This window comes from Perognathus longimembris, chromosome 3 (assembly GCF_023159225.1).
Source record: "Perognathus longimembris pacificus isolate PPM17 chromosome 3, ASM2315922v1, whole genome shotgun sequence".
In the NCBI taxonomy this organism is placed as follows: Eukaryota; Metazoa; Chordata; class Mammalia; order Rodentia; family Heteromyidae; genus Perognathus; species Perognathus longimembris.
The window spans coordinates 96,163,825-96,233,915 of NC_063163.1; the positions used below are offsets into that span (position 1 = coordinate 96,163,825).

The 70,091-nt window shown below is 48.8% G+C and overlaps 2 protein-coding genes across 3 annotated transcripts; one reads left to right on the top strand and one right to left on the bottom strand.

Annotated features, from left to right (window-relative positions):
• The first annotated feature begins 17,474 nt into the window (after positions 1–17,474).
• Positions 17,475–38,914, top strand: Prodh (proline dehydrogenase 1). Its single transcript, XM_048343499.1, has 14 exons — positions 17,475–17,744; positions 24,086–24,294; positions 27,566–27,600; positions 28,078–28,227; positions 29,012–29,076; positions 29,298–29,414; positions 30,106–30,185; positions 31,165–31,246; positions 33,053–33,145; positions 33,257–33,403; positions 33,777–33,952; positions 35,385–35,483; positions 38,116–38,204; positions 38,301–38,914. The coding sequence occupies exons 1-14, from the start codon at positions 17,475–17,477 to the stop codon at positions 38,486–38,488; spliced, it is 1,800 nt and encodes a 599-aa protein (XP_048199456.1). The 3' UTR covers positions 38,489–38,914.
• Positions 38,915–39,097: 183 nt separating this feature from the next.
• LOC125349398 (protein DGCR6) lies at positions 39,098–45,360 on the bottom strand. Of its 2 annotated transcripts, XM_048343522.1 has the most exons (6): positions 45,195–45,360; positions 44,954–45,114; positions 40,843–40,943; positions 40,137–40,277; positions 39,527–39,614; positions 39,098–39,317 (listed from the first exon to the last, which is right to left on the bottom strand). In XM_048343522.1, the coding sequence occupies exons 1-5, from the start codon at positions 45,302–45,304 to the stop codon at positions 39,531–39,533; spliced, it is 597 nt and encodes a 198-aa protein (XP_048199479.1). In that variant the 5' UTR covers positions 45,305–45,360; the 3' UTR covers positions 39,098–39,317; positions 39,527–39,530. The 2 variants fall into 2 exon arrangements, with proteins under 2 accessions (XP_048199479.1, XP_048199478.1); XM_048343521.1 differs by having other exon boundaries at positions 39,098–39,614; positions 45,195–45,358.
• Positions 45,361–70,091: the final 24,731 nt, after the last annotated feature.

A 70,091-nucleotide genomic window follows, 5' to 3' on the forward strand; every position in this document is an offset into this window, starting at 1 on the left:
TGAATCTTAGGATGTAGATGTTGAAGATATGGACGGCTGTCTGTAGTTGCTTGAGACAGCTCATTTTACCTCACCTATTGTCACAGGCTCCTGAGCTCCCTGGACTAACTCCTTCCCCAGTGTCATCTCAAGCTCATTGCCTAGGAGCTGAATGTACAGTGTGAATGTATAGTACGACCGGAGTTGAGGCACTCACCTGTGTGGGGAGGACTGAGATTACCTATTGAAATATGGATACTGGGTCTAACTGGCACCATCTTGGCAATGTGGTAGATGTAGGGAATTGGGTTTAAGTGGAGCTATCTTAGCTTCTTGATGGATGGAGTTGAAGTCCCTCCACTAGGTGATTGATGGACGTAGCTGAATTCCTTAGAGGCAGGAGCTGGGACTTGGACAATAGGTTACTGGACTGGCCAGATATATACCATGAACTCTGGTGTCAGGATCTGAACGATCCCTTTCTCCCAGATCTCCCAGGGAGAATGCTTGAACCCTAAAATCTATGAAAGAGCACTCGGCCTTGCCTTCCGCCGGCAGAAGGCCAAAGGTGTACTCTCATGGACTTGCGCTAAGTTGAGGAAAGGTTGCTGAAGCCTCCCCTCCCCCCCCTCCCCTCCCCCCCCTCCCCTCACATGTTACCAGGAGCGGGGGCGGAAAAGAAGGCATCAGGGACACGCTGCTATGGTGGGATGCGTCTCAAAATCTTTAATAGGGAAAGGGACTTATATAGAGGTAATGGCGGGAAAGAAAGGGGGCTGGCCAAAGGGCCAGTCATAGGCTAAAGACCATGTCCATCAAGTGATATCACGAAACTTCCTTTGTGGGCGGGACAACCCCATCATGGTGGCACGCACGTGTTTGCCTCCCAGGGGCGGAGGCTTTCTTTTCCGGTTGAGGCCAGAAGGTGGGAGGGGCTTCCTCCCACACTACCCCAGAGCTGCGGGGGAAGGGCAGCGTCTTGGGAACTCTGTGCCCTTCCCCCTTCAAGGCTGAAACTGAATCCCCAACACTCTGGTGCTCCCTATGACCCTGCCCCCTGACCGCAGCCCTTTTAGGCTCCAACCAGTTCAGCCACCATTTTGCACTATCCCTAGAGTCTCCTGACTCTCCTCAGGTCATCATGGGGTCCCAATTCAGCTCTCTGTTAGATTTGATTTGGGTTGTTGAGACTGTTTTTCTGCTTTCTCTTTACTCTGCTACTCTCATGGCTCAGTTTCCTAGCAGTACTGAGTATATTCAAGGCTACAAGTGTTTGGGGGACATGTGTCCACATGCATTTGCTCACTTTCTAATAAAGACTCCCAATTCAACCTCTCAAGATGTGGCTTCTCTGTATCTCATGAGTGGATTCACATTTCATACTATCAAGGTACATTGTATGCATATATGGACATGTCAAGATGAAACCTCTTTGTACAACTAATTGAAGCTATATAAAACAACAACAAAACATCAGATTAGGTTGTAAGGGCAGACTATTTACAAACCAGGAGCCCCTTCTCTAGAGGGCTCCTAAGTTATAAGGATATGACTAGACCAACCTAAAACCAATGGAGTTCAAGATGGTCACACAAATGACAAACAAAGGCAAGGGGGAATTCTTATAGAAGAAAAACTCAAATAAGCCCTCTAGCTTTACTGGTATTTTCTTTTTCTTTATTTGTGCTGGCACTAAGACTTGAACTCAAGGCTGGTACTCTGCCATGTGAGCTGCATGTCTGCTTCTGGCTTTTTTGGTGGCTAATTAGAGATAATAGTCTCATGGACTTTTCTGCCCAAGCTGGCTTTTTTACCTGAATCCTCAGATCTCAGCTTCCTGAATAGCTAGGGTTACAGGCATAAGCTGCCCCCGCCCCCCAACATCAGGCTTTCAGTTGCTCTTGACTTAAAAATCACAAATTTTAGGGCTGGGATGTAGCTCAGTGGCAAAGTGCTTGCCTAGCAAGTGCAGCATCCTGGGTTCGCTCCCCAGTGCCAAAACAGAAAAGAAAAGGAAAAAAAAAGGATGAATTTTGGAGATGACACAGCCAGGCAATCCATTACTAGCCTCTCATTGGCTTTGCTGTAGGTAGCAATGTTGACATGTGGGCTATGACAACAGTTGCCGAGGTCACTTTATAGAAACTTGAAGACCTCTTTTGCTTAAAACAGGGGCTCTTGAGCTATGTTCAATGGCTCAAGCTTGTAATCTTAGCTGCTTGGGAGGTGGAGGAACTATTGCTCAAGGTGAGCCCAGGCATAAAAGTTCTCAAGGCTCCATCTTGCTCAAATGCTGGGTGCAGCGAGACAAGGCTGTGAACCCAGTTACAGGGAAAGCACCATGGCTGGGTGCAATGCCATGTGCTTGTCATCCCCAGTGACACGGGGAAATACATGTAAGAGAATCTGAGCTTACACTGGCCAGAGCAAACATTGATGTTACCTGAAAACAACCACAGAAGCTAGGTGCCAGTGGTTCACACCTATAATCTTAGTGACTTAGGAGCTGAGATCTGAGGATCACAGTTGGGAGCCAGACCAGTCAGGCAAATCCAAAAGACTCTTGTGGCTTAAACGGTATATTGTCAGCTTTGAGGGAAAGAGCTGAGTGGGAACACGAGGCCCAAACACCAGTACCAACCACAATAAAACAAAAAACAAACCAACAACCTATCATACAGGGTTACCTTGGCCTATGCCCACTAGCGCTGTGTATTTTTTCTACTCTACCCTAGTACTTTCTACAGCTTGACACTTACAGACTCAGTCTTATTACCAGGTCCAGGCAAAGGATGATGCCAGGATGTTTATACAAGATGATAACCTCGGTGAATGCCAGTGGCTCACGCCTGTAATTCTACTCAGGAGGCTCAGATCTGAGGATTGTGGTTCAAGGCCAACCTGGGCAGGAAAGTCCATGAGACTCTTATCTCCAAGCAGCTACCAGAAAACTGGAAGTGGCACTGTGGCTCAAAGTGGTAGAGATTTTAACCTTGTACAAAAAAGCTCAGGAAAGCCCAGGCTCTAAGTTCAAGCCCCACAACTGACAACAACAACAACAATAACAACAGGAAGAAAGAAAGAAGAAAAGATGATTATTTCAATAGGCAGAATAACTCAGCAGTTCTCAAGGGAAGAAGACAATCCATTAGCCCACCAAACACAAAGCCAAGATGACGATGCATATAAACAACAGCTTTTGAAAGTGTGCCATGAGTAATGGACAATCACCAAACTTTAGCCCATTCCAGAACAATCAATACATATCCCTTTGGTGAGTAGCTGGGTCACCTTTGGTCAGTGTCAGCTTGCTTTGGCTTGAGTTGGCCAGCTCAATATAGGTCCCAATGAAGGCATTTTGCTTGTTTGTAATGTGTGATTTGCTCATTTCTCTTCCCTTTGGTATTAATGTCACATGTTCCTTCTGCCAAAAGTGCTTCCCAGCCTCCTTCATTATGGTGCAATGAATGGTAGCATTTCTGATGAGAGGAAGGACCCCCCCCCTTTCTCTGACCCTAATATAGTACATTGGAGGCTGGCACTGGTGTCTCATGCCTGTAATCCTACTACTCAGGAGTCTGAGATCTCAGAATTGAGGTTTGAAGGCAGCCCTGGCAGACAAATCCCAGACACCCTCACCTCCAAAGAACAAGCAAAAAGCCAGAAGTGGAGGTGTATCACAAGTGGCAGAGCACCCACCTTGAGTGAAAAAGCTAAGTGAGAGCTCCCTGACTCTGAATTCAAGCCTCAGTAACAATGAGGTTGCAGGTGGCTCACTCTTGAAAGGATATGTCCGGCCATCCCTGAGGAACATGTGGAGATAGTCACAGACAGAAGAAGGTTCATTAGTGGGGCTGTATCTCCCATGGGAGAGGGAGCAACATGGAGGCTGCACCTTATCCAGGTGGCAGCTTCTCTCTGGGGCTAAAGGGGAAGTAGGTAGATCTTAATAGTGAGTAGGAGTGGCCCATTAGGTACAGGTGGATTTGGGGGCTGATGGGAGGAGCTGAGGACCTAAGGCAGAGGAAATGCTAACATTCCCTCATTTGTTGTTTATTAATAACTAGGGAGGGGTACCAGGCCAGGAGTATGGGCAGAGGTTGTTTCTTCTGGAGCTACTTTCTATTGTAAAAGGGCAAAGTAGGGCTAGGAATATGGCCTAGTGGCAAGAGTTCTTGCTTTGTATACATGAAGCCCTGGGTTCGATTCCCCAGCACCACATATATATAAAATGGCCAGAAGTGGCGCTGTGGCTCAAGTGGCAGAGTGCTAGCCTTGAGTAAAAAGAAGTCAGGGACAGTGCTCAGGCCCTGAGTCCAAGGCCCAGGAATGGCAAAAAAAAATTTTAAAAATTAAAAAAAAAGGGCAAAGTAGTCAGGGGTCCCTGATTTGTCACTTGGTCGGGTACCATCCAAGAAGTATTTGCTTGACTGTTTGGTTGGTAAAGGTCCTCATCATTTATTTCTATGAAAATAGTTATCAGAGCCAATGGGTGTCATAGTCTCCTCTGATTACCTCCTGCAGCTTGGGCACATCAAGGAGTCACTGGGGCTGGGGTCTTCAGGATCCAGATCTATGCTGGGTAGAGCAGTAAGTGGAGCCTCCAGTTGCCTGTAGTAACAGGATGGCCTTGAACTGCAAGTTCCCAGGTGGTGTCCTGGGTGAGGGATGTTATCCTGCTAAAAGAGACTTTTTTTTTTTTTTAATTTTTTTTTTTGGCCAGTCCTGGGCCTTGGACTCAGGGCCTGAGCACTGTCCCTGGCTTCTTCCCGCTCAAGGCTAGCACTCTGCCGCTTGAGCCACAGCGCCGCTTCTGGCCGTTTTTTCTGTATATGTGGTGCTGGGGAATCGAACCTAGGGCCTCGTGTATCCGAGGCAGGCACTCTTGCCACTAGGCCATATCCCCAGCCCCTAAAAGAGACTTTTGAAAAGGTCAGGCAAAAGTCTGACAAGTTCACAGGACCAGTTAACATGAATGACATGGGAGAACACACCCTGGCCACAAGCCAGAAAAGTTCCATTTGGAGCATAAATCCAATTGTGGCCCATTACAAGGAAGGAGGAATAACTGGACTGGGGGCAGGAAGGGAGTGTTTAGGGATAGTGGATTGGTTGGGGGTAACCAGTCAGAGGCTCATATATATACAGATAGCAAGTAACAAAGGCAAGAATGCAAGTTCCTGTCCAGATGGAAAATGGACAGGTATGGACATTAGGTGGGCAAGCAATTACTCCTCTTGATCTCCTGGCTCTGATTAATTTTGAAAGGGCAAGTTTAAATTGACTGCATTTGTGGATGGGAGTATGGCCCAGTGGCAAGAGTGCTCGCCTCACATACATGAAGCCCTGGGTTCGATTCCCCAGCACCACATATATAGAAAATGGCCAGAAGTGGCACTGTGACTCAAGTGGTAGAGTGCTAGCCTTGAGCAAAAAGGAAGCCAGGGACAGTGCTCAGGCCCTGAGTCCAAGGCCCAGGACTGGCAAATAAATAAATAAATAAATTGACTCCATTTAAGATGAGACTTCATCTCCTCTTACTCCTCTCCATGGTTCCTTGTTGTCAGGATTGACCTCATTGCTTGGATAGCTTGTTCCAGTTGGCATTCATGGGGTTTGAACTCAAGGCCTGTGCACTGTCCCTGAGTACTTCTGCTCAAGGCTAGCACTCTACCACTTGAGCCACAGCGCCGCTTCCAGCATTTGGCTGGTTAGTATAATATGAGTCTCTTGAGTCAAGCTTCCAGTCTGGCTCTTTGCTGGTTAGTTGGGAGATGGAGTTTTAGAGGAATTTTTTTTTCTTGACTGGGCTGGCTTTGAACTGAAATCAAAGGAGTCTTAGCCATAAAAGCCCTTTTTATTTCCAATTCCAATTCCAATTCCAACAATAGTAGAGCTTACCTGTAACTTGTTGAGAATTGACTAACAAATACTTGCAGAGTTCTCCAATGACAAAACTCAGTAGATGTGTTAGGAGTCTTCAAACAACAACTGATTAGCACTTTAGAGTTCCTTGGGCTATTTAACCACTAGCATTGTGCCAAGAATCCAAACTTGGCACCTTTTTGCTATTTACCAAAATGCACCTAATTGCAAAATAGCGTAAAAACCAAATCATATCATTTAACATTACCGGCAGGTAGAAGAGAACATAAATGAATAATAATCAACAGGGCAAAGGGTCAGGACAATGTAAAAGTCTCAGCTTCAGTGGATCCGAAGTGGTTGTGTCCTCCATCCTCAATCAGCAGGCCTCGTCATTAGTCATGTGTGACAGAGGCAGGCAGGAGAGATAGGTTGGATCTGGGTAAAGCTGTAGTGGCATCTCTCAGAGACCCTTGGATAGATTGTCACACCTCCTGCTGGGTTGCCTGCAAATTTCTACACCGACTGCTTAAAGATATTTGAAATCTCCCAGTATTCCCTGGCTGATTACTCTGAGTACTCTGGCTTTTGCAGGCTGGTGTCCTACTGGTTTAAGCAGAGTGAAAACTTAAAAAAGATTTTAGAAGGCTTGGCCTGTAACCATCTTCCTAGTCACAAAATCCACACAGACCAAAGGCCAACAACCATATCTGCTCTCTGCAGCAGCCATGACAGTTTCTGAGACACAGAGGGGGAAGACACCAATGCTACCCCAATGCAAACCTGTGGCCACCAAACACTACTCTGATGCTTTTAACCTTGGAGTAAGAGTCACAGACATGTGTCTTAACTTACTGCACACTTGAAGTCTTGGTTGCAACTCTGTCATGATAGGCCTGCTATAAACCCAACTCTAATCTTGGAAGTATACAGTACTGAGTCTTTCAGAACTGAGCAACTTGGGGCAGGCAGAGGCAGGGCAGGAGCACTCTAGGCCTGTCAAAATCTTCACAGGACCACCACCAGTGATTTCTAGATTCTCTGAGCAGTCTCCCATGCAAGAGAGACAGAATAAGGAATCACTAGTAGTGAAACCAGGCAGTTTGAGAGCAGACTGTGGAGGCAGCTTCCTGTAGCCACGGACTGCCACAGTCCATGCAGCTAGCACACATGTTGACCTGCATCCTGACTCACTACTAAATGCATCTGTAAAGCAAAATATCCATCCTGGGTCAGGAAAATCCAGGTCAGCACCCACATCTGCACACTTGTTCCACAATGACTCTGGTCCCTTGATCTTAGAGTTTATGAGAGGGCTGGGAATATGGCCTAGTGGTAAAATGCTCACCTCATGTACATGAAGCCTGGGTTCGAGTCCCCAAAACCACATATATAGAAAAGGACAGAAGTGGCACTGTGGCTCAAGTGGCAGAGTGCTAGCCTTGAGCAAAAAGAAGCCAGGGACAGTGCTCAGGCCCTGAGTTCAAGTGCCAGGACTGGCAAAAAATAAAATAAAATAAAATGAATAAATAAAGTTTTATTTTTAAAAAAGAGTTTATGAGAGCACAGGAGAGAAAATGGAGAAGCAAAATCTTAGCCTGTTTTACCAAAGAGTTGCCAGGATCAGATGTATATTTGACTTTTAGCTGGTTTTACATCAATGTACTTATACCATGTGCTGCATATTTGGACCTTTTGGAGTTTTTCTTAGACACATTTGCTTGCACCCAAACATTATTAGTTTGGGTTTAAATCCTGTTTTTTTTCCTTTTGGCTTGGAATCAGGTGATTGGAATCAGGATTGCCTCCAGGCTGTTCACTGTGACTCCACCCACAGGCTGCAAGGATCAGTTTAACACAAGACTTAAAGTAAGTTAAAATAGTAGTCAAAAGCAAGTAATTTTGAAACCATGATGCCAGTTTTTACATATTTTACACACAGACACTTGTGCACAAGCTTTGGGGAGTGCTTACATTGACGTGCCAGACTTTGAAGTCAGGCCCCATTTTACCACATGAACCCCGTTTTACCACGCGAACCCCACTTTACCACGCGAACCTGAGATAAGCAAGCCCTGTGAGCAGACCCAGGACAAGCCCATTAGGGCCCAGTCAGTCTAGAACTCTAACTCCTGGGAATGCTTAACTCTGACAACCCCTAGAATTGAACCCTGAGCCAATCAGATTTGTACCTGTATCCTAATCTTGCTTGCTTGAACACCTGATTGTTGTAACTTTGTTCTTTGCCTTTATAAGCCCTGTGTAATCACATCCCGGGGCTCCCTCCTAACCTCCGCTGTGTCGGTGGGTAGGACAAGGCCCGAGTTGCAGCTGGCTTAAATAAAGACTTGCCTTGCTTTTGCATTTTGGAATGTCTGAGTCTCAGTGGTCTTCTTGGTGGTGGTTTTGCGACTTGGCACAACATTTGGGGTTTCGTCCAGGATGGCCCCAGAGACCCCCGAGACCCCAGACTCCGAAGGTAAGAAAATAGCGCTGTTCATTCTGTGTCTGTGTGATTTGTAGTTTTGTTTTCTGTTTTGACCAGCCGCCTGAATCTGAACCTGTAGGTAGTGAAGGACCAGCCGGAGTGGACGCGCTCATATGGGCAGTCCTGGAGGACTTGGGTGACACCTCAAGCCCTCCACGGGGGGCTCAGGCTTCCCACTACCACCCTGAACCTGAAGGACTGGACCGGGAGGCGCTTCTAACTGGCTCCCGTCCAGTCCACTCTACATTCGGGGTTGTCTGGTCCGCTCCTACACAGGAACGGGAGAGAGAGCCTCAAGACTGTGTGGTCTGACCCCTTACAGGGGCAGGAGAGACACAGTGAGACTGTGTGGTCTGCCCCCTCACAGTGGCAGGAGAGACACATTTGAACCTGTAAGCTGCGGCTCCCTAAGTCTGTCTGTAAGTGTTGTCTGGTCTTTGTGCCTGTGATTATTTTTGTGTGTTTCTTTCTTGCGCTGTGCCTGACTGACAAACGGATGATGGGGAACGTTCCTTCCACTCCCCTGGACTTGACTTTAGCTCACTGGAAAGATGTACAGGTGACAGCCCACAGTCAGCCTACAATCAGTCAATCAGTGAGAGTGTCCGCAAAAAAGAACTCTAGGGGGACCCCCACCCAGCCTTCTTAAGCAGAAAATTGTTTGGTGTGCTAAAATGTTTTACTAAGACTAAAAATGTTTTACTAAAACTATCAAGCCCTGGAAAATGAGGCTGGAGAATGCTAAAATCATTTGTTAAAGGTTTTTGTCTTAAAATGTACGGCCGATGCTTATTCAGCACACTTTAAGATCTTTTGAAAATGTTTGTGTGTGTGCATGTGTGAGTGTGAACATGTTCAAGACTGCAGTATGATGCAAAACTAAGTTTAAGTTTAAATTCAAATGGTCATCAAGTTTGGGCATTACCAAATGCTTTAAAGGTATTATTGCATTGTGTTAAAGAGGAATAGAGTTGAAAAAGGATTTCTCAGGGTTCTTTAATTAAAATAAAAAATAAATCAGAGCTAAATATCAGAAATTTGGATTTAAAAGGATATATATATATATATGTATATACTAAACTAATGGGGATAGAAGTAAACTCTCATTAACTCTATGTATGTAGGAAAATGGAAAAATGGGCCAATGTTTCTCACTAATATATCGGAAAGCTGAATGGATAAGTATTTCTAACTGTGATTCTTGCATTAAGGAAAAATTCAAAGGTCTTCATGCCATGCAGTAACTGGAACGGAAGGAAAAAAAAAAAGGCTCTTTTGAAACAAGCAGCCCATAGGCAAAGGGCAGCACCTGGTTTCAGAATGCCTGTGAGCTTCAGTTTTTCCAATGCAGATAAAGCTAAAGTGTTGTGTTAGTGTTAAAAAGGCTTTGGAAATCAAGAATACATTTCTAGATAAGAAATTTGGAAGTAAAGTTGTCCTAAATAATTATTGCAAAGTGAGAAAAGGAGAATTATGGCTACCAAAATGTTTAATTGCCATTCCAGCTTCTTTGTAGGTTTTTTGTAACAGTTTCCAGCAGGCCCACAGAAAAGCACAGGTGATTCCTGCAAGTTTGTCAAGATCTAATACTGGCCCTTAATAAGTTCCAGGTAAGAGAGCATGCTTAAAAACTACTTCTGTGTGGACCACCTTGTTGCTTCTAATTGGAGTAAAGTGGCCTCTTGTAAGACTCACTGATCTGAAATCAGCGGTTCGAAGCCAGCCCGGGGAGAGAAAGGTCCCTGTGAGAGACTTGTCTCTAATCAGCCAGCAGAGTGCTGGGAATGGAGTTGTGTGGAGCTCAAAAGTGGTAGGGTGCTAGTCTTGAGCTGGAGAGCTGGGGGACAGCGCTCAGGCCCTGAGTCCAAGTCCAGTGGAAAGTCACTCCTCCTGGGACAAAAGTGATGGAGCATCTAGAGGCAGTAAGCCACTGCTTGGATGGCAGAGATGGCGTCAGATCCTAGAGTCACTCCTGTTTGGCCTTTCAAAAGTTAATCAAAGCCGGGAAGTCCTAGAAGAATAGTTCATAAGCATGCCTTTCCAATGCCCATGTCTGTCTAGTGGGCAGGAACTTGTCAGTCATCTGTGATAGTGGTTAGTAAGGGTAAGTTTGCCAAATGAGAGGATAGATTAAAATCTCACCCCCCGCATTTACTCAAAGCTCTGACTGGCAGTGAGAATTTTAAGCTGATACATCTGTTTAGGAAAGAAAGCTTGTAGACCTGAGATTGTGTCCTTATTGAGATCTGTTAAAGGCCTGCAAAGGTAACTTTTTAGGTCATCAGAGATCAGTTCCCCAGCCAGTCAGGAAAATGCTTTTACAAACCAGAATGTTAAAAGGCACAAATTTGTAAACCTGAAGTCACCCATCTGGGCTTCATATTAAAAGAGAGCAAGCATTGGTTGTCAGATGCACGTAGACTGTGCTGAAAATCCCTGTGCCTAAATCAGCCAGACAAGTCAGAGTTCCTGGGAACAGACTTTAGTAGATCCAGGGCCACGATCTTTGCCTCCTGTGACCCAAGTATTCCCAAGAAGACTTGGAGTGGATAAAGAAAATTCCCATGGCCCACAAACCCCTGGACAGAAGGAAACAATGACTGGTGGAAAACTTGTGAAGGGAAATTTATCTTGCCACAAGGGCTGGGTAAGGGGGTCCTTAAGAGAATCCACCGAGCTTCTCAAATGGGAACCCGAAGAATGCAGGACTTGCTCCGACACTCCAAAGTGAAAATTAGAAAGATCAACTTATTGAAAATATTGTTAAAAATTGTAAGGCCTGTCAGCTCACCAATGCCCCCAATCAACAAGTTACTAAAGGAGCTTGCCTCCGTGGGGATAGGCCAGGCATGTATTGGGAAGTAGATTTCACAGAAATTAAGCCTGGAAAAATTTGGATACAAGTATTTGCTAGTTTTTGTAGACACCTTTTCAGGATGGGTTGAAGCATGAGACCGCGAATGTAGTAGCTAAGAAGATCCTGGAAGAAATCCCACCCAGGTATAGCTTCCCATCCACCATTGGGTCGGACAACGGACCGGCTTTCATTTCAAAAGTAAGTCAGGGAATAGCCGCTGCACTGGGGACGGATTGGAAATTGCATTGTGCTCATAGACCCCAGAGTTCAGGACAGGTAGAATGAATCAGACTCTAAAAGAGACCTTAACTAAATTGGCCTTAGAGACTGACGCAGACTGGGTGTCACGCCTTCCTTTTGCTCTGCTTAAGAGTAAGAAATTCTCCCTATCAGCTTGGCTTTACTCCTTTTGAAATAATGTACGGGTACCCCCCGCCCATTATCCCTAGCCTTCAGACTGAATTACTTGCTAATTTGGATGATGCTGAATTTTTGTGTAAACTTGATTATTTGCAGCTCGTGCACAAGAATATGTGGCCCCAACTTAAGGCATTATATGATTCTGCTTCTGTCCCTACCCCCCATTTATTCAGAGCAGGGGACTGAGTGTTCGTCCGGAGGCATAACCCCAAATCCTTAGAACCATGGTGGAAGGGACCCTAGACGGCATCGCCACTTGGGTTCATTGCTTCCACACCAGGCCAGCTGGCCCCTTTGCCCTGGACGATGACTACCATGATGGAACATGGGAGGTCTCCAAGCACCCGACTCAGCCACTTTGCCTTCGCCTCAAGAAAAAAACATTGTTATAATTTTCTTTTTGCCTTCTTTCCCTGCTACCCAGGCTAATGTTGATGTTATTTTGGCAGCTCACTCCAAAGTGAGGTGACACCCTTATTTTAGGTATTTTGGGCTTGCTCAGGAATACGGGTATAGGCACCCAACCCTCAGAGCACAGCTGAGAAGTTTATGTATTATTTTGTTGCTTACATTTGGATACTAAGCACTATACAGCTAATGGTAAGTCTGTATAGCTGAAAGTTAATTTTCAGTTTGCAGTAATCCTGCAGTCCCTTGGTAATAGACTAAGGTTATAGGTTCCTGGCTAGGTAAGGTCAATGCCCCTGAGTCAGCCTGAAGAAGTTACAGAAGATGGATGATCTTCACCCATCAGCCCCCCTTTAAAACTGAGGGACCAGAGTTGTTTTTGGGAAGATGAGGCAGGATAAACTAGAGGCATACAAAACAGAAGTACAGAGACTATACTTGTGAGAAATGGTGACAGGCCCTTTGGTTACTACTTTGGGCCCTATTGGCCCATGCCTTATCTCTATATCATCCCCTAGACATGCAAGCCATTGAAATGGACAGAATGGAGCCATGATTGGCTCCCAAGGTACCAAAAAGAAAAAGGGGGAAATGAAGTGCCAGACTTTGAAGTCAGGCCCCATTTTACCACACGAACCCCATTTTACCACGCAAACCCCACTTTACCATGCGAACCTGAGATAAGCAAGCCCTGTGAGCAGACCCAGGACAAGCCCATTAGGGCCCAGTCAGTCTAGAACTCTAACTCCTGGGAATGCTTAACTCTGACAACCCCTAGAATTGAACCCTGAGCCAATCAGATTTGTACCTGTATCCTAATCTTGCTTGCTTGAACACCTGATTGTTGTAACTTTGTTCTTTGCCTTTATAAGCCCTGTGTAATCACAGCTCAGGGCTCCCTCCTAACTTCCGCTGTGTCGGTGGGTAGGACAAGGCCCGAGTTGCAGCTGGCTTAAATAAAGCCTGGCCTTGCTTTTGCATTTTGGAATGTCTGAGTCTCAGTGGTCTTCTTGGTGGTGGTTTCGCGACTTGGCACAATAAGATATTTTTTTAAAAATTGGCCATGTTAGTTTTCTGGAATTCCAGTGGCAAAATGACATTATTTTGCCCATATTTTAGAACCTCGTGGACAGTTAGGAAACAAAAAGTTTTTCAGCACACAAAAATTCTTACAGATTATATGGCGAGGAAACAGAGAAGCCACATTTTGAGAAACCAATGCAGCTACAATGGGGAGCTGAAGTGGGATGCTATGACTAGAGTAGGTCCAGGAGATGGGAGACAGGACACAAGCAGAACACAGACAGCTGACATGGTGTAATGGGGGCAGAGCTGGTCAGAGCCTTAACAGGGCCACAGCAAGACACCTTCACCTGTGAGTATTTGAATTACAAGGCCACAGTTACAGAGTTCAGGGTGGGGGCAGGGTTACAGGGATCTTGAGTCTGGACATCCCCGCCCTTCCTCTAGAAATTCCCACTCCCATTACCTGGGGGGTGGGAGAGGGACTCCACCTCCAAAAGTTTTTGGAACCTTGATGGAACCAAGATGGTGCTTGTTAAAACCAATTATATTGTCTACCACGTGGTCAATGCTAGAGAAAATTTAGAATTTAGCCAACAAGCAGAATTTAACAATCTCCAAGCTTAACAAACATCAATAACAAGAACAGAAAACCTTCCTTTGTGTCTTTGTTGTGTTTTGTTTTTTTGTTTTGCCAGTCCTGGGGCTTGAACTCAGGGCCTGAGCACTGACTGTCCCTGGCTTCTTTTTGCTCAGGGCTAGAACTCTGCCACTTGAGCCACAGTGCCACTTCTAGCCATTTTCTATATATGTGGTGCTGGGGAATTGAACCCAGGGCTTCATGTATATGAGTCAAGCACTCTTGCCACTAGGCCATATTCCCTGCGCTCCTTTGTGTCTTTCAAAGCAGATGTTAAACAAACATTGGTACCTTTGGAAGCTGGTACCAGCCCATCCTATATCACAGGCAGGAAGTCAGGCAGGCAGAGTTTAGAGAGAGACAGAGACAGAGAGAAGATAGATAGATAGATAGATAGATAGATAGATAGATAGATGAGAGATAGATAGATAGATAGATGAGAGAGAGAGAGAGAGAGAATTCCATCTGCCTGAGCGCTCATAGAAATTATGTAAGTCCTGTAAAGTATCAGGGATCCAGTGTCCCATGAAGAGACCACATGGAGTTCCAAATTTGGGTCCAAATTTGATTGCATGAGGCTTAAGATTAGGCTCAAACTTGAGCAGCTTTCCTGAAGCATCTTAGACTGTCCCAACCCTTGATGAGTGACCAGCAGAGCTGAGCTAGAGCTACCCACCAGCATCCCAGTGGGGCTCTGTTCGGTTTGTTATGCCAAGTCGCGAGAAGACCACCAAGAAGGCCACCGAGACTCAGACGTTCTGAAATGCAAAAGCAAGGCTTTATTCAGGCGAGCTGCAACTCGGGCCTCGTCCTACCCACTGACACAGCGGAGGTTAGGAGGAAGCCCCGAGCTGCGATTGTACAGGGCTTATAAAGGCAAAAAACAAAGTTACAGCAATCAGGTGTTCAAGCAAGACAAAAAACAAAGTTACAGCAATCAGGTGTTCAAGCAAGATTAGGACATGGGTAAAAATCTGATTGGCTCAGGGCTCGAGGCACAAGGCTCGAGGCATTCTGGGTGCGTTAGAGTTAAGCATTCCCAGCAACTAGAGTTCTTGACCAGCTGGGCCCTAATAAGCTTGTCCTGGGTTTGCTTACAGGCCCTGCTTAGGGGGCTGGGAATATGGCCTAGTGACAAGAGTGCTTGCCCCATATACATAAAGCCCTGGGTTCGATTCCCCAGCACCACATATATAGAAAATAGCCAGAAGTGGTGCTGTGGCTCAAGTGGTAGAGTGCTAGCCTTGAGCAAAAAGAAGCCAGGGACAGTGCTCAGGCCCTGAGTCTAAGGCCCAGGACTGGCAAAAAGAAAGAAAATATTTCACAGGGCCTGCTTATCTCAGGTTCACGTGGTAAAGTAGGGCCTGACTTCAAAATGGCTTTAGTCTGGCTCTTCAGGTTGACTCTAAAATGGAGTCGACTGTGAGGGAATAAATAGCTAATTGGAGTTGTCACCTGCAATTGCTGAATCCCTTGACCTAGCCTGGTGGTTTATGGTCCCCTGGAGTGGGGCTCGGAACTTGGTGCCAAGATTTCGGTCAGTGTGGCCCGGTGGCCTTATGGAAAATCGGATCCAAGCCCCCGGCTAATGGTCACTCACCCTGGTTGGAGGTTCAAATCCATCGTTGTAGTGGATGGAAGTAGCGTGCTGGGTCAGGAGAAAGTTACCTTGGTGGTCCTCTGGGTGGGCTTAGGACAACAGAATAGGTCCAGGGGGGCAGTTTGGACCCCTCAGAAATGGGGGAGCAAATCCACTGGGGAACCTATCCCAGGTTCAGCACCAATGAAAGGATATGTCCCGACCATTCCGGGGGACCATGCACGATAGTCACAGATAGGAGAAGAAGGTTCATAAGGAGGTTTATTAGTGGGGCCATATCTCCCACAGGAGAGGGAGCAACATGGAGACTGTACCTTATCCAGGTGGCAGCTTCCCTCTGGGGCTAAAGGGGAAGTAGGTAGGTCTTAATAGTGAGTAGGAGTGGCCTACTAGGTATGGGTGGATCTGGGAGCTAATGGGAGGAGCTGAGGACCTGAGGCAGGGGAAATACTAACAAGTCTTACTTAGGAGGCTTAGATCCTGACTTGAAGCTAGTCAGGACAGGAAAGTCCATGACACTCCTTTCTCCAATTAATCACCAAAAAGCCGGAAGTGGAGGTGTGGCACTAGTGGTAGACTGGCAGTATTGAGGAAAAAGCTATGAGTCAGTGTTGTCAGTGTTCAGGTCCTGAGTTCAAGCCCCAGTACTAACACACATACACACCCTGGGTGTTTTGCTTAGCCACTCATAGGTGGGAGGAGATGGGATTATTAGAGATCAGATGGTAGAAAGGTGGGGAAAAGAACCCCTGGGAACTAAAAGGCTGGAGGGGGTGTGGGGCTGGGGTTCCATGCTTGTCCTATAGGAGGGTGGTAGCTATAGGAGTGAGTAGAAAAGCAGACAGTTTGGGAAATTTGGCCTCTAAAACTTGCGGATGGAAGGGTAAACTGATACACCAAAACCTGTCTATAAAGACAAGGAGGCAGGGGGCTACAAAACAATGAGGAAGTAAGGACAGGACAGTAAATCTTTGGTGCCACAACATAACAGAAACCAGATAGGAGGCCCATCAATCAGAAAGCCGTCTTCAAGAACTGCACTTCTCCCAATGCCAAGATATTCTCATCTTGGGCACAGGATGGTGTGGGGTAGAGGTCCTAGGAAGAGAGGATGGCTTCTCAAACATCCCTTAAGACCAGAGAGCAAGATGCCACCTTTCAGGGCTGGATTCTCTGTGGGTCTCTCTGGCTTTAGTTTCGCCTCCATGCTGCTCAACAACCAGGGGTTTAGAAATCCAGGTGTGCCAATGGAATACCACATAGTGGTTAGAAATGATAAAATATTGGCATTCACAGGGAAATGGTCAGATCTTGAACAAATAATGTTGAGCAAGACAAGCCTAGGACACAAAGGCACAGTAGAGATTATGTCTGTAAAACAACAAACTTCTTTTCAAATGGTATTTCTACATGTTTTGATCAGCGACTTTACATTATGTCTCTAAAACCAATTACTGAATAAGCATAAAAAGGTCTAGGATAGACCTACCAGAGGTTCACAAGAGCTCAACAGCTACGCATATATGACTATATAAGATGAGGCTAAGCAAAATCAACTCCAACAGATGGAAACAGGAGGATTTTTATTGTTGTCCTTAGGTTTAATGTTCTAGGTGAATTTCCTGTGGCATACCCCATGTGGTTACTGTGTATGATTTCGGTACACTGGATATTGTATATATGCTTATCTGAACTAGGGAAGGGAAAGAAAAATGAAGGAGGATGTAACAAATATAAGAAATGTACTACCTTATTGTGTAACTGTACCCCCTCTGTACATCACCTTGTCAATAAAATTTAATTTTAAAAAATCCAGGTATACGCGGGATGGCCCTGACCTGCGGGGCTTCGGGACCCATCGAAGTTCCCCCTCACCAAGTCTGGCCCCCTTCCCCAGGGGCGGGTCCCTGGTTCGGAGGCCGTCAAGGGAAGCAGGCAAGGAAAGCGGGTCTCTGCTACTAGACTGTGACCCTTGGCTGGGGAGGCGGGGCTGTGCGCACCGGCAGCAGCAAGGTGGGCGGGGCCTGCCGCACGGATCACAAGCCCATTCGGACTGTGGGTGGGAGGTGGGGGGACCTCCTCCCTAGCCAGGCCCGATGGGCAGGGCTTTTGAAATGAGGGCGTGGCCTCCGGGCCGGAGGGGGCGTGGCGACGGAGAGTATTTAAGCGGCCGCGCGCGCTTGAATGGTCCGCCATGGCTCTAAGGCGTGTCTGTTCCCTGCGCGCCACCGCACCGCGTCTCGCCTGGCTCTCCTCCGTCCCGGCCGCCCACGAGCAGCCCACCGCGGGCCCGGGGGCCGTGCCAGGATGCAGGGCTGCGGAGGCTGTGCGGCCGCCGATGCCTGCCGTGGACTTCGGCAACGCTCAGGAGGCGTACCGCAGCCGGCATAGCTGGGAGCTGGCGCGCAACCTGCTGGTGCTGCGCCTGTGCGCTTGGCCGGCGCTGCTGGCGCACCACGAACAGGTGAGCGGGTGGGTAGCCGCCGCGCGGGACTCCTGCCTGTCCGCAGAGGCCGTATGGGGTTTCCAAGGGTAAAACGGGAGCCACTCAAGCATGGCCTGTAGCCAGGGAAGACGGAAAGACACCGGTATTTCCTGCATGCACTTCCTCAGATCTCGTATATTACTTGTTAACTGCTACCAACTAGACACAGATTGACGTTTGAAGATATACATCACTTGCCAGGATACAAAGTCACGGTCTGGATTTTAAACTCAAGAGCAACTTGAAGTTTACTCCTAGGGAAGTTGGATAGTGTTGTAGGACTTGCATAGCCTGTGACCCTAGCATTCCACAGCCCGTGACCAGCCAGCCACTCCCGTGGAGGGGAAGTTGGGGGAGGCTGCTGGACACTCAACTTTAAACTTACACATGGTAACTAAGAAGCATGAGAGCCTTGGGGAAGTTAAAAGCCAAAACAAAAAAAAAATGCTTTAGTTAGCTCTCAGAGAGACTAACTTCCTTTCTCTTTCTCTTTTCCTATTCCCCTCCCTCCTTCCTTTCTTTTCCCTTTCCTTCTATTTCCTGCCTTTTCTTTTCCTTTCCTTCTTGGTGCCGGTACTGGGGCTTGAACTGTCCCTGAGATTTTTTTGTTGTTGTTAAAGGCTAGTGCTCTATTAACTTGAGCCACAGCTCTACTTCCGGCCTTTTTGGTAGTTAATTGGAGATAAGAGTCTCACAGACTTTCCTTCCTGGGCTTTGAATTCTGATCCTCAGATTTCGCATGGAGAGTAGCTAGGATGTACCGGCGGGAGCCACCAAGATCTGCAATGACAGCTATTTCAAGGTGCCTTGGGAACCCGTTCAAGGGTCCAGTTGTTGGCCCTGAGTGTCTGAAAGACTCTTGGTGTAGGTAGGTGGGTTGGTTTCCCAGATGAGATTACATGGAGGGCTCCATTGCTGATTCTTTGCCCATGGGCACCAAGACACAGAGTAAGAGTCCACAACCAGTGGGAGGTGAGGGTACTTAAAGTCAGGAGTCTGATGGTTGAGCATAGTTAGTTGCCCTAAATCCCTTGGGGAACTTCACCCTCAGCTTTGGAGCCTAGGACTGATGGCAGCAGTGAGGAGAAAGAAGGTGCCTAACTGGAGTTTGGGGGTGGGGGGTGGGTAGGGCTTTGGGAAGCTGTGTGTGAAAAGAAGGTGAATATACAGGGAGGGAGGAAGGTAGAAAGGGACATATGAGGCAAAAGAATGCAGTGGGGGGTGAAGGTGTGAAGGTGGTGGAAGGCATGGGACCAAGGAGCACATAAAAATTGACATTGCAGTGGGGTCAGGAGGCTTCCAGCAGGGGCCACTCCAGGGTCTCTATGGAGGGCAAGACCTGAGCCCAGCTTCCTCAGGGATGAGCAGTACAAAAGCCAGGCCTATCTGTGGCCGACCAGGAGGGTCAGGTGGCTTAAAACCATTCAGAAATTTCTGTCGGCATAGCCCTATGCTTTTCCTCCCAGATCCCAAACCAGCCATCCTTCAGAGAAGCCAGCAGAGCTGGGGGCAGAGGATGGGGCACGGGGTTTGGTTCCGAGGTGAATGGACCATAGCAGCCCCAGGCTGATCAGGGCACTGTGGGGGTGGCTAGAGGAGAGAAGCACTGGCTCCGCTGTCCCTTAGGGGGCCTGCCCCGGGCAGGTGCTAGAGCTCAGGATGGTGCTGTGAAGACCTGGAGGAGGCAGGACACCAGAGATGATTTCTTCCAGACTCCCCTCCTGTTCTGCCTCTGTCCCAGGAAGCCCTTCTATGGGGTCTGTAGAGCCATCATTGTCTGATTTCACGTGTATGGCTGTTCTCAGTGCCCTGTGCCAGAGGGAATGGGGCAGGAGCTGGACCCTGGCCAGAATCCAGACTGGCTAGCCAGTCTTCCCTCACTCTCTGGCTTATGGGAGAATTTCATCATTCCCGCCACTGCTGGCCTGTGTGGCTGCAGCTGGGATTGTGAGGCTTGCTCTGAGCAATGTCAGGCTGCAGAAGCCGGGGTTGGAGCTAATGCTTTGGGTCAGAACTCAGTGTGGGCCATACTTACCTGAAAGCAGCTGCTTGGAGAAGGAGCCAGAGTCTCCCACGAGAGACTCTGAAGCTTCCCTGCTTGGGTAAGTGAGCCAGCTTAGGAGAGGGGACAGGATGGAAGGTGATTGTGGAGGAGAGAGAACTGACTTTGTTGTCATTGCCTTCCTAGTATAATTTGAGACTTGTATTGAGGCAGGGTCTTGCTACGTAGCCTAGGCTGCCCTTGAACTTCCAGTCCTCCTGCTTTACCTTCTTCCTAAGGGCTGGGATTCCTTGCCTGGCTTGTCTGGATTTATCTTTGTTGCTACTGGGTTTATGACCTCACTCTTGCTAGGCAGGACATCTGCTACTTGAGTCATGCCACTAGCCCTTTTCCACTTTAGTTATTTTGCAGATAGGATGTTTAGTTCTTGCCCAGGGCCCACCTTAAGCCACTATCATCCTGCCTTTGTCTGGGATTATAGTTGCACACCACTACAAACAGCCTATTTGTTGAAGTGATGGGTTTTAGTCTTTTTTTTTTTTTTTTCTTATACTGGCCTTGGGCCACTGTCCTCCTGATTTGTGCTCCCAGGTAGCTGAGATTACTAGTGTGAGCCACTGAGCCCCATCCCTAGCTTGTTTGCCTTTTATAGTAAAAATGAGTATAGGTATTACTAGTACAAGTCTGTACATTCTCAAAGGCTGCCCTATACCGAGAGAAGAGGTGGGGCTGACAGGTGGCACCACCCCAGGACGTGACACCGGGGTGGCTTCTAAGTGGCTGCTTGGCTGCGTAGTCCAGTTGAAACTTGCCAGCCCTGCCTGCCTCAGTGGCCGCTACCTACCCCCTCTTAGCCAAAGTGACAAGCATGTGATTAGCTCCAGTGGCCATTTCCTCTGAGCCTGCTTCCCTGGGGAAAAGGTGAGCCTGCAGGGTGTTCTGGGAGCTTTCAGCCAGTCCCTATCAGTGTAAATAAAGCACTACTGACCAGTACAGCTTGGCTGTAGATCCTCCCCTGGGTACGCAGCTAGATGCAGTGTGCGGGCCCCATCGAGGGTCTGTCACAGACAGTTGCTTATCCTTACTCTTGGCATGCTCTGGACAGGTAGATCTGAGTTAATGTGGATGAGATCCGAGTTTTCCTAGCCCTGAACGATGGTTTTCAGGTCCCTGACTCAGCCCTGCCTTCCACTGGGTGATCTGAGTTTGGGAAAAATCTGTTCCTTCAGCTATCCCTGGGCTCTGCCCTGGCAGGATCATGGCTGCTCGTGTCTCACAGGTTCCCTAGCTCTGGCTTGGGCATGGTGAGACACAGCGGTCCATACTCAGCTCTGAGGTTGGCCCTATCATTTCCTATTTCAAATCCGTATGAGAAAAGAGCAAAACACAGAAATGTCAGATGATTCAGGAAGGCTACAGGCAAGGGCGATTTCCAAACAGCCCTGGGCTTCAAGGTCACGAGTGCAGGTGTTGGTCAAGAGGAGTCTCCTTGAGACTGCTCAGGAATGGTTTGGGAGTGAAGGGATTTGACACATCAGTGCCTTTGCTTAGCCTAGAGATACTGCCCCTACACGAGGGGTTTCATTATTAACAGGGTTTGAGAAACCCTAGGATTTTCCTGTCTGAGAGCAGAGTTGTGGACATCTGGGCTTCGATCAGGGAGGCAGGTGTGCTTCTGAGCCTGCAAGGGACTCTAGCTGCCTCCTCCCCCATCCCCTAGCCTAGCTCTTCCCACTATGGAAGCCCTCATTCTTTTCACCTTGCCTGGACTAAGTGAGAAAATCCTCCAGACTCTGCCCACAGGAACTGCTTCTATCTCCCTGTCCTAAACCACCAGTGGCCTTGCTCCTTGCCTGTGGTCTCTCCTTTTGGTTCCAGCATCATTGCCGTCTGTGCCCTTTACTTGCTTACCATTCCTGCAATAGTGCCTGACATATACTAAATCTCAGGAGATTTGAAGAACAATGGCAGAAATTTCTATTTTTTATAGGACTTTTCTTTTTTGGGTGTATACTGCTACTGGGACTTGAACTCAGGCCATGGGGGCTATCCCCTAGCTCAAGGCTAGGTACTACATGAGCCACAACCCAACTTCTGGCTTTTTGCCAGTTAATTGGAGATAAGAGTGTCATGGACTTTCCTGCCTAGACTGGCTTCAAACTGTGATCCTCAGGTCACAGTTAGTGAGTAATTAGGATTACAGGCGTGAGCCACCAGTGCCCAGCTGGTTACTCATTTCTTAAGACAATTTCAACTGGTTCTATTGTTCCAGTTTTATACATGAAAAATAAAGTACTTAGACCATATTCACCCTCTCCATTCACCCTTGTCCCTTCCTCTGATACACAAGCCCCCAATAGAGCCTCTTTTATTCTTCTGTCATTTTTTTTTTTGCCAGTCCTGGGGCTTGAACTCAGGGCCTGAGCACTATCCCTGGCTTCTTTTTGCTCAAGGCTAACACTCATCACTTGAGCCACAGCCCCACTTCTGGCTTTTTCTGTATATGTGTTGCTGAGGAACCCAACCCAGGGCTTCATGCATGCTAGGCAAGCACTCTACCACTAGGCCACATTCCCAGCCCTTCTATCATTCTTTTTGTCCTGGGGCTTGAACTCTGGGCACTGGGCACTTGAGCTTTTGTCCTCAAGGCTAGTACTCTACCACTTAAACTACTTTAGGCTTGCCATTCATTTTTTAGGGTGTATTGTACCAAGAGTTTCACCATGGTACTTTGCATATGCACATACCATATTTTAATCAAAATAATCTTTTTCTGTATCCTCATCCCACTATTGTTTAACTTTTAATGAGATTTCTTTTCTTTCTTTTTCTTTTTTTTTTTTTCTTTTGCTACTACTTGGGCTTGAACTCAGGCACTTGAATTTACTTTTTCACTCATAGCTGGCACTCTATTACAGATAAAAAGATTCTTGGAGTTGTCTTTAGAATAATCTGCCTGAGCTGGCTCTACACCAAGATTCTCAGATCTCAGCCTCCTGAGTAGCTAGGATTATAGATGAGAGCAATGAGTGCTCTCTGTGAATATTCTTATGTCAATGATAGAAATTTCAGAGTGTGAGAGGAAGTTAGGAGAGAAGGCTGAGTGGTTGCTAGGCAGCTGTCTTCCTCTGGGATACAGCCATCAGGCAGCTGGTCGGTGCTGGACCACACCCTGCTGGCCCCAGGGTAGGCCTTCCTGGCACAGACCCTCATAGGTGGACAAACTAAACTCCATCTGAGCTCAGGCTTGGCTTGAGTTTTATTATGTGTTCATGGCTCTGCAACCACTTCCTCCCCAGCAGAACTGAGTGTTATAAGAATGGCTACTGCTGTCCCCTAGGAGCCAGCTGTGGTCCGTCCCTACCAGGCAGGGGTCAGGCACCCCTGTGTGGCCTGGCTGACTCAAGAGCCAGCTCCTGGCACAAGGGCCCCTGGAGGAAATACGGTGCTCATACCTTCAAGGAGCCAGGAAAGATGGGGGAGGGGTCACAAGTGTGGCACCTGGGTCCTGCCATTCCACCCGGGATACTGACTGGCTTATGGTTGCCGTATGTAGAGAAGCAAGCTGCTTTGGCTGGCCTCCAGAAAGCAGACAAAATGGGCCAAGTCTGGCCTGGGGGAGACTGCCGGGCTCGGGTCGCCTCCCCTGGCGTGGGGGTTCAGGCTCTACTCTATTCTAATCGCTCCCTTTCTCACCCTCTCCCCTGGTCACCTGACCCGCAGGTAAGGCCAGAGTGGAGTGGGGGGCTCAGGAAAGACCTCAGGTGCACGCGGCCGTACGAGATCGCTTTACCTCCCTCCTTACCCGTGAAGAAAGCCAGGCGTACGCGGATCTCGGAGACGCTTCAAGAGCAAATCTGATTTAATAAGGGAGTGGCTAGCAGTTGATATAGTAGGGGGCGATGAGAGAAGGGGTGGTGGATCAGAGAGCTGGCGATAGGCTGGCGAACTTGTCATAGGACCCCCTCATGAGCTAACGTCACTTGCTTAGCACCACCCCAGGGGCGAAAAGCCCGCGAGAATGGGGAGCACATGGGCTGGCGAGAAAGTTGGGGGGCTGGTTGCAAAGCCAGTTCTTCTGGTTCCGGACCCAGAGAATTGTGGCCTGCTTCTGCATTCCCCCAGGGCTGGGAGAAGGGCGGTGTCTCGGGAGCACTCTTCATTGCCCTTCCCCCTCAAGGCCAAAGCTGAACCCCAACAGGAGACCATATCAAGGCGCTGTGGCTGGAATACAATATGTAGAGTGCTGTAAGCAGGAGTTCCCTGCTGGGGAAGGTAAACCAAGTGGCCCAGGTCAGCTGCTTCTCTTGCCTTTCAGCTGCTCCATATCGCCAGGAAATTTCTGGGGCAGAAGATGTTCAACAAGCTAATGAAGATCACCTTCTATGGGCAGTTTGTGGCTGGTGAGGACCAGGAATCCATCCGGCCTCTGATCCAGCGCAACAAGGCCTTTGGTGTCGGCTCGATCCTGGACTATGGCGTAGAAGAAGATCTGAGCCCCGAGGAGGCAGAACGCAAGGAGATGGAGTAAGCCCTCTCTCTCCAGAGCTGCATGGGCATCTGGTGGTAAACTCAAAGTGTACTGGGACTGTTGGGGGCCAAGGCTAGGAGAACCATTAGCTTAATTACCAGCATCCCAGTTGTGCTTCAAGTTCCCTATGTTTGTTTCAGGCAGATAACTGCTCTGAGCTCTCACAAAAAGCCTAATGTGTGCTTGTGGCCAGAAGAGGGTGGAGATTGAGATTTGCAAACTATGGTCCTCAGCCCTTTCCAGCCCACTATCTTATCTTGCACTGGTTTGCTAGCTTTTGTACCATTGAATAGTGGGGGGGGAAAAATCTAAAAACCAATTGGGAGCCACTGGCTCATGCCTATAATCCTACCTTACTCAAGGGGTTGAGATATCAGGATCACTGTTTGAAATCAACCCAGGCTGGAAAGTCTGTGAAACTCTTATCACAAATTGGCTATCAAAAAGCCACTGGTGGAGCGTAGCCTGGAGAAAAAAGAAAAGCTCAAGCTCAAAAAAAAAAAAAAGTGTGATCCTATTTTGTAATATAAAAACTTCATGAGAAGCTGGAAATGTGGCTTAGTGGTAGAGTGCTTGCCTGGCATGCAGGAAGCCCTGGGTTTAATTCCTCAGTACCACATAATCAGAAAAGGCCAGAAGTGACGCTGTGGCTCATGTAGTAGAGTGCTATCCTTGAGCAAAAGAAGCTCAGGGACAGTGCCAGGCCCTAAGTTCAAGCCACAGGACTGGCAAAAAAAAAAAAAAGAACGAAAAGGAAACTGCATGAATTTCAAATTGCTTTTACCCTAAAGGGGCAGAGCTGTGCACACATGTGGCTTGCTCGCTGGTCATTTACACAGGAAGGAAGCTGCCCTGCCTGCCCACTCTGCCATAGTCTCTCCAAGGATTCCTGACTGGCTTGGCTGGGCCAGCCAACTGGCCCTCACCTGACCCCAGCCCTTGAAATAGTTTCCTAATCTACAGGAGGCTGTGCCTGGAGCACGTGGGGCCTCCCAGGCTGGGTTCCTGCCTGGACATCCATGGCAAAGGGAATTGAACAAAGAGCTTTGTGGCAGGCCAGCCTGCAGCCCCATTCCCTGGGTAGTGAGTGTAGGGGTCAGGTCTCCCTGGTGTGTCCTCCTGGGCAACTGGACAGAATGTCTTGTGCTTCCTGGGAAAGTGCTGACCCATTCACAGGCGGTCAGTGGAAGCCTGTTCCTTGTAAAGTACTGGTGTTTGAAGCTCCTCCAGGCACATTCAAGTCTTCTTGTAAGTCTGGGCCCTTTGTCTCTGAATGCAGCAGAATCTGAATTAGAGGAGGGTTTGGTACTGGCCAGCTGTGAACCCTTTCAGGCCTCGGGGTTTGCTCTGCCCCTCCCTAGGTGGCTACCAGGAGGGGATTTGGAAAGGCAGTCACATGAGGCCTACAGTCCCGGGAACGGAATGTCCGGTCCTTGTCTCAACTTGCCGGCCTGCAGCTGATTGGCCTGCAGAGCCCAACCCCTGCCTTGCAATTGGCTGTTTTCAAGGTGAGGGTGCCCCACCCCAGCTCCCCCTTTGCCCCAGGACTTGGCTACAGCTATTACAGGCTGCCTCTTGAATTATTAATGGGCTCTGAGGCCTCAGTCCCAGAGCTGGGCAGGGACTTGGTAGTTTCATAACAAGAATTTTTCTCTTAGGTGCCTGTGGTTTGAAAATGGAGATGGAAGTTGTGTGTGGTGGTGCTCACTTGTATATGAGGCGAGCACTTTACCACTAGGCCATATTCCCAGCCCTGGTGCACACTTGTAATCCTAGCACTAGGGAAGCTGAGGCAAGAGGGTCCAGTGTTCAAGGCTTATGTGGGCTACATTGTGAGACTCCTCCCTCCCCCGCAACAATACCACCCCTAAAAAGGAAAAAGAAGGGGCTGGGAATATGGCCTAGTGGTAGAATGCTTGTCCTGTATACATGAAACCCTGGGTTCAATTCCTCAGCACCACATATATAGAAAAAGCCAGAAGTAGTGCTGTGGCTCAAGTGGTAGAGTGCTAGCCTTGAGCAAAAAAGAACACTGCTCAGGCCGAGTTCAAACCCCAGGACTGGGGAAAAAAAAGAAAGAAAATCTGGAGTTAGACCTGCCAAAACCTGGTCATGGGGCTGCCCCCAGCCTACCCTGCTCTTAGATGCTTATGGCCTTTACCCTGGGCTTCTTGTCTTGTACTCTGGGGCACTTCCTGGGTGACTGCTTGTCAAGGACAGGTGACAAAGATTCATACCCATCTTTGCTGCTGGTGGCTAATTTAGATATTCTGGCTCAAAGTTCCTCAGATAGGGGACCTAGGACAGGAGCCAAGTGGAGGGGAAGGCCCCCTGGCAGATGGCTCTGTGAGCCAGGACTCGCTCTAGGAACAGTGACTTCAATAAGGCACTATTGGCAAGGCCCCTGGTGCCTGAGTTAACTGTGACCTGTCATCACTCCCCTGGCTCTGTGTATGCATGGAGGGATGCAAGGGGGAAAGTCGCTGCCCTTTCCTGTGAGGGCCATCAACTGGCCTTAGTGCCCTGTCCTGATGAGGATTTGGATATTCTCAAGTAATGAGGGGAACCAGGAGGCCTTTTAACATGGACTTAGCCAGGGAAATATGTGTAATTGGAAGGAATGTAAAGAGCAGGCACATGAGTAGCAGTGAGTGGGAAAAGATCTGGTTTTCATTTTGAAAGAAAATAATCTGAAAATAAGACCGAAGGGTCAAGAATGAAGCAGTGGGGAACTGGGTGGGGTGGTGCAGGCCTGTGAGCTCAGCCCTCTGTAGGCCCCTGCCTCGAACAAACAGGCTGGGCCCAGGGGCTGGGACTGTGGTCTTCAGAGGAGCCTGTAGATCCTAGCTAGATATAGAGAAGTTGCTGCTGGACACTGCTTCCCACCTCCATTCCTGTCATCTTTACTTGGCTGTGCAGCCATCTTTCCTGGGCAGAAATAATGCCATCCTCACTAGCTTTTCTCAGGAATGAGCTGCACATCATGGGTTGTTCTGAGAGTCTCGGAAGAGTTCTGCTTGCTCCTAACCATCAGAAACTAGAGGATCTTCAGGGCTGGGTGCCTCTGAGACAACTGGCCCTCCCTAGCCCAGGTAGTCATGCCTGTGGCTTGGGGAGGGGCTGGGGTGCGTTCTGGCCCCAGCTTTGTCAAGTTCATGGTCAGGTCTATGGCTCATCCTCAGTTGCCTCTCCCTGGCCTGCTTCCTGGTCACTTGCTGCTCAGGTAATATGTTAACCCTGACCTTTGCTTCTTCCTCCTTTCTGCAGGTCATGCACCTCTGCAGCAGAGAAGGATGGCAGTGGTAAGAGGCCGCTGTTCAGGGACAGGTGTTCTCCTCACCTGCATCCAAATGTCTGGGTTTGGGCTGGAGCAAGCCTTGGGGTAAGGGAGAAGACCTTGTGCCCAGCCTGGTTCTGCCAGGCTGCCCCAGTGAGGAGAGTGGCAAGCGCCTGCCACAACCCACCCAGGTGGACTCAGTTTCCCTGGCCCACAGTAGGCAACCATGAACCGGACCTTTGTGGCAGCGATGCAGACCTTTCTGGCCTGGTTCACCCTGGGATGGGGCTTAGGGGAATGTGCATGCCAGGTGGAAGGGGCAGCCAGGGCAGCGTCCTTGAGGAGAGGCCAGCTTTGGGGGTCAGGGAGTATGGCACAGGTAGGGCTGGGGTGGAGCTAGAGCCCTAGGATGTTAGCTCATATATGCCAAGAGTTGGAGGTTGCAGCTATAGCTCCAAGCAGAGCTGGTGTCTGTGCTCAGGCAATGTGTTCATCTTTCTAGGCACCAATAAGAGGGAGAAGCAATACCAGGCCCACCGCGCCTTCGGAGACCGCAGGGATGGTGTCATCAGTGCCCGCACCTATTTCTACGCCAATGAAGCCAAGTGTGACAGCCACATGGAGAACTTCTTACGCTGCATCGAGGCTTCAGGTGGGGCCTCCCCTTTGCTGGCTGTGCTCTCGCCAGGCCCCAATCTGGTCATGCTGGTGGGTGCAGGAGGCTAGGGGTGAAAGGTGTCCCCTTCCTGAGGGTCCTGGCTGCCTCCTGGAAGGACTCTGCCCCCCACCCCTTTCCTGTTCACTCTGTTCCTGTTCTTCTGGGCATGGTACCCAGATGTGGAGGTCTGGAATCCCCAAGCTTAGGGGCCCGCAGCCCTGCTATCAGTGGCAGCGGGTCCCACACCTTCTGAACATCTTAAGGGTTCAGGGCACGTGTGGTGCTTGGAGGAAGCTGCCTAATGAGCTGGAAATGTCCCTAATACTAAGCCAGTCCTTTTGGCGAGGGGCATCTGTGTGTCCCCTGCCCACCTTGCAAGAAAACATAAGGGGAGGGGCCCATTAGCATGGACGGACACCTGTTGTGTCCATGCTCTGCTCTTGGCCTCTCAGCATCCTATGACCGACGTACAGACAGCCTGCAATGCTGACAGTGTAGAGAGGCAGACAGGGAGGCCATCAGGGCTGCCCAGGTCTCACTGGCTGCTTCTCCTGCTGTCTTCCTGCACCAAGCAAACACAAATGTTGTCTAATCACCACTTCCTACCTCTATGGCAAAGTCTCAGGAACAGTCATAGGTAAGGGTGGTTAGGCACCTGGCTGCAGGACCAACTTTAGGGAGCAGGGAATGGCAGGGAGCAAGTGGTCTCCCCATCGCACTAACCGTCCACCTCATCAGGGTCCCCCTGCCCCATGGCTCTTCCTTTGGCTTCTGACAGGTGGGGCCAGTGATGACGGCTTCTCAGCCATTAAGCTCACTGCACTGGGGAGACCTCAGTTTCTGGTAAGTACTGGCACCTTCCATCTGCAGAAGCTTTGTAAGACCTTGGTTTTTTTGTGAGCCTTGAATGACAGCAGAGGTGCCCATACTTAAGAAGCTATAAGCTGGAGTCACAGGGGTGAGATGTGGGTACAGGGTTCGTCATCAGGGTCCCTGGAAGCAGTATGATCTCTGTGGGAACTGGGCATGCGCTACAGACTGTGGTCTCCTGCTGGTGTTTCCAGCTGCAGTTTTCAGATGTGCTGACCAAGTGGAGACGGTTCTTTCACCAAATGGCCGCAGAGCAAGGTCAGGCGGGGCGCACTGCCATGGACACCAAGCTGGAGGTGGCGGCACTGCAGGTAAGGCAGCTCTTGCCCCTTCCCTGTGGGTATGACTAGCCCCAGGGGGGATGGGGAGCCTTGTCCAGATGGAATAGATCGGACAGTGGTCCAGGATGAGCTCCTGGAGGCTTTCCTGGGATGTGGCCCACTCTGCTGCATCTAGGGTCGGAGGAGGAGGAGGAGGGGAGGGGGAGGGGGAGGGGGGAGGGGGGGAGAGGGAGGGGGAGGGAGAGGGAAAAGATGGTCCTACTGGAGGAAGGGCTCTGGGTGGGCCCCACACCTCAATTGTGTTAATTTTCTCGTCACTGGGACCAAATCCATGACAGACTTAAAAGGATTCAGTCCATTGTGGCAGTGAGGGTTTGGTGGAGAAGCATGGCAGACAGGAAGCAAAGAGCAAGTAAGGATGGGGACAGGTAGTCTGCTTTAAAAGCCTGCTGTCAATGACCAACTTCCTCCAGCTAAGCCCCACCTCCAAAAGTTTTTACGGCCTCCAAAAATAGTGCCACTGGCTGGGAACCGAGTGTCCAATCCACTAACAAGAACAGGAACTGCCAGCAGGAGGTGAGGAGCTGCAGGGCAGAAACAGGCTCATCCATGAAGCAGGAACACTAATGATGTAATAAAAGTAAAACAGCACCACAAACCGGTGCACTGATCACAGCCTGGAGGCAACGACGCTGACTCTACCTTCTTCTCACTTCTCAAGGAAAGCGTGGCAAAGATGGGCATCGCGTCTAGGGCTGAGATTGAGGATTGGTTCACACCGGAGACCTTGGGAGTGTCTGGGTAAGAGCTGAGCCCCAGAGGTAGCCATGGTTCCAGCCGAGCTCTAGTGGCTTCTTTTAATCCTAGTCTCCTCCCTGGATAAAATGGGCATGGTTGTGATGGTGCCTTGAGAGATACTGAGCAGGGGTTGATGGGGATCTGGGAGGCATTGGGTCTGGGAAGCATGGACATGGGGCTTCTTACACAATAATTTGGTCTCAGAGTGAGGGTGACATACACAGTCCTCCTTGAGAGAAAGCCTTGGCATTCATACTCACATTATTATAGCTGCCTCTCCAGTGCAAGAATGTTCATGTTGGTTTTTTTTTTTATATGAAGAACAAGGTTTTTTTTTCTTCTTTCTTTCTTTCTTTTTTTTTTTTTTGCCAGTCCTGGGCCTTGGACTCAGGGCCTGAGCACTGTCCCTGGCTTCTTCCCGCTCAAGGCTAGCACTCTTCCACTTGAGCCACAGCGCTGCTTCTGGCCGTTTTCTGTATATGTGGTCTGGGGAATCGAACCTAGGGCCTCGTGTATCCGAGGCAGGCACTCTTGCCACTAGGCTATATCCCCAGCCCATTTCTTTTTTTTAATATATATATGTGCCAGTGATGGGGCTCGAACTCAGGGACATGCAACCTTGCTTGGCTTTTTCACTCAAGACTGCTTGAGTAACATGTCCACTGCTGGGGGTTTTGCTAGTTAATTGGAGCTAAGAGTTTCACAGACTTTCCTGTCCTGGCTGGCTTGGAACCTTGATCCTCAGATCTCAGCCTCCTGAGTGGTTAGGATTACAGGTGGGAGCCACCAGCACCCAGCTACGTTTTATTTTTTAAGGTGAAAGGTGGGTTTGGTGGTGGCTGGGTTTGCGAGCATTCTTCGGAGGAATGGGCTGGCTTGTATCTGACACTCCTTTGGCAACCTTCGTACCTGTGGGTGAAGCTACATGGCGGGGCCAGGAAGTTGCTTGTTGCTGACTCTGCTCACTCACCTGGTTCCTTAGCACTGTGGACCTGCTGGACTGGAACGGCCTCATCGACAGCAAGACCCGGCTCTCCAAGCACCTGGTGGTCCCCAACACGCAGGTAGCACTCCCCTTCGTTGGGCCTTGGCTCAGTATAGTACAGGGCTGAGAAGAGAATTTAGCTCACGATTATGTGTCTCCTGCTGCCAATCATGGGACTTAATTTAATATATATATATATATATATATATTTTTTTTTTTTTTTTTTTTGCCAGTCCTGGGCCTTGGACTCAGGGCCTGAGCACTGTCCCTGGCTTCTTCCTGCTCAAGGCTAGCACTCTGCCACCTAAGCCCTTCTGGCCATTTTCTATGTATGTGGTGCTGGGGAATTGAACACAGGGCTTCATGTATACGAGGCAAGCTCTCTTGCCACTAGGCCATATTCCCAGCCCCATGGGACTTAATTTAAAAAAGAAAAAAATTTTTTGGTGGTAGTACTGGGGCTAGGACCTAGGCACAGTCCTTTAGCTTTTTCACTCAAGGCTGGTGGTTCTACCACTTGAGCCACAGGTCTAATTCCAGCCTTCTAATTGGAGATAAGAGTCTCACTGGTGTTCTTGCTCAGGCTGGCTTTGAACCTGGGTCCTCAAATCTGAGAAACCAGGATTACAAGCATGAGCCACTGATGCCTGGCTAACAAGAGTCATTCTATTTACTCCTGTGGTTCTATTGATAGAGCTCAGCTGGGTAGTTCTCTTTTGGGTCCTCTGTGTATTTTTACTCAAGGTAGCTAGGCTAGGTAGTCACAGAGGTCCCCCCACTCACAACATGAAAGCTTTTCTAAGGGCGAGTATCCCCTTAAGTGAGGGCCAGGCAGATTGGCCTCCAACGCCAGTGTTAATTCTGGCATGTTCAGTTGGTTGGCTCAAAGTGAGTTGCCAGGGGATGAGTGGGACTGCTTGTCCCACCTTGTTGCACCTTTGGTGGGATAGGATCGGGAACAGAAGACACATGGGGAAAACATCCTGCAGACCCCTCTTTTGTGATAATTCCTGCCCTGGCCAATGAAGGGCCCAGCTCCCAACACTTGAGCCACTGACCTGGAGGCAGCTCTGCTCCAGGGTCGCCAGCTACTAGATGTAAGCACACGTGTGGCCGGGAATAACATGGTTATGTCCTGTGGGACAAGACTTTTGGGGGGACAGGCTCATCTTGGCACCCGAGGAGCATCCTGGGCCATGCCATCAGGGATGTGAGAGGCCCTAGCCCAGCACTTTGTGGACATTCATTTATTTTGCCAGTCATAGGGCTTGAATGCTCAGGGCCTGAGCACTGTCTGTGGCTTCTTTTTGCTCAAGGCTAGCACTCTGCTACTTGAGCCACAGCGCCACTTCCGGCTTTTTCTGTTTATGTGGTGCTGAGGAATTGAATCCAGGGCTTCATGTATATAAGGCAAGCCCTCTACCACTAGGCCATATTCCCAGCTCCCTATGGGCCTTCTTGACACCATGAAGTTTCAACTCTCGGCACCAGTCCAACTGCCCATCTGCCTAGCCCACCATCTTGACTATCAGTTTGTAGCAGCAGCCGCCCCACAGTTCTTGCCCAGAGTCCCAGCCCTGTTTCTATCTCAGCCCTTCTGAGACCCCCAAGGGAGGCTGTGGAAGCAAGCAGCTTGGGATCAGACTCAGCTCAGGCCTGGGGCTGCTGGCATAAGCACTGAGCTCCCTTCTGCTGCTGTTAAGCCCGCACAGCACAAGGAGGTGGACTGACCTCAATGTTCCAGGGTACCATGTCACTGTGTCTAGAAAGCACTGACCCTAGAAGGGAAGAGACCTTGGTCCTAGGATGCTGGCAGAGTATCACCAGTGGGCTGAGGGTCACCTAGCCTTGCTGTGCGTGGCCTAACTGCATGCTATGCTTTCAGACAGGGCAGTTGGAGCCCCTGCTGTCAGGGTTCACTGAGGAGGAGGAGCAGCAGATGACGAGGATGTTGCAGCGGATAGATGTGCTGGCTAAGGTGTGAACCACCCTGTGTGGGGTGGGGGCCATATGGCAAGGACCCTGGGACTTGCCCAGGGGGTGGACTCCTATGTCACTGGAGCCACAAACTCTCTCCTGCACCTTTCAGAAAGCCACAGAGATGGGAGTGCGGCTAATGGTGGATGCCGAACAGTCCTACTTCCAGCCAGCCATCAGCCGCCTGACCCTGGAAATGCAGCGCAGGTTCAACATGGACAAGCCACTCATCTTCAACACCTATCAGTGCTACCTCAAGGTACGGCCTGCCCTCTGGCCTCCAGGCTTGACTGCAGGCCATCTGCTGGGCAGTGGGGGTCCAGGGTCCTCTTCTGCCCCCTACCACACACACCTGACCCTGTCCTGAGCAGGTACTGGGCGGGTAGGACAGGAAGAAGAGGGAGCAGGCCACTGATCTCAGGAAAGAGGCCCTGACCCAGCAGCCGTGCCTGGCCCTCCAGGGCAGGCCAAGGCAAGGGTGACTGGCTCAGAGTAGGAAGCAAGGCCCTCTTCTGGGCCACAGGATTTAGACAAGTGTGGGGGCAGGAACAAAACAAGAGCTTTCTTAGAGGCCACCTGACTTGCCTCCAGCTTGAAGGATGGCAATTTCTTTCTGCTCACATCTCCTGCAGGATGCCTATGACAATGTAACCCTGGACGTGGAGCTGGCTCGCCGTGAGGGCTGGTGTTTTGGGGCCAAGCTGGTACGTGGTGCCTATATGGCCCAGGAACGTGCCCGTGCAGCAGAGATTGGCTATGAGGATCCCATCAATCCTACATATGAAGCCACCAACGCCATGTACCACAGGTGAGCTGGCCATCCTGTGTTTCTACTTCATGAGACACTGGTGTTGTACGGACCCCATTCTTCCTGAAGCCACAGTGGTAGGGAGTGGGAGATGTGTGTCCTGAGGACACAGGTCATATTTCCTCTTAATTTTATGTCACCTTTTTAAAAACATTAAAGATGATTCCTTTTAAACACAGAATTGGGCCAGGTACCAGTGGCTCACGCCTGTAATTCTAGCCACTAAGGAGGCTGAGATCTGAGGATTGTGGTTCTAAGCTAGCCCCGGTAGGAAAATCCTTGAGATTCTTATCTCCAGTTTACCACCAGAAATGGAGAAGTGGTGCTGTGGCTCAAAGTGGTAGAGTGCTAGCCTTGAGCTGAAGAACTCAGGGACAGTGCCCAGGCTCAGAGTTCAAGCCCCATGACTGACAAAACAAAGAACAACCACGCAATTGGCCTCAGTTTCCCCCAGCTGGCTCCTTTGATGTGCTCTAAGCACCTGGCCTCCCCTGTACCCCTGGCTGCTGGCCAGTCCACACAGCAGATGGGCAGCAGCTGTGCTCTGCTGTTTGCTGTTTAGTTCAGGGATCTTTGAGGTACACCATCTCAGAGGTTGTGTGTGCTTGTGATGAATTCAAAGGGGCAGGCGGGCCCTGGTGTCTCCTTGCTCGCCTCATATCCCTTTCCTGGCAGCACCCTTTTCTAGGAGCCCACTGGGTACATACGTACAGTGCCAGGCACATCGGCCCTATGGGTGTTTTATACTGTACACCCTGTCCTTTGCCCATTGCTTTTTCATTCAGCCTTCCATCTCCTGTGTGAGCGGAGCTAGCATGGGACACCCAAGGTTATGTGTCCAGGCTCTATGGTCTTTCCTGTTCTTACAGTAGGATTCAGTGACCATCCTGTCCCTCATTAGCCACTCAGGCCGTCAGAGATTGTACGTGTGAGCCTAGAAATGAGATTGCTGGGTCAGAATCTGTGTGTGCCTGTTGTCCTGGCTGTACGATGGCGGTGCCACTGCTTCTCCCTGGTGTACAGGGGTTCCCAACCCCTCCCCCAAAGCCTCGAGGGACCCTCTTTATTTCCTCAAAGAGTCAGGACTGCACTGTAGGGCCCCTTTCCAGAAGCAAAGCTGCAGGCCCAGGCAGCCAGCAGGGGGTCCTCACCTCACCAGTGTGGAGTGACTGATGAGGGGGCATCGTGCCCAGCTTGTTCTCTGGGAACTGTCTCATCCAAGCTGTGGGTCATTTTCCTGGTTGTTAGTACTTTGTGTTCTCAAGGTGTTGAGGAGTGCTAGGTGCTGTCCTTGTTTCTCCTGACTGTGGGGGCCATTCTGCTGGATAGCTCTGGGCCTTCAGTGGGAACCCCCTTTGCTAGTAGGGGCACAATGAGGGACACAGGTGGGCCGTTCAGATGTGGGGCCAGCCTCATGTGGCACTCCCTCCAGGTGCCTCAACTACATTCTGGAGGAGCTGAAGCACAATGGCAAGGCTGAGGTGATGGTGGCCTCACACAATGAAGACACAGTGCGCTTCACCCTGCAGAGGTAAGCGCTGCCCGCCCCCTGCTGTCAGGGTCTCCGTGGTGGGGTGAGTTGGTGGTGGTGGCCCAAGGCTCAAGGAACTCATGGAGACCCGCCAGGTGCCATTGGAATGAGCTGGTACAACGTTTAGCACCCTGTGGGCTCCAGGCCCAGACTGCATTTTTAATACTGCCTTGCAAGAACAAGAAGGTAATTTGTGGTAACTTTAGTGTTTAAAATGAATACCCAACTGTGGGGCGCCAGTGGTTGACGCCTGTAATCCTAGCTACTCAGGAGGCTGAGACTGAGGACCAGGGTTTGAAGCCAGCCCATGCAGGAAAGTCCTTCAGACTCTTATCTCCAGTTAACCACCAGAAAACTGGAAGTGGCACTGTGGCTCAAAGTGGTAGAGTGCTAGCCTTGAGCAAAAAAAGAAAACAAGGAAACAACAACAAAAAACTCAGGGACACAGCGTCCAGGCCTTGAGTCTTTTAATTGCTGACATAAACAAACAAAACCTCCACCAACTCACTAAAGTTTTGAAACTATTCAAAATTAAATTTTGTGAGGTGATTTAACTAGCTCATCACAAAGTCCAGCCGGTTAAGTCTGGGTGCCCTTCAGGAGGCTTCTCCCAGGGGCCACCTCACCTATAAACAGCTTACCTGAACACTTTAAACCACACTTGATATTTAATATAGTCTGTTTTCTGCTTATCCTATGGAGCACAACTTGTAGAATTTGAATAAGTCAAGCAGAGAAATAAGGTGTAGTAAATTTCTTCACACTCCATTACTTTCCTCATCGTTCCATAGTTCACGCCTCAGCCCCAACAGCACAGGGCTCTCATTTCCCCTTCCTCCTCTTCTTATGCATCTTCCCAGAGTTTGGACCCATCAGATGCCTGGTGGAGCCTGGGCAGAGGCCTTCACCCTCCTAGGAGGCAGGCCCAGTGGGGCCCAGAGGGGCTGTGGAGTTCCAAGTTCATGTCCAATATCCAGATACACGGTGGGACTTCCTAAAGGAGCGGTGGAACGGCAGGGCTGGCCAGTGGAGGTGGTGTGTTCACAGTTGGACATCACCGCAGTGCCCCTTTTGACCCTGACTACAATTGTACCGGAGGCAGGAGACACCATCAGGGGAGTGGGCAGGGGCCCTCCCTGCACATATTGTCACCTGAGACTTCACATTGGAACTCAGCCCCAGGAAAGAGAAGGACCTGTGGTACAAGCCACCTAGGTCATCCTGGGTTCTCTGGGGACCCTGAGATGGTGCTGGGAATATGGTGGGGAGAGGAGGCCTCGACTGGTCATGCCCAAGGGGTGCCTAGAGCACAGGTGCTAAGTCTGGACCCCTAGACTTGGGGGAAAGCATAGCAGTCATCAACACATAGGTGTTTTATACCCGGGAAGAGTGGATAGATCCCACAAGAGGTGTCATGAAGATAAGAGAGGCTGCCAGACAGCTGAGGGCCCCACCCACCCTCTAACAATGCTAAGAGATATACAATGGGAGCCACTGCTGTATTTTTTTTTTTTTTTTTGCCAGTCCTGGGCCTTGAACTCAGGGCCTGAGCACTATTATCCCTGGCTTCCTTTTTTTTTTTTTTGGCCAGTCCTGGGCCTTGGACTCAGGGCCTGAGCACTGTCCCTGGCTTCTTCCCGCTCAAGGCTAGCACTCTGTCACTTGAGCCACAGCGCCACTTCTGGCCGTTTTCTGTATATGTGGTGCTGGGGAATCGAACCTAGGGCCTCGTGTATCCGAGGCAGGCACTCTTGCCACTAGGCTATATCCCCAGCCCCCTGGCTTCCTTTTGCTCAAGGCTAGCACTCTGCCACTTGAGCCACAGCACCACTTCTGGCTGTTTTCTATATATGTGGTGCTGGGGAATCAAACCCAGGGCTTCATGTATACAAGGCAAGCTCTCTTACCACTAGGCCATATTCCCAGCCCCACTGCTGTATTTTTAAGTTTTCTAGCCAGGTTAAAAGACAAAGATAGGGTTCACTTCAAGAAAATATTTTAGGGCTGGAGGTGGCACTTAATGGTAGAGTTCTTGGTCTAGCATGCACAAGGCCCTGAGTTCAACCCTCAGCATCATAAAAACGAAACAAAACCAACTTTTCTTGCACTATTTTTTTTTAGTAAATCTTCAAAACACCATGTGTATTTGACACTTGCAGCACCTCTTGGTTCAGGCTGCTGGTGGCTGCGCGTGGGATGGGGCAGCTGTGCAGATGGGGTAGAGGAGTTGCCAGTGAGGGGAAGATGAGAGTGGAAGCAAGAACATCAATCAGAGAAAAGCCCTAGAGGACCGAAGGAGGGGTGGGTGGAGGGCCCTGGAGATTCCCTAGGCCAGGAGCAAGCCTTTCAAGATCAGGAGGGAGGTAAAGGTGTGGGAGGGGCAGTAATACAGGGCAAGGAAAAGTGGAAAGGGGGAGGTCTGCTGGCCATGAGTCCAGGCCTAGGAGAAGTACAGGCAAGTCCTGCTGAAAGATCTGGTTGTCCCAGCTCTCAGGAGACGCAGCTGGAGTGTAGGGTGGTGAGGTCAGGCTGAATGAAGCACTGGAGGTCATAGCTAAGATGGGGACTCTGAACTGCTTGGGGGCAGTGTCCCGAGATCAGCCCTCACCTGACTGGGCTCCCCCTTTCACAGGATGGAGGAACTAGGCCTGCATCCTGCTGACCGCCAGGTGTATTTTGGACAGCTTCTGGGCATGTGTGACCAAATCAGCTTCCCACTGGGTGAGCCAGGTCTCCTGGGCTGGGGGAGGGGGGGAGGTAGGAGTGCCCTGGTGGGGGGAGGGGGAGGACTCATAGCCACATCCATCCTGTGTGCAGGCCAGGCAGGCTTCTCTGTGTACAAGTATGTACCCTATGGCCCTGTGATGGAGGTACTGCCCTACCTGTCTCGCCGAGCCTTGGAGAACAGCGGTATCATGAAGGGTGCCCAGCGGGAGCAGCAGCTGCTCTGGCAGGAGCTGAAGCGGAGGCTCTTTACTGGCAGCCGCTTGTACCGCCCAGCCTAGCTGCCATTGCCTCCTGGGCCGCTACCATACCTTACGCCATGTTTGATCTCCCAGGGATCTAAGCCTAGGAAGGGATTTGGGTAGCCCTGGGGTGGTCCTCAGTCTGTCACCACAGGTGCCACCCACCGTCACAGGATCTGTGTCTTTGAGACCCACTGGAGACAGTACCTGCAGCCCTGGAACTCCCTGCTCAGAAGCAGGCTGTGAGGTGCGGGTGGAATCTGTTGTGTACCAGGACCATTAGGAACTGTCAACAAACTGCCTTTTCATGAGCCAACTCTGGGCCCCCACCTCTGCTGGCTGTCCTGACCTTGGACCTGCAGGATTCCCCTTCTGCCAAGGTCCAACCCATGCACTCTTGTGTCCCACAGTGGGCAGTGGCCCATTTGGAAAGTCTGCAAGGTCAATAAATCGCTATTGAACAGCCGAGAGCCTCAACTCTAGTGGATGTCTTTACCTGCCATTTTCTTGAGCAGCAGAGAGGGTGTGGCATGGATGGAGAAGCCCCACCTGGAGGCCAGGCAGGCTGGCTCCAACACAGTGGAGAAGGCCCTATGGGGAAAGGGCCCTAGGTGAGCTCTGGTTGGGACAGAAAACAGACACGTGTGCTACACATAGCTATCTTTATTTCTCAGGGAAGCAGCCTCTCCCACTTGGAGGCTGTAATTCTCAAGACGGGCCAAGACCAGAAGAAGCTCAAGACTTAGGGGCTTAGGGGAGATACCCAGAGTACAAGGTGCTAGCCAACAGTCCAGCTTGCCACCTGGCCCTTGAGCACTCAGTCAGCTTCCAGGCTGGGCCCCCTTTTCTTTCGGATGTAATCCTAGTGCTTAACCAAAACAAAACAAACAAATCTCAAAGGTGGGCAAATGTCCTAACCAGAGGCCACCTGGCCTCGCTTCAGACAGGTGCCGCTGCCGGGTGCTGAGAAGTCAGTGACTGAAACTCAGGAAGACCAGCTCTGCCTGGTTTCCTGGTAACAGTGGACAAGGCTGTATTCCTAGCCACACAAGTAATGGTGGCCAGCAGGGACTCTACCTGGTCACAGGACTGCCTTTCCCGTCTGACAGCCTCTCTGCTGCAGCTTCCTGATGAGTTCCAACAGGTTCATCTGCAGCATCAGCTCCTGGGGAACAAGCGGGACCCATGGGGATCAGGCTGACACCTGGTGCTCTTTTAGGAGTGGTTAAAAAAAAAATTCCAGCAGGGCCTTAGGGGGTGCTGGGCAATGAATGAGGCTATGCCTCTTTCCTCAACAGGGTTTGCGTCTCAGAAGGGCAAGTGTGGCGTGCAGGAAGGAGCCATGAGGGCCCTGTGGGACACAGCAGGACTAGGGAAGGTGGCAAGTGGGACTGGCCTCTATCCTCCCTAGAGCCATCCTCCATCTCACCCATATCCACAGCCTCTGGGCCTCATTCACCAGTGATCAGTGGTGAAAACAGACAAGACAGACTGCCAGGTTGCCAGGCACAATGGCAAATGCCTGTAATTCCAGTACTAGAGAGGCCGAGGCAGGAAGACAGAGTGGATGCCGGCGTGGGCTATCTATCAAGACCATATCTTAAGGAAACCAACAACTGCTACTCCCCAAACCAGCAACACGTAACTCCAGCCACAGGCTGTAAGCAGGGCAGACCTGGGCACTGACCTGAGGGTTGGTGGTCACGTAGAAGCCAGCTACTCCTGCCTTCTCCAATGTGCTCTGTTGATCAGCTACTTTCCGGTCCAGCTCCAGAACAATCTTCCGGTCCATGGCCTGCTGCTCCTCTCGGATGCGATGCTCCACTGCCTGAAGCAGACAAGAAGTGAGGATGGCTGCAGGCTCAGCCTCCTGCCTGCCTCTACCTCCTGACTACCTTGCCTATCAGGACAGCCCCCAGACCTCTTAAGGCCTCAAGAGGCTTCATGACATCCAATTTGGGGGCTACCGTGGGGCCTGCTGCACATCTCTAGTCATCCTCACCCCCACTCCTATGGTTTGTTGATTTTATGTGGGTCTCCAGCTGACTGAGCAACTTGGAAGGAGGTTGAGCCCCTTCCTGGCTGGCACTATCATTCCGCCACTGTGCTTAGGTGCTTAAAGCCACCAGGGCACAGTGACACTCCTTCCCTCCCCTACTCTCTCCCCATTTCAGCACCTGCTGTGTAGACCTCAGCTCACAGTAAGCCACTGGAGGAGCAGAGGGCTTGTAGAGGGGCTGTCATTTCAGAGAGAAGGGAGCCACGTGCTAGTATTCACTAGGTCAACGCTTGGAGGAGCCAGCAGCTCCCAGAGCTACCCTGAGTCCTCTTCACAGTCAGGGGGTACCCACAGGAAAGAGCCAGACCCAGCCATCACATCCCAGCCTTCCTACCTCCAGTTCTCGCTGCTGAGCTGCCTGGAGCACAGGCAGGTTGTGGGGCCTGCAGGACTGTTGGGCTTCCAGATGTTTCTGTCGCATTGCCTGCCTAAGCACTGGGAAGGACAGGAGCCATGAGCAATAGCAGGCATTGGGGCAAAGGGAGCCTCAAAGCAAGAGGTGACCCAGGATATACCCTCTTCTCCCACTCCCACCTCCAGCCAAAGAGGTAGATATGAAGTACCCTGCCTAAGCCCTGTACTGGGAAGCTGGGGGTGGGGACAGTTTTGGATACCCCATTTCTGCCCTTAACTAGGGCAGGGTGTGCAGCATCTTCCTTCATCTCCATCTCTGGGACTCCAGAGGTGGAGGGTACTAAGGAAGGAAAGTCAAGGAAGGCTAACATGGGGGTGAACCCAGAGCTGCAGCCCAGGCTCACAAGATCACAGGCAGGCAGAGGTGGTGGCTGGTGATTGAAGCCTTGGGGCTTCTGGGCTCAGATGGCACAATCCCGGGAACACCAGTATCTGTGGGACCCCCACTGGTGTTCAAGAGGCAAAGGCCTGGAAAAGGAAGGGATGGGAAGAAGTCACTGACTGCCTGTAGTGTAGCTGTGCCACTCCATCCTTACAGTGGTTGCAGAGCTGCCTCCTCCCTGTTGACTGTGTCTAGTCCCCACAAAGCAGGCAGGGGAAGGGGCAGGTGGGAGGCCTCCAGGCTAAGCCTAACTGAACCTCTGAGCTGTCGTAGATTCTGTGCTAGGGAGTCTATGCTGCTCCGAAAAGGGTACAGGTGTCCACAGACCTGTGCAAACTGTGCACTGAGAGGAAGCATGGGGTGAAAGAAACTACCATATAGGCAGTAAATGCCTACACCTTACTGGTTTAGGTATCAAATGGCTACATGTCCTTCAAAAGTTTTAAGAAAATTCAAAACCCAACATTGTGCTAATACATATGAAACCAAGAGCCAGGAAGACATCATCATGAACACTGGGACAAGAAATAAGACTCCCTGGTTAAGTGTCTGAAGTGCGCAGGAGATGAGGCAGCAGATAGATGTTATCTGTACTCCATTTATCAAACACCACGACTTGTGATTTTATACACTACAGAGAGAGCCACACCAGCTGCTGTTCAGAAGGGGCCTTGCCTTAATAATGACCAAAGAAAGTGAAGGCAGCCAGTCATAATTACTGCCTGCTAACTCAGCTGAAGGACAGACTGAATGCCAGCACACGCCTACACTGCCAGCCCACCAAAGCTTGAGCTGAGCCTTTTTACTCTGTGTGTGTGTGTGGGGGGGGTGTAAGTATGTGTTACTGAGCCATATCTCCTGCCCTTAACATAGTAATTTCCTGGGGCTATCCTTGGACCATGATCCTGCCAGGTATCTGGGATCATACCTGGCTCCTGGCTCCAAAACTTCCCAAGGACCAACAACAAGGGGTCCAAACAGTTACCTCAAAACTTTCCTGCTAAAAGGACTCCTTGAAAAAATAGCCAGTTTGGAACTGAGGCAGGGAAAGAAGGAAAATGAATTCAAATACATTTGTGTCAGAAAACAAGACTGCTGGAAGAACAATGTAATGTACCAAGACTACTGGAAGAACAATGTAATGTACCAAGAGCTAGTTTGAAGCTCCCCACCAGCTCAACAGAGTAGTTTGAGCTCTAGGAAGAATGAGCCAAGTGTGGTGTGGTGTGATACATGCCTGAAGTCTTAGCACTCTGGAGGTTGGGGCAGGAGGATTGTGAGTTTGAGGTCAGCCTGGGTATACAGCTTAAAAAAAAAACAAGGCATACACTAGATTTGTGAACAACAGGCATCTTACACCTCAATCAAAATGACAAAACAATTGCCCAGCTGGGTGCTCGTGGCTCTTGCCTCTAATCCTAGATACTCTATCAGCTGAGATTTGAGAATCACAGTTGGAAGCCAGCAGACAAATCCAAGAGACTCTTACCTCTAATCAACCAGCAAAATGCTGGAATTGGAGATGTGGCTCAAGTAGTAGAGCAGAAGCAATGAGCAAAATAGCTGAGAAAGAGCATGAGGTCCTGAGATCAATCTAGCCTCAGGATTGGCAAAACAAATTACACTTTCCCAAACATCCAGGGAAGAAGTAATAATATCATACAAACCACAAACTCCTCTAGAAAACTGGAGACCTCTATACCCACACTAGACAAAAATATCACAAGAAAATGACAAACCAACATCATCATGAAGAGGCAAAAATTCATACAATTTTCATAAATCACATCATATATACAAATATATACATATATGTATATATGTACATACACATACACACATATGAAAATACAATGTTACCAAGCAGAATTTGTCCCCACCACATAATTCATTTCAGGAATTTATAAATCAATGCAATTCATTCTAGTAACAGAAAAAAAAAATACCTGGCTCATCTCCACAGATGCAGAAAAAGGATTTAAGAAAATCCATTTCTGATAAAAAAAACAAACAATAAGTTCAAGTCAGATATCACCTGCCCTCATAAGGAAGAGACTTTGCATCTTTAGGAGGAATTTTTTTATATTCACCCAGCATCTAATCAAGCCTGCACCTGCCATCCAACTCATAAGAAACAATGGTGTGGAGAAACAAGTTAAAATGACAGCTTGAGTGTGCTGACAGATCTTAAGCTAGGACACGACTACTGGTAGAATGCACAGGATTCTCCAAAAAGCCAGAGCATGCAACCAGGTATCCTGATGCTTAACTGTAATCTCAGCTACATGAGAGGCAGAGATCAAAGGTCAAAGTCTGCATTCTGGGCAAGGACACCAGACCTTATGGGAAAACAAAGAAAAAAAGGGGGGGGGGAAGTGGTAGAGCACCTACTTTGCTTTTTTTTTTTTTTTTTGCCAGTCCTGGGGCTTGAACTCAAGGCCTGAGCACTGTTCCTGGCTTCTTTTTTGCTCAAGGCTAGCACTCTATCATTTGAGCCACAGCACCACTTCCAGCTTTTTCTATATATGTGGTGCTACGGAATTGAGCCCAGGGCTTCATGTATATGAGGCAAGCACTTTACCACTAGGCCATATTCCCAGCCCCTAGAGCACCTACTTTGCAAACTCTGAATTCAAACCACAATACTGGGGCGTGGGGTGGGTCGGTGCCACTCTTAATACTAGATACTATTCTAGAAGCAAAGAACAATAATCAGTTGCAGTTAGTTCATGAAGTTTGGCTGGATTCTTAATTATAAAGTAGCAATGTCAAACACCTTAGGAAATGTGACCATGAATCGAAAATCAGAAGACACCCTGGAATGATTCACCATGGCTGCGTGGCGGAGCATTTGTATTCTGGGTAAGGGTCTCCTAGCCTAAACCAAGGTTGACGCACAGGGATTGTCTGGAGCATGTTTGGCTGTCATCACTAGGGAAATGTTCCACTGTCAGCCTGAGATGCACAAGACAGTGTTTCAACATGAACATTTGTCCAGCTCCAAATGTCAACGGTGCTGGGATGAAAATCCTGGTCTTGAGAAATGCTGAAGACTCCTGGTGAACGAAGAACTACAGAGTTAAGGCAAATGATTAACGGTTGAATCTAAGTGGAGCACATAAGGATATTCACTATACTGTTCTTAAAACTTTTCTAAGCACATGCACCCTTTTTGTAAGAAAAGGTTTGGAGGAAATCAAATAAGAAGGAAGGGGAAATCTGATGGTGCACAGGGAGGAGTTGCCTAGTACAACTTGGAGGAAGGGGCTTCCAAGCCCAGAGGACACATGGGAGGGGCCAAGCTTGTGTCTCAAGTAGGAAGCGCGCAGTTTCAGGGAAGGAAGTAGGTGTCGGGTCTCGCGACCAACCTAAAGGGTGCTGCTGAGCTGTCACAGTCATTCACCCACTAAGAGGGATCTATGGCCCACAGCTACAAGAGTCTGTGGGCGGACCAAGAACAAAAGAAAACCGAGCAAGGAGGCCCACGGATCACGGAAATCGCTATAGACTCGGCACCCTTGATCTGGTCTGCCTGCGGCGTTTCTGGCCTGGGATACGCAGCAGCATAGACTGAGCGTTTCCCCCCACGGCGAGCTGACACCGACAGACCGCGGAGGCGCGTGCGTCGCCCCGCCGGCCCCCCGCGCACCTCGGTGCTCGTTCTGCAGCCGCAGGCGCTGGTTGTACAGGCTCTTCTCCGTGAGGTGCTGGATCTCCAGCAGCCCCTGCACGATCTCGAACACGGTGCCGTCGAGGAGGGCCAGGGCCAGGTCGCTGAGCGTGGTGTAGGACAATCGCTGCTGGAAGGAACTGCGGGCGGAAGGGCGCGTTGAGCGTGGGCCGGGACCAGAGCAGTTCCCCGCTGCTCTCCCCGGCCCGCGACCGCGCACCTGGGCAGCTCCTTCACCAGGCTCTGCAGTGCTGACAGCAGTTGGTAGTGCCGCTCCTGCTGCCGGGTTCCGTCCACCGACTCCTCCAAGGCGCCGGCATAGCGCTCCATGGCGCCGGCGTCCACCAGCCACTCCCCACGGCGACGCGGGCCCAGCCCTCTCAGGTCAGGGTGGGGCGCCGCGCAGCGCGCCACGCCCCCTTGACGTCACTCCCGAGCGCGCAGCGCCTCTGGCGCTCCGCCTCCTGCGTCACTCCAGGGGCTGACGTTACCACCCCGCAGGTTCCCAGGAGTGTTTCTCGTAGCCACGCCCCTGATCTTGCGGTCCGGCGCTCTAGACAGGCAGAAACGAGAATGGCGCCCTCAAGATATCGCGATATTTTGAGGAACCATGCCTTCCGTCGCAGTCTGTGCGGCCCCGCCCCCTGTGCCTCTGGGCTCCTCGTGCCCGCGGTTCGCGGTTTCCCTTGTGCTGCCGCGGTGTTGAGGCACTGGACGCCGCGGGCGCCGGGACCGAAACCGGGACGAGTGGCGGCTCTGGCGTCTGTCTGCTGCGGCTCTCCCCACATCCTTGGTGGGTTTTTAGGCTGTGACAGCCCCGCTGGAGCTGTCAAACAGTTTTGGCCCCGCGCCGGTGGCTCACGCCTGTCGTCCTAGCTGCTCAAGAGGCTGAGATGGTGAGGATCGCGGTTCGAAGCCAGCACGGGCAGGAAAGCCTGTGGGCCTACGTATCCAACATAGCCCAAAGCCGGGCTGAAAGGGCCGCTAAAGTGGTAGAGCACCGGCTTAGCCAGCAAGCAGAACAGGCTGGAGACTTTGAGTTCAAATCCCAGCACAACCAAAAGAAACCAACATACACAATGAGGCCAGCTCTGCTCCAAGGGAAGTAAGAGCCAAGTATGAATGGCCATGGCCCCAGAAATGTGGATTTGGGTTATCCTGAACACTTCCCCTTGTGGAAGAGATTACACGAACTTCTACACTTCTTACGGGGAACAAAAGCCATAAATCGATGTCCCAGGGCCACCAGAACTCCTATTCACACAAACTGCCCCAACCAGGGAGACAAAAGACAGGAAGACTACCTGTGAGATCAGCCCTGCTGTGTAAGCTGGCCAATCGATTCTGCCTTATCAGCAAGACTTGGTCCAAAGTCCCCCACTTCTGAGCAGGCTCATCATTCCTGAGGTAGAAAGATGAGAGATGAAGTAGAGAGATAAAAGGTTGTAAAAGGAGAAACAGACCCTTGTCCGAGGGTGGGTATTATCAGCCTGACGGGGTTGGGGCTACCAAAGAGGCTGAAGGAGGCCGCATGTGGTTTGAAACAGAACACACTCAGGGCTTAGGTGCTGTCCCTGAGCTCTTGCTCAAGGCTAGCACCCTATCACTTTGAGCCACAGGGCCATTTTTGGTTTTTGAGCGCCTTTCTGCCCAGGCTGGCTTTGAACCAGATCCTCAAATCTCAGCCTCCTGGGTAGCTATGATTACAGGTGTGAGCCATCAGTACGTGGCTTATGCTGTTTCTCAAAGATTTGTACTTCTGAAATTACATTTCCTTCTGCTGTGCCTGCCTGCTGTCTATGTATCTCTGTATCTGTCTGTCGGCCTATCATCTATCCATCTGTCCACCCACCCATCTACCTACCTACCTAGATCAATCTTTTCCCCTTCTTTTGGGACCACAGGAAACCCTTGAGTAGTGACTTCAAGAACTGGGGAGCTTAGGACTTAGATTTTAAGGTGAAGAAATCTGGAAAAGTAATTTGTATTATAATACAAAAAGATGGTTTTTAGGTAGTTTACAACCCTACTTTAAGTAACTTCCCCCAAAGTAACTAGTTAATGATCTAGCATAGCAGATTTTGGTGAATAGTTTTAAATGTATGTTTAAAAGCCCTCATAGCTGGGCACTAGTGACTCTCACCTGACTCCCAAGTTGCTCAGGAGGCTGAGATAAGAGGATTGCAGTTTGAAGCCAGCCAAGGAAGGACAAGTTCATGAGACGTTTACCTCCAATTAACCAGCAAAAAGACAGAGTGGAGCTGTGGCTCAAGTGGTAGAACACTAGCTTTGAGTGAAAAAAGGACTACACCCAGACCTTGAGTTCAAGCCCGGGTACTGGCACAAAAAGTAAGTAAAATAAAAATTACCATGGGTTGTCATGTCTGGATATCAGAAGCCAAGCAATTCTTGAAATGTAGACGTGTCTCCTTAATGTATTAAAGGTAAAAAATGATAGCAACAATAGGGACACAAAATTGTCACAGGGCACCACAGTGTCACGTGATATCGTTGTATGACAGCTAAGAGGATGCCCTGAGTGTCATCTTTGAACGGTCACATTGCATACCACATGACAACCAATGAGGGACCCAGACTGTCAGAATATGCCACGGTGTTATGTAAGGTACTATGTGACTGGGAGACCAGTTATCACAGAGGATGTCACCAGCGACCTAGAGGAGAACAGAGCGTTGTGTGTGTCCCCTCCTGTCCTGTGTCCTATGGAGCACCTTCAGATAGCCAGCAGTAGGGAGAAAGACTACAGTGGCAGCTTTTCACTCTGCCCCAAATTCAGTCAGGTGACAGTACAGAGATGACATGCAAGGAGCCTCGGTCCGTCACAGGAGGCCATGCCATCTGTAACATTTTAACAATGACTTAGGGCTGCAACCCTGTCCTTAGCCGCTGTGGGACTGACATGAGGGGACTGAGGAATATGTCACTCAGCCTAGTGGCTTAGGGGTGTCCTTGCCCTGCATAACATATAAGACCAGGCAATAGACAAGAGATGGAGCGCAGGCTTGACAAGTTTATGTCACTAGGTAATATAAAATACTGTATGTCAGCTGGGGGTGAGGGAGGTAGACATCTATCATGTCAGGGCATAATGAAATACAGGACAACCAAGAAGGGACACAGACCTGACTTATGTCACATAAGATATATGACAACCAAGCCAGGTGCTGATGGCTCATGCCTATAATCCTGGCTTCTCAGGAGACTACGATACGAGGATCAAGGGTTGAAGCCAGCCCCGTCAGGAAAGTCTATGAGACTCTTATCTTCAGTTAACCACCCAAAACCAGAAAACCAGAAAAAGCTCAGGCCCCGAGTTCAAGTCCCAGGACCAACAAAAAAGAAAAATGAAGTCATGTGCTACCATCTTCTGCTCTGTGTGTGTGCGTGTGCACACACACACACACACACGCATACTAGTCTGGATCTTGAACTCAGTGCTTTCCACACCTGTGCATTTATGCTCAAGGTTGGGTGCTACCACTTGAGCCACACCTCCACTTCTTGCTTTTTGATAGTTAATTGGAGATAAGAGTCTCAGGGATTTTCTTGCTTGGGTTGGCTTTGAAGTAGGCTCTTTAGATCTCAGTCTCCTGAGAAGCTGGGATTACAGGTGTGAGCCCAACACGTTTAAATGTTATACCTAGCAGTACTGGGCTCCTTAGTGACTGAGTCTTACGTTATTTCTGGGAATCAGTATGTTTAGTGTTGTTCCTCGAATACACATTTAATCTCTGTGTTTATTAGGGGTAAGTTTATGGGTGACTTGGCATAGTTGTTTTCTCCAGGAAACCCTGGTTTGTACAGAGGACAATGAAGGTATTCTGTTCTTCCTGGCTGGATGTTTAAACCCCATGTTTAACGGAGTGAGGTACAAGCTTGCCTAAGCGCAGTGTTAGTGCCAAGGTTAATGGCATGTTTAGCACTGTGTGTTTCCTGTGGTGTATTTCTCAGTGATACCCTCCAGATGGTTTATTAGATCTAGGTGTTAGTGTTAGAACAACACTGTAGTTAGCTGTGTGGTACATGTATATGTACTTAGGGGATTTATTTTAAATATGTATTTAAGAGATGTTGGCACATGAGCCATTAAGCATGTTATTATCTCTGATAAGGACTTTGTTGAACATTGCGTGGTACATGTAGTGTTTTGTCTGTTGCTATTTGTTTAAACTCTGCTTTCAAAGGCAGGGCTGTGGTGGCTCATGACTGAAACCCCAGCAGCTCAGGAGTTGAGATCTGAGGATTGAGGTTCAAAACCAGCCTGGTTAGGAAAGTTCATGAGACTCTTATCTCTAATTAACAATCAAAAAGCCAGAAGTGCAGATGTGGTTCAAGTAGTAATACTGAGGAAAAATGCTAAGGGACAATATCCAGGCCCTAAATTCAATCCTCAATACCTCCACACACAAAAGAAGTAGGTATATGAGTTACTGAAAGTAATCTCTGAGGATGTTTCCAGCACATGGTGGGCATACATTTTTACATAACACATTGTGTGTGTGTGTGCTCATGTGTGTATGGAACTTACCTGGGTGCTGTCCCTGAGCTTTTTTTTTTTGGCCAGTCCTGGGCCTTGGACTCAGGGCCTGAGCACTGTCCCTGGCTTCCTTTTGCTCAAGGCTAGCACTCTGCCACCTGAGCCACAGCGCCACTTCTGGCCGTTTTCTGTATATGTGGTGCTGGGGAATCGAACCCAGGGCCTCATGTATACGAGGCAAGCTTTCTTGCCACTAGGCCATATCCCCAGCCCTGTCCCTGAGCTTTTTGTGCTCAAGGATAGCATGCTGTCACTTGACCCACAGCTTCTGGCTTTATTGGTAGTTAATTGGAGATGAATCTCACAAACTTTCCTGCTCAAGCTGGCTTTGAACCTTGGTACTCACATCTTAGCTTCCTGAGTATCTAGGATTACAGGCATGAGCCACGAGCACCCAGCATAGCACAGTTATGTTTAAAGTTTTCATTGTGTTATGGATGCATACATATAAAATGCTACTTTTGAAGCCTGTATGGTAGTGCACATTTGTAATCTTAGCACTTGCTAGGCTGAAGTATCCTGGGCTGGCCAGCCCAGGCTGCCTAGTGACACTCTGTCTTAAAAAACTAGGTATGGGTTTTTACCACTTTCAGGGGTTCAGTTCAATGGCCATAAGTGCAGAGAGAATCTTGAAATTGGCTTGTCATTTATAAGAGAGCTTCCATAAGATTAAAGCTTGTGTTGAACAGAGCTAGAGACAAGACTGCCTGTATAAACACATTAGCTTTGGAAAGTAGCATCGTGTGTTTCCTGTAGTGAATTCCCTAGTGATACCTTGGAGATGGTTTATCACATCTTTGCAGGCCAGAAGGCATGGGATGATATATTTAAAGTGCTGAGAAGGGGGGGGGGGGAAGAAAACCCAACAACTTGCCAACTGAGATGCTCTTTCCAGCAAAATTGTCCTTCAAAATGAGGTGGACAAAGAAAAGAAAGGAAGGAAGGGAAGGAGGGAGGGAGGGAGGAAGCAGGGGTGCGATGGGGGTGGGGGGAGACTTCCACTTACCACTGGGCCTGATCGCAGCTTTTGGCAATCTCTCAGCCTTTCCGCAGATACACTCATTTTACTGCTTCCATGCCTGTTAGGGATGTGAACTTAGGACTTTGTGCTTCATCTCCATCCTGCCAAGCCAAGTCTGGTGCTGAGATGTTCTCATTTATTTTTTATGATGACTATACCATAAAGTATTCAGTGTTTCTTCTCCCACACCAAGTCAAAAGAGCTGTTGAAAATGCACCTGCTGTAGTTACCTGTGCACTAATTGTGGGAGCTCTCCCTAGCTGTGTGGGGTATATGCACTGGCTGCCAGGGAGGTGTGGGTTACAAACCTACAAACCTGCTCACCACACACAGTTCACGTGCAGGCCTCGTGGTGGAAAGCATGAGCCAGTTAGCAGGATCTGTTGCTGGCTGTTGAGAACGGAATGTGGATTCTCTATTATCTCAGCCCTTTGACTCCAAGACAATTCAAGAATGCAGACTATTCTCTCCCACTCCACTTGTTCTTGGGCAGAGACAGAAATGGGCTTCATGGGCATCGTCCTGAGAAGCCAGGAAAGCAGAGTGCCCACTTCATTCTCACTTCCGTTCATGGGAAAAGCTAAGGAAAGAGTAGGAAGGAGGGGGCTCTCTCTGTACCAAACTGGGCCACCTTGAAGGAGGGGATAATGCCGGGAGGGTATACTGTAGTAGACATAGCCCAAGTGATCTGAATCTATCCCATCGACAGTTGTACTGGTTGTTGGGCGCCCCCTGGTGGCCACTTCTACATATTTTTTTCACTAGAGATGCCTGGGTTTGTTCGTTTGTTGACGCCAGTCCTGGGGCTTGAACTAGGGGCCTGGGTGCTGTTCCTGAGCTTTTCCACTCAAGGCTAGTGCTCTATCCCTTTGAGCCACAGCTCCACTTCCAGTTTTCCGGTGGTTAATTGGAAATAAAGAGTCTCACAGACTTTCCTGCCTGGATTGACTTCGAACCTCAGATCTCAAGGCATATGAGAAATTACGATTGCAGGCATGAGTCATCAGTGCCCAGTTTTATTTTTTTGGCTAGAGCATATGGACACCCACTGATGCAGAAGTCCTCTTGCACTTGGTTCAAGAATCAGAGCAGTGTCATTCGGCAAGAGTGGCCAAGGCCTCGGTATACTCAGTTAGCCACATTTCCACTGTTGCTATGGAATGAATACCCAAGCGCTTCAGAAAGATGCCTGGTGCCACTCCACAGAAAAAGCATATGGGAAAACAGTTGAAAAACACAGCACAGATGTTCATCTGATTTCTGGTTCTGTGGATCCGGTCTGAATTGTATTCCCAAGGCTGTTTGGGTAGCTCCCTGATCCTAGGCACCTGCTCCTTACTGTGGAGTAGCATCCTCCCCTGGGGTGTTGCTCTCTATTAGGAGCTATCCTAGATTCTCTTGGGAACACCAGGGTTTTGGTCTGGGTGGATGGGTGTTAGAACATTCCCAGAGAGGCTGTGTCACCAGGATTCCCATGAGGTTTTAGTGGATTTCAAAAATTCCAAGATCTGAAAACACGCTCATGTTATCTTTAGTGAGACACTTTGTAGAGACAGGTGTGTGGGTGCGTGTGTGGCAGTAGGCTTGAACTCAGGACCTAGGTGCTGTCTTTTAGGTTAATTTTTTGGTTTTGGGTGGTGTGTTTTTTTTCTTTTCTGAAAGCTAGCACTCTACCATTTCCAACCTTTTGGTGTTTAGCTGGAGATAAGACTCTAATGGAGCCAAAGGAGGAACACAAAGGCTCAAAGACTATGTGCCCCTGATCATATAAAATAATATTTATTGAAATTAACTCCAGGAAATGGGAATGCGATTTTTTTTTCTTAAAAAAAAAGTCTTATAGGGCTGGGAATACGGCCTACTGGTAAAGTGCTGGAAATGGTCTAAAAAACAGTTTATTTTAAAATATGTAGACACCAGGTTGCTGGCGGCTCATGCCTATCATCTTAGCTACTCAGGAGGCTGAGATCCGAGGATCATGTTTGAGGTCAGACCAGGCAGAAAATAAAGTGCCAGAAGTGGAGGTGTGGCTCAAGTGATAAAGCGCCAACTCTGAGTTAAAAAGCCAAGTGAGAGCTTGAAACCCTGAGTTCAACCCACAGTTCTGGTGCGTGAACGCCTGCACACGCACACACACACACACACAGATGTATGTACAAATTTAAAATATAGTCACTAGTGAATTAGTTCATAAAAATTAATATTCTTTGTTCTAGAACAAGAAGTTTTGAAAGCAGAGTCAAGAATTTGCCATAGGAACATGACTTTGGGGTGGGTGGAGTGGAGTGTGTGTGTGTGTGTATGTGTGTGTGTGTGTTGCTGAGACTTGAGTAAAAAGTTCAGGGACAGTACCCAGGCCCTGAGTTCAAGCCCTAGGACCAGCACAAAAGAAAGAGACTCATGACAGCCTCAAGATTGGGGGAAAAAAATCCTGCTGTAATTTTGGTAGGAATGATGTTTCAGTGTCAATCTGGGATTCAAGTCCTTTGCCAGATATTTGTTTTGCGGATCTGTCTTCTAGTTAATTAACTAATTAGTTAATTTTTTTTCCAGTCCTGGGGCTCTACCACTTGAGCCATAGTGCCACTTCCAGCTTTTTCTTTTTCTTTCTTTTTTTTTTTTTTTGGCCAGGGCTTATTGCCCTGATCATAATCCTATTTTTCTCTTGTGGCTGAGATGACAGGTGGATACTGCACTCAGACATTGCTTGAGATTGCTTTCCTCAGGCTGGCTCCAAACCCCAGTCCTCCTGACCTCAGCCTCCTGGGTAATTAGGATGACAAGTGTGAGCAACCTTGCCTAGTTTTGAAACAGGGTCACACTGTGTAGCCCTGCTGGCCTCCAAAATTGATCCTTCTGTCTCAGCCTTCCAAGTGCTGGAGTTACAGACAGGCACCATCACATCTAGCTGAACTATTTATTATATTCACACATTCCACTACTTCTTTTTAGTCCTGTGGTATGCTTTCTTAGACTTTTTTTTTTTTTTTTTTTGCCAGTCCTGGGCCTTAGACTCAGGGCCTGAGCACTGTCCCTGGCTTCTTTTTGCTCAAGGCCAGCACCCTGCCATTTGAGCCACAGCGCCACTTCTGGCCATTTTCTATATATGTGGTGCTCGGGAATCGAACCCAGGGCTTCATGTATATGAGGCAAGAACTCTTGTCACTAGGCCATATTCCCATACCAAGGAGATTTTATTTATTTATTTATTTATTTATTTATTTGGCCAGTCCTGGGCCTTGGACTCAGGGCCTGAGCACTGTCCCTGGCTTCGTTATTAAGCTCAAGGCTAGCACTCTGCCACATGAGCCAAGGCGCCACTTCTGGCCATTTTCTGTATATGTGGTGCTGGGGAATCAAACCCAGGGCCTCATGTATACAAGGCAAGCACTCTTGCCACTAGGCCATATTCCCAGCCCCACTCTTAGACGTTTTGGTAGTGTACTTCTCTCTTGGGATCCATGAAAGTGGAGCTGTGGTGAAAGTGATAGAACACCAGCCTTGAGAGAAAAAGCCAAGGGAGAGTGCAAGGTCTCAAGTTTAACCCAGTACCTCCCGCCACACACACAAAAAAAATCCTTATCTGAGCGTGGAGGCTCACATCTGCAATCCTAGCCACAAGGAGGCTGAGATCTGTGGTTGGGACTCCGGTTTCTCCCATCTCTGAGTCCATGACCACAGGTTTTTCTAAAGTACTTTTAGATGACTGTATTAGTCATGTTACACACAGCATATGAACACAGAACAAGCACCAATCACAGGCATTGGAAGTTGCCTTTTTTTTTTTTCCCCTCATTAGGCCCCTGGAGGCCAAACTCAGTGTAACCAAGTTGAGGGGTTCACAAACTAGGGAAACTTTGCCTTTTTGAGGGAAAAAATAAGACAGATCCAGCCTGAACTTTAATCAGCAACACACACACACACACACACACACACACACACACACACACACACACACACAAAGAAAAAAAAAAGAGTGAAAGACTGCTCTCAGAGAAGAGGGAGGGTAGGGAAGCTGTCCGGAGAGAGCAGCAAAATAGAGGAGGATCCACTGACTTTTGTAGAGTTTTAAACATGGAGAGAACTCCATAGAAATAGATCACGAGCCATTATGTATGGGGGGGGGGAAGGGTGTGCGCGTGCATGCTGGCTTTGGGGCTTGAACTCAGGGCATGGGCACTGTCCTTTAGTTTGTTCACTCAAGGCTAGAGCTCTACCACTGGAACCACAGCTCTATTTGCATCCAGCTGTCTTTAAGTTGGCCAAGCCATTACAGTGAAGCAACCCAAGAGTGGGCCTATGGGCATAAATAACCCATCAGTGGCGCATGCCATCCCTCATGGAGGCCAAACCCTCTCTGGGAGAAGAGCAGAGGGTCCTGTCATCGTCTGAGCAAGATCCCCCTCTCCTAGGAAGACAAACCTGAGGTTTACTTAATAGAAACTTTCAACCTGGATACATGGCCTACCAGCCAAATACCTTTGTATGCTTTCCAAGCTCTGCTTCATGCCTCTGCTTCTTGTAGACTTCTTTCTCTGAGTATCCCTCATGGCATGGGAAGGTGTGTGTGTGTGCGCGCGCGCGCGCGCGGTGTGTGTGTGTGTGTGTGTGTGTATTACCGGAGCTTGAACTCAAGGCCCAGGTACTGTCTTTAGCTTTTATGTTCATGGTCGGTACTCTACCACTTGAGCCACAGCTCTTTTGCTAGTTAATTGGAGTTGATGAAGGATTGATTGCTGCCTTACTTCCAAGGTCAAGCAAGACAACAGGCTTGACCACAGGCCTGTCTGCAGGCAGGTTATTCCAATCTGGGCAAGAACACCACCCTGGGTCCCCAGAGAATAGCTCCTCAAACTAGGTGGAGCTTTCCACTGTGGGCCTGGCAAGACATCGCCCTGGGAGACCCTAACCCGTTTTCTATTTTCTGCTTTCTTAAGCAGCCCTATACAAGCCCACCCCAAAATCCAGTCCCCCACCCAACCTCCAATCCTGTGGCAAGGTCTGTGCCCCTCGCTGTTCCTCAATAACCAGTCCTCGCCTGTTGAGGATCGAGTCTGGCCTATTCCTTTTCCATTCTCCTCCATTTTCCTTACAGTTGAGTCTCACAGACTTTCCAGCTGGGGCTGGCTTTGCAATCTCAGCCTCGCTAGGATTCCAGGTGTGAGCCACTGGCACATAGTGAGTTTCATCTTTTTGAACTAGTGGTAGCACAAAGGGAGGCCCTTGAAAAGACTAGGCAGTAAGCCAGCAACTAAGGAAATGTCTTACTAATGGAGAAGACCATATTTGGAATGACTTTGTTCGAAGTGGGGGATATAAAGGGAAGAGCTCAGGTCTATTCAGAAGACTGGAACAGTAGCAGCAGAAAGAGAAAGGTTCAAAAAGCTCAAAAGCCCATATTCTGGGGTCATTTGAACCATCTTTCTAACAAGGGACAAACAAGGCCAACCCAGTAGGGAACCAGCCAGCCTAAATAGCCCCCAGCAGGAGTAAGGTTCAGAGAAAGGAGACTGCCACTGAAGCATTGTACCCCCACCCCGTTTTCCCAGGCCCATACAGGCATCAGGCGAAACCCTAAGTATGTGCTGACTTGCTTTGATGTGCAGGCAGGGCAATTCACCTAAGCCCAGCTATAAACATGTTGTTCGTGTGGTTCCAAGGAGAAACCACCAACTTCCTAGACCTAGTGGCACCTTCATTAATCTCTGCCTCCTTGCTCAGAACCCATATTAGCCTGGTCCCAAATTCACCCCCTCGCACAACCTCCAAACCTGCGGGAAGGTCTGTGCCCCTCGCAGTTCCTCAATAAACAGTCCTCGCCCGTGGATGATCGAGTCCGGCCTATTCCTTTTCCGTTCTCCTCCATTTTCCCAACAACCACGTGGTTCAGGCAGAAAAGAGTTTGGGGGTGGGGAGGGTGCAGGGGGTGCAAAGGCTGCAGGGGAAGGGAGTAGGGGCAAGGGGGGGGGCTCATGATGGAGACTGCTATATAGGGAGAGGGTGGGGAGGGGGTGTGGTCACAGAAAGCCCTCCGAGGCCCGGGCACCGCCCACTGCCCCCAGGTGCACCATTACCTGGGTTCCACAAGTGCTGGGCGGGGACTTCTAGGGAAGGGACCACGTGTGTGCGGAGGGGCGGAGGGGAAATCGGGCGGAGGGGAAATCGGGAGAAGGGGCCATTTTCCCCTCCAGGCGGGACCTAACAGCGGGAAAGAAGCCGGTTGGAGATCTGAGAGCATGGCAGGAAGAGGAAGCACCTGGTACTTAGTCGCCCCCGTGGGAAACCTTAAAGCAAGTCCTGCCTAACCAAGTCACTGGAAGAAAGCTGGCAGTGCCCAGCCGTAGGGAAGTGTTTGCAGAGTGAGTAGACACGCATGTCCGCCATGCAGACAGGGGTGGGGAGGGTGGTTCTTACCTCCGGCCCAGGCAGGTTTGTTAGATCCCAGTCTCCGGCGGGAAGATTGCGCAACCGGGTGCGGGTGGCTGGGGCCTGTAAGCCTACTCAGGAGACTGAGATCTGAGGATCATGGTTTGAAGCCAGCCTGGGCAGGAAAGTCCATGAGACTCTTACCTCCAATTAATCACCAAGAAGTTGGAAGGAGAGCTGTGGTTCAAGTGGTTGAGTGCCCGCCTTGAGCAAAAGAGCTAAGGGACAGTGTTCAAGACCTGAGTTCCTGAGTTCAAGCCCTAGTATCGGCACTAAATAAGTAAGCAAATAAATAAGCTGTCCAAGTCAAGATTGTAAGGTCTACCCAGGGAGTGCTCCATGCAGATGTCCCCCACCTGGTTATGTCACTACCCAGTTACCTGGGTAACTGGCACACCTGGAGACAGTTACTTCCCCCTTCCCTGAGGTCACATCCTAATTCACCTGCCACACCTCCCTGCCCCTGCCCTAGATAAGGCTGGGCCCTGTAGGGGTCGCCCCTTCTCTCTGGCCAAGCATCCTCTCGGCCACAGGCCAGCAGTTGGGGAATAAACTTTCTCTCCCGGCCTGAACACTGCGTGGTGTTCTCCTTTATTAGCTATCTACTTTAATAACTCTTACAGAGATCAAGAAAGTAGGAGACACTGGCAGGAGGAAAGCGTCTAAAGCACCGAGTAGGCACAATTCAGTTCATCTCAACCTCAAATAGAAGGGGAGACTGAGTTACCACTCAGTGGATGAAGGTAAAAGCAGACATATTTCAGCCAAGCCATGTACCACAGTATGTTACCAAAAGTCAGCACAGTTATGTTTTGGGATTTTTTTTTTTTTTTTTTTGCCAGTCCTGGGGCTTGGACTCGGGGCCTGAGCACTGTCCCTGGCTTCTTTTTGCTCAAGGCTAGCACTCTACCACTTGAGCTACAGCGTCCACTTCTGGCTTCTTACTGTGTATGTGGTGCTGAGGAATTGAATCCAGGACTTCATGCATGCAAGGCAAACACTCTACCACTAAGCCACATTCTCAGCCCAAGTTATGCTTTTATAATTAAAAAAAAATTTTTTTGTTCTGGTACTGGGGCTTGAACTCAACCTCAAGGTCTTGTCTTTTTTTATTTTTTTATTTTTTATTTTTGGCCAGTCCTGGGCCTTGGACTCAGGGCCTGAGCACGGTCCCTGGCTTCTTCCCACTCAAGGCTAGCACTCTGCCACCTGAGCCACAGCGCCCCTTCTAGCCGTTTTCCATATATGTGGTGCTGGGGAATCGAACCAAGAGCTTCATGTGTAGGAGGCAAGCACTCTTGCCACTAGGCCATATTCCCAGCCCAGGTCTTGTCTTTTTTACTCAAAGCTGGTGTTCTACCACTTAAACCACACCTCCACTTCTTTTTTATGTTTAATCACTGTAATTTTTTTTCTTTGTGTAGCTTTTCTTTTCCTATTTATAGTTTTTGACTCCTCCTCCTCTGCCTTCTCCTCCTCCTTTTGGTGCAAGTCTTAGGGCTTAAACTCAGGGCCTGGGTGCTGCTGGACCTGGGCCTCTTAAAAATTGTTATTATAAAGGTGAGCTATAGAGGGGTTACCGTTAAATAAGTCAGGTAAAGAGTACATTTCTTTTTGGACAGTGTCTCCTCCCTCTCTCCCCATTTTTCCCTTCCACCCCCACCTACAAGTTGTATAGTTCATTTTCAACATAGTGCCCAGTGAGTATCACTGCTGCATTTATGTTCACTCTTTGTCCCTCTATTTTTATGCCCTGCCTTCACTTTCAGTATTTTGCTGGTTAAGAGCCTCAAGATAAGAGCTAAGAGTCTAGGATTTGTCTGCTTGGGCTGGTTGTAAACCGTGATTCTCAGGTCTTAGCCTCTTGAATAGCTGGGGAACTGGTTGTGAGCCACTAACACCAGACTAACAGTTACTAATCTCAGTTCTTGTGTCTAATAAGAGAAGAAAGAATTCAGGCATGGTGCAAAGAAAGTGCAGTGAACCTAATGGGGAAGTTTTGTAGGAAAGGAATTCACTTCCAGTAGAGTGAAAGCAGGTCATATCTAGGATGAAAATGATCATAATAATCTATCTTCTCAGAGCAAACTAGGCCACGCACATGGCCCAAGACTTTAAACCCAGCTGTTTGGGAGTCAGAGATCTGAGGGTCATAATTTAAGACCAGCCCCACATAAAAGTTTGAGAGACTCTGTCAGTCAATGGCTGGCACTAGCATGGGATTGTCATTTCAGAGGCACAGGGAGGTACATGGATGTAGATTTGGTTTGGTGTGGCATAAAATGAGATCCTATCTTGAAAATAACCAATGCATAAAGGAATTGACACAGTGGCTTTGTGGTAGAATGCCCATATAGCAGGTATGAGGCCTTGTGTTCAAAGCCCAATACTGCCACAAAAAAACAAACAAACACAGAACAACCCAACCAACAAACACATTCACATACACCAACAGAACAAAATGCTAAGATGGGCCAGGTGCTGGTGGCTCATTACTGTTATCCAAGCTACTCAGGAGGCTGAGATTTGAAAATTACATTCAAAGCCAGCCTGTTAACCACCCAAAAGCTAGAAGTGGAGCTATGGCTCAAATGGTAGAGCACCAGCCTTGAACAAAAAAGCTAAGGGACAGCACTCAAGTCCTGAGTTCAAGTCTCAATAAAAGTCCAAAACAAGATAAAAAGAAGAACCTTGACCTAAATAAGAACCTAAACCTTCCAACTCATGTTCTCATCCTTCATATAAATATTCATTCCAGATGACTGTTTCAGCAAAACATCTAAGAAAAACAGGATCTTGGACTAGACAAAGAGATTTTAAACTTGAGGTTAGCTAAATGAGAGGCATTAAGGCAAGAGGACCAAGATCTAGAATCTGAGAATAAGCACTGTATTAATAGACAACTTGAAGTCTCTTCTTCCCCATTAGGCTCCAGCAGCTGGTCCTGATCTTAACCTTGTGCTCATGACCTGCCAGGAGCTCTGGATAAGCACGCCCTGGGTGGCTATCACAAGAAAAATAATTGGCAAAAATTCTAAAAGGAGATCTTCTTAAAAGAGAACAAATATCTCCTCACAACTGGCTTTTCTGTCCTAAATAAACAACACAAAGAAAGTGCCTGGTAGATGCTCACACATCTGTCACTGTCAATTAAGGAGACTTGGTCTCTGGGATAAATCACACATTTATCAGTTTCAGGAACACGAGGTGCTTCGGCAAGAGAATTGCCTCAGCAAATTATTAACATGCCAAATGATAGAAATGGAAGAACATGAACAGAGATGGGGCCGGTAGAGCCCAGACTAACTTGAGCTTTATAAATTGGTCTTTTTAAATTTTTTTGGTACCAATACTGGGGCTTGGGATCTAGGTGTTGTCTCTTAGCTTTTTTCCCCTCAAGGCTAGTGCTCTAACACTTGAGCCATAGCTCCACTTTTGGCTTTTTGGTGGTTAAATGGAAATAAGAATCATGGATTTACTTGCTCAGACTAGCTTCAAACCTCGATCCTCAGATCTCAGCATCCTGAGTAGCTAGGTTTACAGGCGTGAGTCACCATACTTGGCTTAAACATGTCTTACATAAAGAATCTGGCCCTTTTCATGTGCCCTATCTCCAACCCACTGGGATGTGCTTTGTTTCCTCTTTTTTAACTTTTGTTTTCCCACTTTTCTGTTTTGTTAACTAATACTTGTAGGTATTTCTCATCTAACTAACCTGGCTCCCTACATTCTTTTCTGAAATAATGTCAAGAACTCTGTTATCATGAACACAGTACTGGGTGTCACAAGCTCAGCACCCTGGGCTAAGGTCACACTCTGGGAATGTCAATAGATTTGAAATGGTCCTGGTTCTGGTGATAGCATCAAAAGCATGAAAACTTGGAAGTCATGAAAGGTGAACTTATGTGGTTTGTGAAAAGTTGTGAGGGGGCAGTGCTTGAACTCATGGCCTAGGAGCTGACCTTGAGCTTCTTTCACTCAAGGCTGGTGTTCTACCCCTTGAGCCACAGCTCTTCTTTCAAGTGTGTGTGTGTATGTGTATGTGTTTGTGTGATTAATTGGAGTTATGAATATAATAGGTCCTGAGTTCAAGCCCCAGTACTAGCACAAAATAAAAAAGGAAATAATCTGAATACCAAATAAACAAAATGCGCAAATAGACATTTCCCTGAAAAGCACATTATGGATGTCTAATAACCACATGAAAACATATTAGTCATTTCTTGGGAATGCAAATTAAAATGATAGTCAGATAGCATAACATAGCTATTAGAATGTCTTAAACAAATATATGTCAAGGCTGGGGGGAAACTGGGTGACTCCTGTGTCATATATGGCTGCAAAATTATACAGCCACTCTGGAAAAGTGTTATTTTCCATACAACACTAAGCAAACAGCAAAACAGAAGTACTGAATAACCCAGTTGTTGAGCCCCTCAGAAATAAACACTTCTTATGCAAGAAAGCCTGACCCAGCAAGTCACAGAATTCCAAAGTCAGGTTTGGCACAGCTGACTTCTGGCAGCCAGCCTTGAGTAGTTCTTGTAATACCCTGTGTATAGCGGGCCTTCCTTCTGTTTCCTGGGGCAGGTAATGCTCAGGTGACATCTGAGGTGAAGGCTTTGGGCCAGGTGTTTGAATTTGGAGTGAGAGTTAGGGAGTCCTCCAAGCTGAGAGGGCATTTTGTTGTTGTTGTTGTTGACAGTAGAGCTTGAACTCGGGGCCTGGGTGCTGTCCATGAACTTTTTCACTTAAGGCTAGCACTCTACCCCTTTGAGCCACAGCATCGCTTCTGGTTTTCTGGTGCTTAATTGGAGGTAAGAGTCTTGTGGACCTTCCTGCCCAGGCTGCCTTTGATCCAAGATCCTCAGATCTCAGCCTCTTGAGTAGCTAGGATTACAGGTGTGAGCCACTAGCTTCCCTCCCTGAAAGGGCTTTTGAAGACCCTACCCTAGACCTGGCAATACTCAATCCCCTGTAATGCCTGATCCCCTGTAATTCTAGCAATGTGGGAGGCTCCCAGCTGGGGCAGCAAAAGTCCAAGACTCTTATCTTCAGTTAACCACCAAAAAGCCTAAAGTGGAGCTTGGCTCAAGTGGTAGAGCACTAACCTTGAGCACAGAAGCTCAGGAACAGAGCTCATGCCCAGAGTTCAAGCTCCAAGACTAGCACAAAAAGAAAGACCACAGTAGCCACACTACAGAGGAATATACCAATGTTCTTCTGCTATGATTACATAGTTAACTCTTTTCAGAAAACACTCCAAGGGAGATTTTTTTCCCCCCATCACAATACTCTTAAGGAATCCAACCCTGAGGGGAAAAAAAAAATCACAGTGTTGCATAATTGATGACCCACTTCAACTTCTACCAACTGTCTGTCCTCTTCCATCCTGGTCCTGTGTCTCCTCCAGTCTCAAGCTTTCCTCAGACATCATGTTCCAGAGGACAGATGACCTCATCCCAGGTCAACTCTTCCTGACCAGCTCTGGTGAGAATACAGCACCCTGACCCCCAGAGGGATACAAGGTCCACTGCAGCCCACCACTGTTGGTGACAATTTGGTGGCAGAGTCACATTGGTGCCAGATGGCCCTGAACACCCACAGACTCATTTCCCCACAATAGTGTAAGGTCCAGCCCAGGGAAGACTCCAGGCAGATGCCCCCCCATCTATTTAAGTCTGGGCCCAGTACCTAGTTACCTAGGTAACTGGCACACCTGGAGGCAGTTAATTCCTGCTTCTGAGATCATATCCAATCCACCTGGCCAGATCTCCCATCTTTTCCTATATAATCTGGCTCAATATGATCCCTGCTCTCTTTCCTTTTCTTGCTCTCTTGCTGTCTTTTTCTCTTCTTCCTTCCCCTTTGTCTCCCCACACCTCCATCTTGTGCATGCGGGCCAGCAGTTTGCTCTCCCCCTATAAACTCCTTTCTGCCTGAACCATGTGGTGGTGTTCCTTTCCTTTTCGGAGAACCTTACAGATAGAAAATGCCTAGGAGGGGCTGGGAATATGGCCTAGTGGTAAAGTGATCGCCTCGTGTATACATGAAGCCCTGAGTTCGATTCCTCAGCACCACCTATATAGAAAAAAGCCGGAAGTGGTGCTGTGGCTCAAATGGTAGAGTGCTAGTCTTGAGCAAAACAGTGCTTAGGCCCTGAGTTCAAGCCCCAGGACTGGCCAAAAAAAAAAAAGAAAGAAAGAAAGAAAATGCCTAGGAGAGCCAGGCTGGCTCATGCCCACAATCCTAGCTCCTCAGGAGGCTGAGATTGAGGATCATAGCAGAAATGTCCTTGTGAGACTCCAATTGACCACCAGAAAACCAGAAGTAGCTCCAAGAGGTAGAACACTAACCTTGAGTGAAAAAGCTCAAGGGCGGTGCCCAGGCCCTGAGTTCAAGCCTCATGACCTACCAAAAACAACACAAAACAACAACAACAACCGATTAAGAGGAAATAGCGTGAGGTCAATGTTCTGCTCTTCATCCCCAGACTGGGAGTCTTGACAGCTCTCAATTGAGTCACTCCTCCCCAGCAGCTCCTTGATTGTCTATGCAGACTCAGTTTGTGGCCTTGGGTCTCTCTGAAAATCTCTAATGCTCCTTCTCTGTAGAGCCCACAGAGAGAGATTTCAATAAGTTGAAATCCTCTCAAATAGAAGACCGACATTCCTGAGACTCAGCACTTCCAGGACAAGCCAAGGTCACTAGACAAAAGCATGAAGTCTTTGAGGACTGACAAGATTAAAGAACACACCTGTTTCTGTTCATCACCTCTGCAGCTCAGCAGCCTCCACAGAGAGAAAGGCTGAGTTTGGGTTTATTTTTTTATTTTATTTTGAGGCAGTTTCTTGCTATGCAGCTGGCTTGGAACTTTTTTTTTTTTTTTTGCCTGTCCTGGGGCTTGAACTCAGCGCCTGAGCACTGCCCCTAGCTTCTCTTTGCTCAAGGCTAGCACTACCAGCTGAGCTACAGCACCACTTCTGGCTTTTTCTGTTTATGTGGTGCTGAGGAATCGAACCCAAGGCTTCGTGCATGCTAGGCCAAGCACTCTACGCTAAGCCACATTCCCAGCCCTGGAACTTTTTATTCTTCTGCCTCACAGCCTCCTGGGTCCTGGGTCCTAAGGAGTGTACCACCATACCTAGCAAAATTTTGATTATTGTTCTACCCCTTGAGTCATAGCTCCACTTCCAGCTTTTTGGTGCTTAATTGGAGATGAGTCGCATGGACTTTCCTACCCAGGCTAGCTTCAAACTGAAATCCCCAGATCTTAGCCTCCAGAGTAACTAGGATTACAGGTGGGAGCCACTGGAGCCCTGTCTTCCTTGTTGGGTTTTGCAGGACTACCTTCACTAGAACTCTAATCTAATCACACAAGGGTGTAAACAGGGTGTGTCCTTTGGATTTAGCAACTCACTCTCTCCGCCACTATGTAAACTGCAGGCTCTGTCGTGGAAGACTAAGAACCTTCAGTAAGCAGCTGGAGATCGTAGTTTCCCCAGCTGCCAGGATCAGGTAAGGAAACTTCCCCCACCCCAAGGGCCCAACCTGGGCCTACCTGCATCTCCTGCTCCCCTCAAAACCCATCTCCCTTATCTTCCCTCTCCCCTCTCTCCTCCCTGTCCTCTCCTCTCTTTGATGGTGATGGGGCTCTGCTTGAACTGCACCCACACCTTTGGAACTGAATTTGCCTATGAGAGCCGTAGTTATTACATCTGGCTGTGGATTGGTTACCTGTATAATAACAGGCTGTGCTATGTTATTTCTGACATGGAATTTCTGTGAATTTAAAATTAACACCCAGTGTTCCCATGGGGAATCCTTTCTTTACCTTAAAATTCAGAATTTGAGGGAGAAGGCAGATTAGAGTGTCAGTGGCTCACACCTATAATCCTAGCTATTCAGGGAGCTGAGATCCGACCCTGAAAGTTCCAAACCTGCCTTCTTGAGAAACTGTGTGACTGTTATCTACAGCTAAGTAGAAAAAAGCTGGAAGTGAAGGTGTGGCTCAAGTGGTAGAGTACCAGCCAGAGTGAAAAAGCTAAGCAAGAATGCAGGGCCCTGAGTTCAAGCTCCAGTGCAGACAGGCAGGTAGGAAAGAAGGGAGGAATGGATGGAGGAAGGGAAAAAGGTGAAGGAAAAGAAAGGTAGAAAGAAGGAATCTACAGCTGTCCTTCCTGTCCATCTATTCCACATCTAAGGGTCTGATCACATTTGGATTGAGAATATTTGGAGAGAATGGCGACTCTGTTGAACAGGAACAGACTGCTGCCGTTCGCGGCATGTGCACAGTGTTTACACTGCTAGTATTTGAGGTCATCCATGACTGGCTGGGTGGACAGGAAGATGAGCAGAGCTTTTGCAAATGCTATGAAGTTTCTGTAAAGAACTTGGGTGTCATCAGATTTTGTTCTCTCAGGGGTCCAGAAACTGGTTAGGAATCCATGCAGAGGGAAGACTAGACAGCCAAGTTAGAAAAATAGCCTGAGGAGCTATGGGCTTCTAACCCAGAGATCTGGGAGGGTCTGGAGGCCAATTTAAGTAGGATTTTAAAGATAGTCATATGTAAACTGAGGCTGGTGTTGAATAGCGAATGAGAAGATGCTCCAGTTTAAAACGTCATAGATGGGATTTATTATTGTACATGCACAAGCAAGCCAGCGTACCAATACTAGAACTCAGGGCCTCAAGATCTTCGTTTTTTCCCCACTTGAGCTGCATTTCTGTTTCCTGCTTTTTGCTGGTTCATTGGAGACAAGAGTCTCATGGATTTCTCTGGCTGGCTGCCTCAGAGGCTCAAGCATCAGATCTCAGTCTCCTGAGAAGCTAGGATTGCAGGTGGGAGCAACCAGCACTTGGCTCTTAGCCTCTGTGAGCAGGAATTTTTGCTTCCCCAAGGCTACTCAGCCTTGGTACCCCGAGGTTGACCCAGAAAGTTTTGGGGAATGTGACCCAGTTTCCTTTTTCTTTCCTCAGATTTCTCTTTATTTTTGGAGTTCAGACTAGGAGGAGGAAAATGGACAGTTGTGACCACGCCACAGGGACCCTAATGGTAAGTCATGCTAAACCCTCAGTGGGCCCAGATGTGCCAGGCTCAGGCCCCAGCCCTGTGACCCCAGAACCCCATGTTGTTGATCCTCCCACTGCCACACGCCCAGGTCCCATGAAGGCCATGTCTGCAGGCCCTGGTCAGGGCCTTTGAGACGGTGCCTGCCACCCCTGTTTTGAACAGGTGGGAGACAAGGGAGGTTACTGAGAGTAAATTCAAAGAAACAACTTGCTGCACATCAGTGGGCTCTGAAGCTGTCATCCCAGCTACTTGGCAGGTTGAGATAAGAAAGATCCAGGTTTGAGACTGGCTTGGGAAGTGAAGTTCACTAGTACATAACCTGTCATCCCAACTATGGTGCCAAGTTAAATAAGAGGATCACAGTCCAGGCCAGCTTGAGCAGACAGTAAGACATGATCTAAAAAAATAACCAGTGCCCAAAGGACTAGAGGCGCGGCGCAGGGAGCACTGTACCTGTCTTGCAAGTACTGAGTTTAAACCCTAGTACTGCCAAAAGAAAGAAACCCAGAGCTGTTCTGAGTGGTGCCACCCGGGACCCAGGCTTGGGGAAGCCCCGAGGAGGACGTCGGCCTAATCACAATGGCTGCTCTGTTTCTAGGAGCCACTGACTTTCCAGGATGTGGTCGTGGACTTCACGGAGGAGGAGTGGGCCATGTTGGATGCCTCCCAGAGAAAGCTGCACCGAGATGTGATGTGGGAGAACATCAACCACCTGCTGGTTGTGGGTGAGCCCGCACCTGTCACTTCCGTCCCTTCTCCCTGGGGTCACCTCAAACCAGAGGCAGTTTGGGAATCTACCTACTAACATGGAGTTTGTCATTCCACAAGGATGCAGATTTCCTCACTACATGTTTCCGTCTTTGTTTAGTCTAGCAGAGGTGGTATTGGGATTTAAACTCAGGGCCTTGTGGGATTATAGGCATACACTACCATGCCCAGCTCCTTTCATTGAGATGAGGTCTGTAAACTTTGTGTGTATATGTGTGTGTGTGCACGCGCTCACATGCCAGTACTTGTACCTGAACTCAGGGCCTAGCTACTGCCCTTTAGCGTTTTTTGTTCAAAGCTGGTACTTTACCACTTGGGTCACAGCTCCACTTCCAGCCTTTTGGTGGTTAATTGGAGATAGGAATCTCATAGAGAAATTGCTGTTCAAGTTGGCTTTGAACCACAATCTTAAGACCCCTGTCTTCTGAGTAGCTAGGATTACCGGTTTAAACCACCAGGGCCCAGCTCTTGTGAACTTTTATGCTGGCCTAGAACTATAATCCTCCATATCTCAGCCTCCTGAGGAGCTAAGATTACAGGCATAAGTGTCATGCCCAGCTTCTATCTTCCTTTGTACACCATGTCTAACACCCAGCAGAGTGCTGGATACTTGGCAAGTATTTGTGAAACGGAGGAATAGATGTGTTTAAGCATCTACAAAACAAGGAGTCTGCTCTGCAGACCCTGGTGTCACAGTTGAGAGCACAGCTGATTTTGTCTTCTGACATAGGCCATCGAGTTTGTTCCAGCCACTGTGGAAACTGTGAAGGAAAGAAATAAGGGATTCTGAGGTCTTTGACCCTGTAGTAAATACTTGCTCCTTCAATGCCGGGTGAAGGAGCACAGTGTCTCTAGTGACCCAGGTGTGCTTCTAGGCGCTGGCTTTTAGTATTCCTAGTGTTCCGCCTCCTGGGTCAAAGTCAAGGCTCACACATGGAGATCAGTGTGCAATTCAGAACTCATAGATTTTTCTTTTGGTATAAAAAGGTGTTGAACTCTGTGAATCAGATGTATTTTCCCAGTTGGAACCAGGAGAGATGTGGAGGGAAAGAAGATTTTTCCGAGTCTTGCGGCCAGGTGAGTTCTGGGCTCCCAGGGCTATGTATAAAGAAGATCTGAGTTGGGAAGGAAAGAGAATGATAGTTGTCTTTCTTTTCTTTAGTGGTACTTGGGGTTTGAACTCGTAGCCATGCACTAGCTAGACAAGCAGGTGCTCCCAACCCTTTGTGCTTTACTTACTTTTGAGATATGGTCTCTTTGCCCAGGCCCAGCCTTGGACCTTGATTCTTGTAGCTCACATTACAGACAGGAGGACTGGGAATATGGTCTAGTGGTAAAGTGCTCGCCTCGTATACATGAAACCCTGGGTTCAACTCCTCAGCACCACATATATATAGAAAAAGCCGGAAGTGGTGCTGTGGCTCAAGTGGCAGAGTGCTAGCCTTGAGCAAAAAGAAGCCAGGGACAGTGCTCAGGCCCTGAGGTCAAGCCCCAGGACTGGCAACAAAAACAAACAAACATTACAGACACGAGCTACTATACGATGCTTGTTTGTGGAAACAAGATAATTTTTCTCCAAGCTTTCCTTGAATTGCCATCTCCTCAGTCTCTCTCTTCCAAGTAGCTGGGATTACAGGTGTGCACCACCATGCACAATTCTAACAGTATCTTTTCTTAATAGTTTCAGACACAGAGAGTGAATTTAAAAAGCATGAAATAATACCCACCCAGACCATCTTCAGGAAGGTACAACCTGCTTTACAATCAGTGGTAAGTCTGGTTTGGGGGTCATTAGGAACTCATTATAATCACTTGACTGATGTAAACTTGAGCTGAGTACCAGGACCTCAAGATTTCTAGCTTTGCCTTTAAATCATTCAAATTTTGTAATAAAATTGGTGAAACATTCAAACTTTTATTATTATCATTATTATTATTGTTTATGTCAATTCTGGGGCTTGAACTCCAGGCCTGGAGTCTATCCCTTAGCTTTTCCACTCAAGGCTAGCCCTATAGCATTTGAGCCACAGCTCCACTTCCAGATTTTGGGTGGTTAACTAGAGGTAAGAATCTTCGGGATCTGTCTGTCCAGGCTGGCTTTAAATCATAATCTTCAGATCTTAGCCTCCTAAGTGGTTTTGGATTTCAGGCATGAACCACCTTCTCAGAGTTACCGTTAAAATAACAGTTGTTGAAACATAGCTTATGTCTATAGTGCTTGGTACATAAAGACCTAAAACTTCAGTGGTGAACTATGCAAGTGAGAAGCAGCCCAATGGGACCTCTGGGGGGATTGGGGCGGTGCACCTGTCCTAGGAGGCTTAGATCGAGGCCATCACTACCAGAGCAACCAGAAGTCACGCACAGAGACTTGAGTGAATGAATGTTGGAGAAATCCTCTAACAGCTTCTCTCTTTCTTACCAGCCACAGAACTTTAACCCTGGAGGAGAGCCCTTCACATGTAATGACTCTGTGGTAGATTCTGCCTTCAAGTCAACTTTCCAGATGTTGACTGAGGCAAGGGAGAAACCTTACTTTTGCAATCACTGTGGACAAGGCTTTAGGTATCATTCATCATTTACTCGCCATAAGCAGATTCATACTGAGGAGAAACCCTATACATGTCAGTGGTGTGGGGCTGCCTTTAGACAGCGAGGTAACCTTAGACGGCATGAAAGAACTCACACGGGAGAGAAGCCCTACAAATGTGGAGAATGTGGAAAAGCCTTCAGCCGGAACGCTAACCTATACAGCCACCAGAAGACCCATGCTAAGAAGCCTGGCCAGAGTAGTGAATGCAGTCCAACCACCAACCCGAAAACAAACCTTGGTTCCAATCCAACCACTCGCCCAAAGAACAAACCCTATGTCTGTAGGCTCTGTGGCCAAACTTTCAGCCAGCAGTCATCTCTTTATCGGCATGGGCGCATGCACACTACTGGGAAACTGCATGTATGTCAGCAATGTGGTAAAGCATTTGCTCAAAGCTATGACCTCAGGCAACACGAGAGAATTCACACAGGAGAGAAACCCTACAAATGCAACATATGTGGTCGAGCCTTCCGGCGCCGTGCTCACATCTACGTCCATCAGAGAACTCACACAGGGGAGAAGCCCTATCGCTGCAGTCAGTGTGGGGCAGCCTTCAAGAAGAATTGTCAACGAAGCAAACATCAGAGAACTCACACTGTAGAATCCCCAGATCCCTAGGTGTCCACGAACATCCCACTTCCAAACCACTAGAGGGCGCTTGCTCCTGGAGCAAAACTC

What these genes read in the sequence shown, in the direction of transcription:
- Prodh (XM_048343499.1), top strand. Translation starts at nt 17,475, where the DNA reads ATGGCTCTAAGGCGTGTCTGTTCCCTGCGCGCCACCGCACCGCGTCTC. An exon ending in GAGACCTTGGGAGTGTCTGG is followed by an intron (nt 30,186 to 31,164) that starts GTAAGAGCTGAG and finishes CTGGTTCCTTAG; the next exon opens with CACTGTGGACCTGCTGGACT. An exon ending in ACCAACGCCATGTACCACAG is followed by an intron (nt 33,953 to 35,384) that starts GTGAGCTGGCCA and finishes CACTCCCTCCAG; the next exon opens with GTGCCTCAACTACATTCTGG.
- LOC125349398 (XM_048343522.1), bottom strand. Translation starts at nt 45,304, where the DNA reads ATGGAGCGCTATGCCGGCGCCTTGGAGGAGTCGGTGGACGGAACCCGG. An exon ending in CTGGTGAAGGAGCTGCCCAG is followed by an intron (nt 45,115 to 45,194) that starts GTGCGCGGTCGC and finishes TTCCGCCCGCAG; the next exon opens with TTCCTTCCAGCAGCGATTGT. An exon ending in GCTGCAGAACGAGCACCGAG is followed by an intron (nt 40,944 to 44,953) that starts GTGCGCGGGGGG and finishes TGTCCTTCCCAG; the next exon opens with TGCTTAGGCAGGCAATGCGA.